The sequence below is a fragment of the Acartia tonsa genome, chromosome 3, assembly GCF_053477335.1.
Source record: "Acartia tonsa isolate MP-2025a chromosome 3, ASM5347733v1, whole genome shotgun sequence".
NCBI lineage: Eukaryota > Metazoa > Arthropoda > Copepoda > Calanoida > Acartiidae > Acartia > Acartia tonsa.
Window position 1 is genome coordinate 17,189,163 of NC_137262.1, and position 72,089 is coordinate 17,261,251.

General features: G+C 31.0%; 1 protein-coding gene across 2 annotated transcripts; it reads right to left on the bottom strand.

Moving 5' to 3' along the window:
• Positions 1-16,067: 16,067 nt before the first annotated feature.
• Positions 16,068-55,749, bottom strand: LOC145315139 (uncharacterized). Of its 2 annotated transcripts, none has more exons than XM_080155186.1 (11): positions 55,598-55,749; positions 44,868-44,938; positions 42,854-42,928; positions 42,005-42,082; positions 22,578-22,661; positions 21,820-21,875; positions 21,039-21,143; positions 20,639-20,744; positions 19,920-20,022; positions 17,409-17,475; positions 16,068-16,184 (listed from the first exon to the last, which is right to left on the bottom strand). In XM_080155186.1, exons 1-11 carry the CDS (start codon positions 55,701-55,703, stop codon positions 16,088-16,090), a joined length of 948 nt encoding a protein of 315 aa, XP_080011312.1. In that variant the 5' UTR covers positions 55,704-55,749; the 3' UTR covers positions 16,068-16,087. The 2 variants fall into 2 exon arrangements, with proteins under 2 accessions (XP_080011312.1, XP_080011313.1); XM_080155187.1 differs by having other exon boundaries at positions 16,068-16,181; positions 17,406-17,475.
• Positions 55,750-72,089: the final 16,340 nt, after the last annotated feature.

The window sequence follows — 72,089 nt, forward strand, 5'->3', positions numbered from 1 at the left end:
AAGTAATAACCAGTTCTAAATCACAATTAGAAAACATACATATATTTGTATATGGTTTAGAAATTGTTTGTAAAAATTTTATTTTACATTATAGGATGAAATCCTTTTTTTGGCATTGAAGCTTTGACTTTTATGGGCCACAAAAAAAATGTGTTTCTAGTTGTTCTTCAGACAAAATATCCCTGCTCTATTCTGCATAGTTATGACGTTGGCATCACGCTCTTACCCTTTTTTTCTATTTTAAGTATTGTACAAGATGTTAGACAAGGCTTAATACTAAGATTTGAAATTTAGATTTTGAGATGTTTGTTTGTTTGACTTCTGTTATTAAGCATACTCTTTACTCACTCTTTCTTTCCAACAAACGTCCCAAAATAGTATCCTTCAATCTGCGTGATAATTCAGTGTTTTTTTTCTACTATGTGGCATTTAATAAAAAATAGTCATGGGTGACATAGTATAGACATGATTGTATTTTAATGACATTATGACTTAACACACTTTATAGAAAAACTATATATGGCTGGGTAATTATCCTTTGAGAAAAAATACCAATGTTCGAAATATTAGTCTCTCACTTGGAGTAAAAGTGCAGGAATGCCAATAAATGCCACAATAATGTTCAACTGCAAGTGTACTGCCAAAAGATATTGAATTAGAGCTATAATATATAGCCAAGAAATGCCACAATAATGTCGAACTTTTTGAGCTATATGACATTATATATAGAAATGATATCCAATTACAATTGTACTACAAATGCAATAGATGTATTTTTGAGCTATAACCAATTACAAGTGTACTGGCAATAGATTTAGATTAGAACTATAACCAAATACAATTGTACTACAAATGCAATAGATGTATTTTTGAGCTATAACCAATTACAAGTGTACTGGCAATAGATTTAGATTAGAGCTATAACCAATTACAAAAAAACTACAATTAAATAAAAGGTGGGATCGTTTTACCTTTAGTTAGTTTATATTGTGTAAAGGGTAGCCCCGCGGGGTTTGGGAATAACAAGCATCTTGCGAGAAAACACTAAATGTATTCCAAAATATGTTATCAAATCAAATATAAAAAGAAACTTTGAAAAACATATAATAGTTATTTCTCGCATCGTATTATAAACAGCTTTCCGCGGATATAGAATGTACAATTATGAGATTAAAACCAGTATTTTTAGCCCCGAGGTGCCGAAGGCACGGGCTAAAAAACTGGTTTTAGTCTTTTGATTGTACATTTTTATATTCGTAGAAAGCTGGATATAATACGATGCTAGACATAGTTTTTTTCGTATGGATGAGAACCGGTTCCTATCCACCGGATTCGAATGAATACGATAATAAATATTATTTATTTTTTGCTTGCACGGATTTTCGTGATATTAATAAATGATATGAAGAAAGTAATAATGTGCACTTATTGTCATTTATATCACATAACTTCTCATATTGCAATGAAAATTATATTTTTTTTAAGGAAGACATATTAGAATATTAGATAATGAAAATATATAAAGTTTCAAGAAATAATAATTAAGGATTAATTACAATTGTTAGAACAATTAATTTTTTTTTATTTCCTCTTTTTAGAAAAATTCTCTATATAATTTTTTGTTCTATTTTACCAATTAAAAAAGGCTGTGCATTGTGCATAAATAGAAGGTTTTCAGATTATAATGATGTAAGAAACGCATAGATAACAAAGTAATATTTGTATAATATCTTAAACTCAGAAACATACTTAGCCATTTTATTCATTGCCTTGAAAACAGTGGCCTTCATCTTGTAAATTTTAAACTAAAGACCTTGTTAGAAAGTTTTATTTTCCCTAACTTTTTATAAACTAGTTCGAAATCATTGGCGTGTGCTGTATAAGGTTTGGAGTGTTAGACAACCTCCCTCTCCTAATGAAAAGGGAACTTTTTGTGTGATTCTTTATATTGTAAATTGTAAATCTTTAATGTAAAAATTTTATATTAAGCTATTTTCTTTAAATAGTACTTTTTATTTGTTTAAGGCAGCAATAAAATTTCTGTTTACACCCCTGTTTGCCAGTTTTAAATTTCATTGGTTTCACATTTTATTCAATTACAACTTTTAAACTATAAGTCTACTCAACTTCATATATACAAGGATTGGTTTATATAAGATAAATCTATATTTCCAAATATTTTTTGACAACAAAGAGAAAAAAACTTGTAATTTATTGATTTGAATCTTAGTCATTTTTTCTAATTTAAATGACAATAGCATACAACTGTCTACATAGATAGAGAAGCAAAAAGCTAACCATATTAGGTAAATTCAAATATTATAACAGACGAGAGAACATACCAAAGATTTTAAGTAGCAACGCTACTTAAATAAGAATACTTTTCTTTATTTCTTAAGTAGTAGAATATAAGAAAAGTTTCAACAAAGTTGTTGATAGAAATTATGTTAGAAAATTACATATACAGTATACATATTTACATACACATAGCATAGTTTGGCAATTTTTAAAAATTAATGGCCTATATGTTTTTTTTGAGATATAAATTTTACGTTATTGTAATTTATTTTCAGGCTTTCATAATTAAACTTCTTTCTCGTATTCATCATTCGAAAAATTAATATCCGGTGGATTAGAACTGGTTCTCATCCATACGAAAAACTATGTCTAGCATCGTAGTATATCCAGTTTTCTACGAATATAAAAATGTACAATCATATGATTAATACAGTTTTTTTGACCCGTGCCTTCGGCATATCGGGGCTAAACAAAATGTTTAATCTTATAATAGTACATTTTTATAACCGCAGAAAGCTGTTTATAATATGATGCGAGAAATAAATATTAAAGAGTTTTAGACACCTTGACTTTAGAATAACAGTCGATTATTTTCAACATAAGAGACATGATAACAACTAAGTAATTCTTTGTGTGTACTTTAAATACTGAACGGATGTAAATGACTTATTTCCTAACTATATATATATAATGTTCTCACTTTATAATGTTTTTCACTAACTTTAAACATTAATGATATAAGCCTTTAGTTGTACTTTAAATACTTTTTTATAGAAGCAAAGCAACTCTATTGATCAATTTCAGTACTTTTTACTGCTTTTTCTATTTAGCTCAAACTTTTTTAAAAATTAACATTTGCAAAGTCATTTGATTTCAAATTTTTTTTAACCTCTACAAGTTTTCTATCTTTTTTTCATTTATTTGAATACCACACCCCATTATAATTTGTATTTAATATTTTTTGATTTTTCCAATACTATTTTTAAGTGTACTGTTTAGATTACATGCATTGCTTTGTTCTTGTTTTATGACTTTTTGCAACGAGGAAAAATTGATGTTTCCCTGGAAAAATTGCAAAAAAAAATATTTGCATTACTAATTGTTACTTTCATCAATAATAGCATATTATTATTTCTATCTTTTTTTTTTTTTATCATATTTACAGAAAAAATATAGATATTGACATTTACAGTACATTGTTATATTCTTTTTGGAATTAAAATAGGGCAAAATTTATAAGTATTATTAGGCACACATTAAAACGGGACTAAAATTTAGTTATTGAGAGGAAACAAAGTAAAAATGAGAAATGCATTAATTGTGTATAATGATAAATATTTTGTGGATTTTAGGATTTAAGTTAAAAGAAAGAGGTTTAAATATTCCTTCCTCCCTCTCAATCTTTATTAATGGGGGGGGGTGGGAGAGTGAGGGGATTACTATACCAATATTCATTTTGGTCCAACAGATATATATCTTAAGAGCTAAACTTAAAACTGAAAGGCCCAAACACAAAAGAAAAATTACTTTATGTTGTCTTATTAAAACAGTTTTACTGTTTAGTATAAAAACGTAATTTGAATATTCTATAACAATTTGATTTGACTATTGAACTTGAAATGTGTTCATAGCAGTGCATAATAGTTTTCCTTCACTTTAAGCAAATTTTAATTTATTGTTATAAAATCTGCTCATGTATAAGGTAGTTTCAAAATAGAATATTTGAATTCTATTTTCATATTACTTACATCATTCTTAAATAAAAGTAACAGGATGACTGTCTGTCTGTACTCGTGACCAATAGTACTAAATGGTCCAGGAAAGGTTTATATTTATTTTGGGATGAATACATCCATCATTGTTTACTTATAAAAACTGAAATTGAAAATGAAGGGTCGACTTGCTCTCCCTTCCCTCAAGTGCCCCTAGAGGCCTCTAGGTGTGCCAGTATTTTTGAATATTATGTCAAAGAAACATTAACAAAGTCACTTTAACTAAACTAGCAGCTGCACATCTAGCATCTTGTGGTGTAGTAGAGCAGAAATATGTCTTCAGACCATCCTAAGATATATATAGCCTAAACCATATAGAAAGGTTATTAATCTTCTATTAACAAAAAAATCTCGAATAAAAAATATTTGATGATAATTAGGACACCCTCTAACAAGTTCAAATATACATATTCCGATTCTAACTTTAAGTGATAAAAGTTTGTATTAGATTTGTAAAATGTTTTCAACTCTCAGGCCTACCCTACCCCTCACCAAATAGGTATTTACTTTTGGGTCTTTCCATAAAACAACAAATCACAAGATTCATTTAGCAATTTGTTTTATAAACAAACTATAAAAGAGTGTATGTAACTCAACTCAAGAAACGATAAAATGTAACCCGAAATATCAGTAAAGTTTAGTGTTGACAATATGTCCATGGTAATGATTTAATCTGGAAGATGGTGGTGGTATATTATAAAAGACATGACCCAGGGAAAAATGGTAAACCAAAAATTATGCCTAATTGTTCTTCAGTTGTGCAATTTCTTCATTCAAATCTGAACTAAAAATTAAAGAATGTCCACACATCCATACAAGTAAGTACTAGTACAAAAAATTAAGTTGTAACTTCTTTGGTTGTTGATTAATTAAAAAGAATTAGATATCATTAGCATATGCTCATCCTTAGATTAAGACATAACTTCTTGATAATTGACTATTTTAAAAAGAATTAATTTCTATTTGTAAATGCTCATGCTTAAATTGGAATATAACTTCATGAATTATCAATCGAAAAGCACAAAATGTTCTACTTGCTATGGTTTGCTAAAAATTTAAAATTTGCTAATTTAAATGAGCAACTTTGCTTTTATCATTGGGTTCCAATATAAACTTTCTACGATGATTTGATCAAGTTCATTTTTACTAAAATTAGGAAAAAATTCTGGTTTGTAAAATTGATTAATGAGAATTACACATAAATAAAGATACTACGGCTTGTGACCCAACGACGGAAGGATAAAAGTTTTGAATTTCTAGCAAAAAATATATACTGTATTGGCTGATGAAAGGAATAATACATCAACACACTTAAACCTTTTTAGTAGCGAAGCTACTCTATAATTTGGAATGTCCGTCTGTCCGTATGTCCGTCTTAGTTTGGGGGAAACGTGATTTTCTCGGCTTCTGTAACAGATAAATAGCTGAAATTTTTTGACAACATTCCCATTATTAAGGAGCACAATTAAATAAAAAACATCAATAGCGGTAGGACCGCTTTTAAGCAGGTTTTAGGCTATTTTTGTATTTTTCACATTTTTCTCCATATCTTTGGTGTTTATGGTCCGATTTCCAAATTTTTTTCAGTTATAGTATCAAAATTAAATTTCCTGTCGTTTCAAGAAAACAACTATGACGGTCAGACTGCATTTAAGCAGATTTTAGGCTATTTTTGTATTTTTCACATTTTTCTCCATACCTTTGGTGTTTATGGCCCGATTTCCAAAGATTTTCAGTTATAGATATCAAAATTAAATTTCCTGTTGTTTCAAGAAAACATCAATGGCAGTCACATTTTTCCTCATATCTTTGGTGTTTATGGTCCGTTTGAGATAAAATCAATCTTATTTGACGTTCGCTCAAAGCCCCCCAAAAAATGGACTTAAAAGTGTATTAAACTGTATATAAGTCATTTGCGAATGTATTGATACCATTAATTTGCATCTTATACAAAAAAAATATGTTTTTTTAATATTTTTCTCTTGCTACAAATCAAATTTCAAATTTGAGTCACCAAAAATGCGAAACTAATTTTTGCTCTAGAACAATCATTTTTTGGAGTTAGAAAGTGCTTAATACCTCATTTTAATCGCCTGGCATTGCTTTATAATATACAGGTAATAACTTGGTTGTTTTTAGAACAGTTGACTAAAAAATCGAGGTTTTGTGATAAACCTACTTTTGTTGTATCTCCATAAATGATATTTTTTTTTCCAAAATTTTTGGCTGTAAAGAAGCTTTATATATTCATATAACATCCACCTAAATTTGACTTTTGATATATTGTCTATAACATCACCAGAAGGAATTGAATTTTGGAAAAAAATATTAATTTATATTTTACACTGCTATGCATTGTTCTCGTTCTTGTTTCTAAAAAATATTTATGTAATTAAAAAGATAATTATTTAACACTTCCATAGATATCTTTATCATTTTTCTAGGCTAAATATAACTATAATTACACCATTTTAAAGATAAACATCATAACATATTAATGCAATCATTGAATCGGTCTGTATTATTAAGCTGGCAACCCTTAAAACAGCTGCATTTCATTATAAACAAACAAAGTAAAACAATTTGTGAATAAGTGATTTACTATTTTAAAAAGCAAAACATTTTTATAATAAGGGTGTGTATATCCGTATGTACCTACGCCACCGTTAGCTCTTTTTTTTAATTCAGGCATGTTAGAATCTTAAACGTTGGGTGATGATTTTTGCAGCAGTTAGGTACTTTATAATCATTACATTCTGTACAGGGACTTCCAGGCTGGTGGGGACGGGGGGGGGGGAGTAGGAGGTAAGAGGTTAATAATTAATTTGGGGGCACCCCCAAAATTTTTTAATTTTTAATTTTTAATCTCCCCCTCACCCCAAAAAATATAAAAAGCTTGGACGTCCTTGCCTCTATGATATAAAGATTACCCCCACAAATTTTTACCCCCCCCCCTTTCCCCCAAATCAAAAAGCTTGGACGTCCTTGACTCTGTAAGTTCATTTAAAACATGCTGAAATCAATTTGTGTACAACAATTATCTTATTTATCTGTTTTAAGTAGCGAAGCTACTCTATAATTCAAATGTCCATCCATCTGTCAATCTGTCAGTCTGTCTGTCCGTCAGTCTGTCTGTCCGTCCATCCATCCATCCGTCCGTCCGTCTGTCTGTCTGTCCGTCTGTACGTCTGAGACAGAAAGAGGGAATCGTGATTTTCTTGGCTCCTACAAAAGATAGATTAAATATTCTCCATATTTTCACCAAGTGGGCAAGATCAATTCTCTGGTCTCTGGTGTTCAGGAAGCCCATTCAGTTATGAGAAGTTCACATTAGATATAATATTTTTGTATTCATAGTTTACAATTACAGATTTATAATGCTTGTCCACAGATTATTCAATATTTCCGCTTGCTGTGCATTTACAAATTGTGATAATGAAGTGACCCATTTTCACCTACAAAAAGAACCCTTATTTTCAAGAGCAAAAGGTCAGTTGAGAGGTGATACAAATACAAATTTATGTGAAAGACATTACATGCGTTTTATAACATCTTACACATTTTTTGAAAAGTTTTGTTACAGTGAAACACATAAGAAACAGATAACCAAGGGCTTAAGGGTCATATCAGACGAATTTGCAAAAAAGTACAATCTAATTCCTGGGAAAAAAATATGCGTGAACTGTGAAAAAAAGATACAAAAAGAATGGCCTTTGAGTACTGTTTCAGAGGATGAGAATGTAGAAACATCTATTGTTTCTTATGTGTTTCACTGTAACAAAACTTTTCAAAAAATGTGTAAGATGTTATAAAACGCATGTAATGTCTATCACATAAATTTGTATTTGTATCACCTCTCTATTATATCTAATGTGAACTTCTCATAACTGAATGGGATTCCTGAACACCAGAGACCAGAGAATTGATCTTGCCCACTTGGTGAAAATATGGAGAATATTTAATCCATGAAAATTTCAGCCTTCTATCTTTTGTAGGAGCCAAGAAAATCACGATTCCCTCTTTCTGTCTCAGACGTACAGACGGACGGACGGACGGACGGATGGATGGATGGACGGACAGACAGACAGATGGACGGACGGATGGACATTTGAATTATAGAGTAGCTTCGCTACTTAAAACAGATAAATAGGATAATTGTTGTACACAAATTGATTTCAGCATGTTTTAAATGAACTTACAGAGTCAAGGACGTCCAAGCTTTTTGATTTGGGGGAAAGGGGGGGGGGTAAAAATTTGTGGGGGTAATCTTTATATCATAGAGGCAAGGACGTCCAAGCTTTTTATATTTTTTGGGGTGAGGGGGAGATTAAAAATTAAAAATTAAAAAATTTTGGGGGTGCCCCCAAATTAATTATTAACCTCTTACCTCCTACTCCCCCCCTCCCGTCCCCACCTGCTTGGAAGTCCCTGTACAGAATGTAATGATTATAAAGCACCTAACTGCTACAAAAATCATCACCCAACGTTTAAGATTCTAACAAGCCTGAATTAACAAAAAGAGCTAACGGTGGCGTAGGTACATACGGATATACACACCCTTATTATAAAAATGTTTTGCTTTTCATAATAGTAAATCACTTATTCACAAATTGTTTTACTTTGTTTGTTTATAATGAAATGCAGCTGTTTTAAGGGTTGCCAGCTTAATAATACAGACCGATTCAATGATTGCATTAATATGTTATGATGTTTATCTTTAAAATGGTGTAATTATAGTTATATTTAGCCTAGAAAAATGATAAAGATATCTATAGAAGCGTTAAATAATTATCTTTTTAATTACATAAATATTTTTTAGAAACAAGAACGAGAACAATGCATAGCAGTGTAAAATATAAATTAATATTTTTTTCCAAAATTCAATTCCTTCTGGTGATGTTATAGATAATATATAAAAAGTCAAATTTAGGTGGATGTTATATGAATATATAAAGCTTCTTTACAGCCAAAAATTTTTGAAAAAAAAATATCATTTATGGAGAAACAACAAAAGTAGGTTTATCACAAAACCTCGATTTTTTAGTCAACTGTTCTAAAAACAACCAAGTTATTACCTGTATATTATAAAGCAATGCCAGGCGATTAAAATGAGGTATTAAAGGAATCCTGCAAGAAATACCACGCTTTAACTGCTGAAAGACTGCCACAAGTAGACCAAATACCCCAAATTTGAAGCCTTCAGCTTCTATAACAAAAAAGTTCTAGGCATTTTAAAATGACATTTTATGTACAATGGAAATTTTGAAAGAATTGCAATGCTCATGTTGAAAACTTTAAAATTAAACTACATGGCCTAGAAACAAAATTATAAGCTTATTTTTGTCATAAATTTAGGTTTCCAGTAACTAATTATATTTTTACAATAAAAATACCAATTTTTATAGTCAAAATCATTAAAAAAAATTAAGTTTTACTTGCGTTGTACCGAATGTACTGTAGCCAATCAGAAGGCTGAATCAGCTTAACAACCAATCACAGCTAAGCTTGTATGAGTTTACCCCTTTGTTTCCGCTATGATTTTCGTTTAAAAATGCAATTTAAATCGAATTTTTTCTATAGATTTTGACTATGAAATGTGGTGTTTTTATTGTAAAAATGTAATCAGTTACAGGCAATCTGAGTTTCTGACAAAGATAAGGTTATAATTTTATGTCTAGGCAACGTTATTTAATATTGTTTTTTCTTTTATGAGCATTGGAAATCTTTCAAAAATTCCATTGTACATAAAATGCTATTTTGAAATGCCTAGAACTTTTTTGTTATTGAAGCTGAAGGCTTATAATTTGGGGTATTGGGTCTTCTTGTGGCAGTCTTTCAGAAAGCGTGTTATTTCTTGCCTGCGTCCTTTAAGCACTTTCTGACTCCAAAAAATGATTGTTCTAGAGCAAAAATTAGTTTCGCATTTTTGGTGACTCAAATTTGAAATTTGATTTGTAGCAAGAGAAAAATATTAAAAAAACATATTTTTTTTGTATAAGATGCAAATTAATGGTATCAATATATTCGCAAATGACTTATATACAGTTTAATACACTTTTAAGTCCATTTTTTGGGGGGCTTTGAGCGAACGTCAAATAAGATTGATTTTATCTCGTTTTAAAATTTTTTTGTAGTTAAAAATATAAAAATTAAATTTCCCGTTGTTTTGAGCATCCAGTATGTAATTTACACTGACCGTCAGTCTGTTAGTCATAGTACTGAACTATAAATATTAAGAAATTAAAAACAAATGTTGAATAGGTTTCGTGATTTTTTTCCTAATATACATGCTTTTGACAACTAATATCTAAATTCTTATTTAATTGTTTGTGCTTCGCTACTTATGGATGTTGTCATCCTTGTTGTATAGGCACGGGGGCTTAGAAAGGGCGTACGCCTCTAATCTTCATAGTTGACTAACCTCTGAAGGCTACCTCATGCGCAAATACTAGGAAGGAAAAGGACAAAGTTTTATTAACTCGTTCTCTCATTCGTTGGGGGCCCTTTCTAAACTCAGATATTTCAGTACATATTAACCATTAATAAACTAGTGTTAAAATGAATGATATAAATTTTTAAAAAAGTTATTAATATGAAATTTGAAATTAAGAATATATATAATCATTTTATTAAATGACATTGAGAATCTTGATTTAAAAAAAAATGCGTTATTATAGTAATCGACCCTAATGCAAATATTCCTATTCTCGATGGAAACAAAAGTTAGACTAATGTTATTTCCAGTACAAATGTGACTAATTTATCCTTGACCCTCCTTAGTAATTTTATTCTAAAACTTTATCTTCTTCAGTTTGTGAATTTGTGAATGTTTGTGTGCTAAAAGATGGGTTAAATGGATCATCAAAAATTATTTAGTTTTGGGAGAATTTATATATGTATGTAGTATATCAGATTTCATTCTTGATTAGGCTAGTATTTTTTTGGGGGGAAATACTGTGTAAAATTTGGGGCATTTTCATTGACGAGCACTCACCCCCCCCCCCCTCAACCCTCTCTTAATGAAATAAGAGCGTTAGTTTTAAATAATCGTTTAATTTTTATTTTTTGACTGGAATTTGAACTGTCAAGCAATACAAACATGGCGGCAGAGTGTGGTAATAAATCTGCAATAATGATAGTTAGCTTTCAGGCACCCACAATAAAAAAAAATATTTATGTTCACAAGACCATGATCATGATGTTTAATTATATATCATTAATGTTTTGACGTAAAAACTGTAAAACTTATAGATAACATAAGTAAACTTACTGATCTGTTTGTCCCTGAAGAAAAGTGAGGCAAAATTCCGCTGGCTACTCCTTTTCTTTAGCTCAGATGAATGATATGAATAAACAAAACTGATAAAACTTTCTCAGTTCTTCCACTTCTTCAAAAACTGCACTTCTCAAACTTGCATTTTCTTTCTACATTTATATTATTAATATATATCTATATTTTTTTGTACAATTTTCTACCCTCGGATAATATCCATTGGATATTATAATATTTTACATGTGTTACTAGCAAAGCTAATGTATAATTCAATATGTTTTTCAATATATATTATCTAAATCATTATAATTTGAAATTAATAACTTAAAAATAAAATTTATCTTTTTATAGCTTGTAGCAATAAATGTCTAAACGTCACTACTTCATTGCTTCACTTTTTCATTACCTCAAAATGTTGTTAAAGCGACAAATTTTTCTTTGATTATGAGAGAATAAAAAAAAATAATTATAATTTCTTACTATGAGCTATATTACAAGTATATTATTCATTAAGTTATTCAAAAGTGTCAATTTTGTTGCTAAACATTATTATCTATCGTAACGATTTCAAACATTTATTGACATTAAATTTGGTAAACTCGTTATTACTGCATTATTAATCTATAATACAAAGTAGAACGATGTCTGTCTGTCTGTCTGTCCGTCTGTCCGTCTGTCTGTCCGTCTGAAGCTTAAGATCTCAGTAACCGCTGAACCGATTGGGCTCTACTTTTCAGGGATTATACCTACTGCTCCTGTGATGGTTTTAAGCTATTTTCTTGGGGGGTGGGACACCCCCAACCCCCCCAAAAATGAAAAACACCCCCCCCAAAAAAAATTTTCTTTTTCTTTTTAAAACTAAAATTTAAATAGTGGGGTCGACAACCCCCCCCCCCCCAAAAAAAAAATCCCCCCCCCCCCAATTTTTTTGTTTTTTAACGTTTCTTTTAAATATAAAATACGAAAAATTGGTTTGATTAAACCTCTTGGGGCAAAGCCCCTAGAGGCTAGGGGCGAAGCCGCTAGTGAGTATTATAAAGTAGAAATGAAACATAATTATGTTAAAGAATTGTCTATCCCTTACCATGTATTCAAAATTGAATCTAGTATAATATAACAAATCGCCAATCTATTAAAAAAACATAAAAATAAAGTGATTTAGTTTCAGTCCATTAAGTTATACTGATTTAAATTTACATCTACGAATTGAAAGGAATAATTATTTAAAAAAGGTTATATTTTGTTTGATCTTGCTAAACACAAGCCAGGCTTATTTCTTCATTCTAGGAAAGCTTTACATAGATCCCTTAGTGGTTTTATTTTATTTTATTTCAGTATTGAGATATTGTATATATGCGTTAGAAAAGTACTAGATAATAAGTATTCCACAAGTAAGATGCTTTATCTTTATTATAGAACTATTCATTTTATAGAAATTTTAAAACTTAAATGTCTATTATTTTTACTATTATTTGATCCCGTCTATGCAAACAAGACGAAATAGAAATTTCAATATTCTTTAACATCAATTTTACTTTCACTGCACTCCATTCAATATTTAGCATTTGTCAGTTTTCATTTAAAAGTGCAGGAATAATTTGATGACAGGCTAAATCAATGTCCAATTTTGTACTATACATATTTTAGTACATGTTGGATTTCTTCGAGTTTTCGAATCCATCAAAACGTTTATTTTGTTAAAATGACAAAACAAAAATCAAATTCAAATATAAATTTAAAAGCAGTATTTTAGTAGTCATTTGGCGACGTAGCATTTTTGGTCTACTGGGCCTTTGTAATCTGATTATTTTATATCATCTGTCATGTATTTCAAAAGTACAAAAAATAAAGTACAAAGATACTCTAAAGCTTTTCAGGCTTGCTTATAGTCACTCGTTCTATATCTAGCCATTGTGGAGTTTCGTCCATGACGTATTATTTTTAGCAGAGCTACTTGACATTTCACTTTGTCTGTCCGTCCTTTAAGATCTTGCTAACTGCTCAAATAAATATATTCATGATCACTGAACATTTGCTCTTTAATTAATTTTTTCCTTTTGTCCATCCTTTTTTTTTGTGCATTCCTACCTATTGTTGTTGTAATTCTACAGGCCTAATTAACCCTTTTGGTTCTAATATAGTTTAAAATATAAAATATCGCTGGAATCAAACATTTCCCACAAACTGAGATGTAGTTAAATCAGGCCTTTGATATAAAAGCTACTGCTGAGAATTCATTCAGCAACTTTTAAATAATCATCTAATTAGTAAAACTATATTATGCAACTATTTTGTAGTTCTTTACTCTTTTTTTCCAGAATATGATTTTCATTTCCTGCATATTTAATATTATTTAACTTTGACTTTGAAATAGTTAGGAATAGTTGTCTTCAATCTAACTTTTCTAAATTCAAGGCAAAATGAGATTATAGGGTCAACTTTTGTTGTATGGTGCAGAGATACTCTACAAGTCTTATATAGGATCATACATTGGTCTTTCTACTTAGATATAAAGAATAGGAGAATTGGCAATATGATTGTGTAAATCCTAAAATAAAATTAAAGTAAAAGATCTTTAACAATTGAAAAAATATTTTATGTTAGCGAAAGCCTTTCGGATTTTCAATCACTTTCTGAAATTTCTAAAAAAAAAGATTCAAATAGAACTTGTTTTAAAATTTTTTGATTCTTTTGGTCTTTTTTGTCCTCTTTCTTTAAGTTCAGGATGTACACACAAAATATTGTTGTTAAATAAGTTAAGCACAGGCTTAGGAAGTGTCCTATCAAAATTTAGTGCTTCGCGATCAAAGCTACCCCCCTACGCTTATTTTTAAAATGAACCAAAAACAGAGGGTTAGAAACATGTTTTCCCTTTTGTCTAATTCCCCTCCGGGGCATATACCTGCGGTATCTAAACCCTGCAGGGCTACCATGTATCCAATACAATCGAAAAGTAAACCACTGACATCACAAAAAACTAACCTGCCTTTTACATTTTTTCTTTCTAAGTCATGAGGGTGAGGTTTCTCTAATCGACTAGAAACTTTTAGGTGAAGAGTCCAAATCATTATCCTCAATAGCCGCCGTTTGAATATTTATCATAAAATCTCAAAATTTAACTAAGTTAAACTGACTATTTGTCTACTTTAATACAAACTAGCGGCTACGCCCCTAGAGGCCTCTAGTGGATTTTAAATGTTTTTTTTTTAATTTTAAATATCTAATTTGAGAAATAGTTTGTCTATGATTAATCAGCTGTTAAATACACGCTAGCGACACTATGCAGCGGGAATATTTAAATTTTTTTCGATTTTATTGTGATTTCTCTTGGGAGGGTGGTGGTACCCTCCCCCAAAAAAGTTATAAACCTTCCCAGGACCTATGAGAAGCTACCCTGTTAAGGAGAACCCGATCGGTTCAGCGGTTAGCGAGATTCTTCGGTACAGACACACAGACAAACAGACAAACATCCTGTTACTTTAGTATAGGGATTTATTTGTTAGTATGATTTTTTCTTCTCATTAAAAAACGCAAAGCAACATAAAAGAATTCCTTAGCAATACCTCTAATAATTAATACAGTATATCATTTTTTTACACTGATTTGATAATTACAGAATGATATCTTAGTTTCGTGTCTGCTAATTAACTGTTCCTCTAATCGTATGTTTGATTATGAAACCGGCTACATGTAATATCTTAACAGTAATCGATATTATTGAACTTTTAACTTTTTTTTAACTTACAAAAGATATAAATTCAGAAGAATATTTTTGTACCTTTTAATATAGATCTACTTAAAATTAAAAAACTCCCCTTTTAATTATCTTTTATTATCATGTTATAATGCACAGTAAAAAACTAATACAATTCTATTTGATAGATTTCTCTCAAATATTTTAAGGATTTTAAAAGTTTAAGCTGGATTAAGCGTCTGAACGAACAAAAAACATTAAATAGATTTTTTCCTTAAAATAAATATTTAAATAAAAATATGAATTTGTGTTAATATTCTGTTTACCTACTGTTTTAGTTTTTGCAAAAATCTTTGCCTTACATGTTACATATAACATATATTTCAAATAAATTTTGAACAAAATCTTTTTCAATGGTGTTTTTATCACTTAATTCACATAAAACTAATAAACTAGGACAATCTAACAAGAGACAGGACTTGGGATTCGGAGAATAAAAGTTTTTCTTTGTGTGTATTTTAAATATCCACAAATTAAACAATGAGACAGTAATAAAGCAAAAAAATAGTTTATTTGTAAGATTTTAAATTAATTTTTATTCCAGTTTTTGTTTTGACTTATACAAATCTTGAAATCAGGTACAAATAATTACACACAAAATTTAAAGAATACATTTATGCCTTTCAAGGACTTGAATAAGAGAAAAAGGAAAAAATGCAAATTAAACTATAAAATTTATAATGTCTTTTATTTTTATGTTTTTCTTTCTTCTTCTTGTCATTGCTTAAAATGTTTGTTTGCCCTAAGAGGGAGGTGGAAGATACATAAAAAAAATATTTAACCGGGGATTTCCGCCCCGGAAACATGGTCTAATGGTCTGAAACATGGTCTAATGGTCTAAATCATGCTCATTGCCCAGGATAAATCAATTTTAAAGAAAATTATCGGTCAAGTCATAAACGAGATCTTATAGTGGACAAACTTTTAATGATTACAATAATAGAAACAAATAATATAAATTTTTATTCACATTTAATTACATTATGTTTCTTAAGTTAATTCTAAAATATAAGAATAAATAAGTAATGAAATACAGAGATGCAGAAATCGATGAAAACAGTTCTGACTTGGAGCCATAAACAACCTGAAAAAAAGAAAAGATTTTTTGTTGTTGCGAAGTTTCTCTACAGGTTTAATTTTCTTTCAGTACTGTGGTATTTTAACAATTGTTTATAGTGTTTTGAAATTGAACAGGACAGTTTAACTTTTATTTCTGCCGTATGTACCATAGCATACTTTAAATTCAGGAATTAAAAGAAGATTGCCCCTCTCCCCATTGTTAATGATAAGCCCCAAACTTTTGAGCTATTCATATCGGTTATATTGTTGTGTTATTGAAGTATCTCGACTAAAATGTCCAACCCCCAAAAAATTTTTAGAGGGTGAAAGACGACAAATATTACATAATTACCTTTTATGTAGGTATTAAATTTTAAAAATTTAATAACATCATAAAAATGAATGTTTTAAGCATTTTTTGAATAATATTTGCATAAAGTTAACAACATTTAAGGCAGCTTATATTAGGCTTGAAATTTGTAATATTACAGCAGTCTAACCCTTAAATAAGCTTTTCTGTGATGTTATACCAGAGAAAAAAAGTTACGGGGACCATTTTTCTTATGCTCAGAAACTAAGCAATTTCCTGAATCTAAGGAGTATACACATAATAGATGTTTTAATTTAGAGATTTAATTTAAAAGGTCCCCTTGGTTTTTGTTTTATGTACAAATCCCTATTTATTTTACTATAAGAGAACCACAAACAATTAAACCTTTTTAAAGGGCAAAGCTTTTCTATATTTCGGGTATTTCCGTCTGTCTCTGGTAGAGAAAATAATAGCTCCCATAGACGTCCAAGGGGGGGGGGGTAATGGGGTGATTACCCCCCCCCAAAAGCAAATTATCCCCCCCTTAAAAAAATTTTACCCCCCCCCCAAATAAAAAAGCTTGGACGCCCCTGATAGCTCCCCCTTAATTTTGATTTATTGAAAAATAATGAACGAGTCTTTGCTTGCTAGTCACTTTGAGGGACACCACAAACATTTTCTAAACTGTTTATCTATCTGTTTATCTCTATTGTAAAAGAAATATTAAGCTTTTATGCAGGATAAGAGATCACATATTATTTTAGTTAAAAAATCTTTTAGTTTTATATGAGAAGAGTTATCCAACTGCCATTGTGTCTGTCTGTAACGGATCTCACTAACTGATATGGTTCTCCTGTATAGTGAACCTTTTAATAGGTCTAGCGAAGGTTTATTACTATTTTTAGGGAGAGAACATGCAAAGAAATTGTTTCATTTTACCAATCTATTTGTGACGCAGAAGAGAAAGATTCTGAACTACCATGATATAGTTCTGCCGGTCCACTTTCATCTGAAATAAACAAAATTTAATTGTTTTTCCTTCAAATTTAGGAAAAGATTATTTGCATAAAAGACTGGTTGTTAGCAATGTTAACTTGTAATGCTAATAACGTTTCATGAATGGTACAGATTCAAATTGGTAAGCTTCATGCAGGTCTTAATTTTGACTTAAATAATGAAAAGTATGGTTTTGTAACAGGCATCGTCATTTTTCAAAAGCTATAAAGTTGACTTAATTTGTATGTTATCAAACTTGAATATTTAATAAAAAAATTGTTCTTATTTCTTTCATTGTTTTGCAAAAATAAATTTTACACTTGAAAATTGGCAAAAAGATTTTAGTCTAATTGCTTTAAATTACATTACGGTAAATTGCAGGAAAAAGCGTTAGCATGAAATGTTGTTTTCTGGGGGAAAATAATCAGTTTTACCCCAGACAGTGATCAGGGATAGGGGTAGAGATTCAGCGAATCTAACCATGTCTTTTTAAAAGCGAAGCTTTTCTGTAATTTGGGTCGGTCTGTCCGGCCGAGATAGATATCTTTTATTCGTTAATTTAGGCATGTTAGAATTGTCCTATCGATTTCAAACTTTGTATGGTGATTCCTGTAGTAGTTAGGTACGCTTTAGAAAGCGTAGCAACACTAATTATCAGTTTGATATGATTTTTGGTATTTTGATTCCTGGGATAACAAAGAACAATTTTATGAGCGAAGCAAATCTATAATCAAGTCCTAAAATGTAAGTATGTCCATAAACATTATCCTGTATCAAGCAGTTTTGCAAAAAATTTACTTACACTTTTGCTTTGACTCTTATACTTTTATATTCTGATTATTCAGTTCAGACACTATACAAGTGTTAATGTCCGTTTGTCCTACCGTTTCAGTGCTTCGCTTTCAGTGCTTCGCTTTTGTCATCCTTGTTTGTAAGTATTTTTTGTTAAACTAGCACTTTTTGTATTATTTTCACTTTTCAAAACATTTTCTAAGGAAAAAAATTTCCTTTCCTTTTACTCTTCTACTTTTGAAGCCCCTTATCTTTACATTTTATATCTATCTAAATATTTTCAAAAAAAAATATTGAACATTATTGTTCGAGCAAAAGATTATAGCACTTTAAAATGGTGTTTTAATGATACCGTATTTCTTACAGCATAAGATAAATGTTGGTAGCAGAGTTGCATTATTCCAAATGTATTTTTAATTACTACTATTTACCATTCTCTCAACTAAACATGTGTTTAGATAACAAAATTTCTATAGATGAAGAGTTGAGTAGATAATACTGCAAATCGAAGCAGCTTATAGTGCCTAATAAAAAATGACGTCATACTAAACAAATGACCAATGGTAGGCCATTGGTCAATTACAATGTAAAATGGCCTTTCATGACGTCATTTTTCATCAGGCACTATAAGCTGCTTCCTGCAGACTATTAAACCTTTAAAAAGTAATTTGAGACAAAAAAAAATAAAAATTGGGTAAGCTAGATTAAATAGGTATATAGGCAATTACAAATGTGCTGTACAGTTGGTAGGTATACCTATAGCCATTTTTTCCTTCCAACCATTACCTGTGATCATTTTAGTTATTTCTGCAAAAATTTTCGTTGTAAGTCTATGTTATTTTATTCTATGGTTCCATGTATTTATTTATTTCTTATGAGCAGTTTTTACACTTTTATCTGCAGTTTCAAAAAGAGATTCCTTCGCTTCACAAATAATACAATTTTAATGATAATGATAACTGAGAAATTCTTGTTTTTAGAAGGTAAAAAAAAGAGATGCAATTTAAAAAGGTCTTTAATATGAAAAATAGTTAAGTTTAATGATATTTTTAGCACCAGGGATTCTCTATTATCCTTACATGTTCGTTTGTCCTTTTAAGACAAAGCAGATTCTAAAGCAGGAAAGACTAGTCAAGTATGAAATACCTAACCATCCCAAAAAATGCTCATAACAAAAAAAAAGTTTTTCCGAAAAAGGGCAAACATAACCATTGTAAGGTTTGACCTCGGATGGGCTAGGTATATAGTATTTCATTAACTTTGTAGTTTAAATTGTTAAATATTATTCCGGGATTTATAATGTTTCTTTAAACTGTGTATTAGAAGTTAATTTATAGTTTAGGTTACAAATATGTTAATTTATACAGTATTTTGCAAGATAATGTATAATGTTATATGAATTATCTTATATGTATAGCATAGTGGTTTAATTTTAATTAAATCACATTTAGTTTGATAATCTTAAGATACTTAGTAGTACTAAAAGGCTTTTGTAATTCAAAATAACTTTTTATAAACTTAAATTTTTTTTTTGAGAAAGGACAGATTTGAAATATTGTTTCATGTGCTTAAGTATAGAAGACAGATTGTTGAATTGATAATCCTAAATCTGCCCTATTAAGAAATCTTACAGAAAAATCCCAAGTAGCTATGACAGAACTTTACCTTTAATGATATGCACATAGACCCAATCAGGACGAGTGTAAGATGGAACACAAGAATAGTTGCCACTGTCCTTTGCTAGGGTTCCATTTATACCAAGCCAGCCCTAGAATATAAACAGAAATAAGTACATATTAGAACACAAGAATAGTTGCCACTGTCCTTTGCTAGCATTCCATTTATACCCAGCCAGACCTAGAATATAAACAAGGATGACAACATCCACATATGTACAAATCAAAACACAAGAATAGTTACCATTGTCCTTTGCTAGCATTCCATTTATACCCAGCCTGCCCTAGAATATAAACAAGGATTACAACATCCACATATGTACAAATCAGAACACAAGAATAGTTGCCACTGTCCTTTGCTAGCATTCCATTTATACCCAGCCAGACCTAGAATATAAACAAGGATTACAACATCCACATATGTACAAATCAGAACACAAGAATAGTTGCCACTGTCCTTTGCTAGCATTCCATTTATACCCAGCCAGACCTAGAATATAAACAAGGATGACAACATCCACATATGTACAAATCAAAACGCAAGAATAGTTGCCACTGTCTTTTGCTAGCATTTAATTTATACCCAGCTAGCCCTAGAATATAAACAAGGATGACAATATTCACATAAGGACAAATTTTGTATGTTATCCCCAAGAACTTTTTGTGTTCATTCTGAAAGAGTTATGGCCCCTAAAACTATCAACTTACCTTGTATGTTAGCCCCAATGAAGTTTTAGTACTTATTCTGGAAGAGTTTGTTGCCCCAGGATCTATCAACCTGCGGTCCTTGAACCAGTGCATCACTCCATTATCCCTAATTAATATAAAGATGATTTACTAGTAATTAATGTATGGTACTTAAAGTGTCAATCTTGAAACTAGATCCTAATCAATCAGAATTCAAACTTTTCTACCGGCATTTTGAATCTGTTTTTATGTCCTAATGATGATCTACTAATGTCACCCATAAGGTATAAATACTCTGATGTTAACAATAACATGTTCACTCAACTTAATTTTTCCTTTGCTATCTATTACTCTAAGATTATAAGCTTAGAATGAAAAATAAGAGGATCCAGTTGGCTGCAGTTCCAGCTATTTATGTTACCTGTAATGTTGGTCAGGTCCACCAGGTCCCATGTCAACACTACATTTCAATGTCAGTTGACTTCCAGATTTTAGGTAGATTTCTTTCGGCCCAGGTATACTTGCCCTGCAACAAAATTCACTCAATGCATATTTTTATAATAAACAAATTAAATAAACATTATGTAACACATTTTGCAAAAAAAAATGAGTAAAAAATTGGGGAATAGTCCCTTTCGTCGTATTTTTAAATGGCTTTTTATAGGTTATTTTTAGGTTAGGTTAGGTTATATTTGGTTAGGTGATTGCCCAACAGGGTAAGGTAATTGGCCCCGCAGAGTTAGAGCCCCCCGCAGTGGCTAGAAATAGGATAAAAGCTACTGTAAAAAAATACGAAGAATCGCCCCATAAGGTGCGATGTTAGAAAAGGGACTATATTATGGTAATTATATATAATGGATATTCTGACAGGGGAATTTTTGTCTTCAATTTAGGTTGCAAATATAGTCCTCAGATATTGGGCAATAAGTTCCTCTGAGGTCAGGGTAGGTGATGGGTGTCGTTATAGGTATCATTATATTATCCAGCTCAGAGAAACATTTCATCAGGGTATGTGAGAATCTCTCAAAATATCCACTTATTTTATATCCATTTTACTAGTAGATAATTTTGAAATAAATCTGGTAAATATAATTTTTAAAAGATTTTCCTTTTCTGAATGCTTGATGTATTGGTTTGTTTTAGAGTAGCAGTAACAGTTCTGAAGTAGCTGCACTTATATCTATCAATAAAAATAAGATTACCTAGTTTCAACAACTTTTAATCGGACCATTGAGTACTGCTTTGGCTCCGAGTTTGCCTAAAAATCATTTAAATATTTAAAATTCGTAGCAGCTCTATATAAATTTATTTCCTACTGAAATATCATTAGCTAAAAATTACTCTTTTCCTTTTAATTTTTTAGTCTTACCAATGATTAATACTTTGCAGTATTTATAAACTATAAAATAAGATTTTGAACAACAACAATTGAATATGTTTAATGGAGAAGGCTAAAAAGTTATGATTATTTATATTCTTGTTTTCCTTAAATTGCATAATTTTTTTTGAATATTTATTCCAATGCAACGATTCAAATTTACTTTTAAAAACTTATAAAAGTACCTTTTTTTTGTAAGAAGAAAAATCGGTAAACCCTCCATTACACTAGAAGAAGACTTTTCACCTCCAATTTTAGTTTTTTTTTTAAATATTCGTTTTGTTTCTTGTCTAATTTAAGATTAGGAATGCACGCCCTTTCCCACTAAATACCTTGTTGAGCACTGATAATACCCTCCGCCCCCTTCCCACCTAGCCTTTTTTTTTTATATATATTAAAGATAAGGGGAAGGGGGCAGGGGTTACTTGTTGTTGTTTATTACTTTAGTTCAGGTTAGGTTAGGTTAAATTGCACAAGGAAATAAATTTTAGTAGTAATACTCCACAATTTCAGGCCCTAAAGTTTTTTTTTTTTTTTTTTTGGGGGGGGGGGGTCGGCCTAAAGCATATATACCTTTCCTACCTGACATTGATATTTGCCAGCATCTTCCTCTCCCACAAGTCCAAGTCTCAGCTCCCACATACCAAAACTTGGATGGTGGCGAACCTGTGATAAAATATTTATAGACTTAGGGGGAGGGGAGGTGAGTTTTTTAGGGATGATATCTCTTAGGATAGTGATGGAAAATTATTATAAACCTTTCCAGAACTTAAGCTACATTGTAAAGGAGAACATATCGGTTCAGTGGTTAGTGAGATACTTTGTTACACTCAGATAGACATCCGGTTACTTTTAAATAAGAATATACAAAAAGGCCTGAGCATTAGTTTAGCCATATTAAAAAATCTGACACGAAAAGAAATTACAAATCATGTGTAAATCTTTATTTTATGGTCTTATTTGAAACAAAGTATTCAATGGACAGCAAAAAAACGATAATGGTTTCTTAAGAAAAAAGTTTATACGATAGCTTTTTAAGAGATAAAAAGTTCTACAATCAAAATTATCAGACGGATATAAAGTACAAGGAATGAAAAGACATAGTATTTCTTATATCATAAGATTTATATCATATTGAAATTTTTTGCAACTATTTTGTTATAAAAAAATATTTCAAGTTTTGAAAAATCCATTTATCTCTTTTCTTGTCAACGTAATATTGCACTGTATCCTAGACGTTAAATTTAATTTAGATCAAGGATACAAACATCCAAAATAAGCGGAACTTTTTATAAGATTGCCTTGTGAGGCCTCCAACGACAACTGAAATTCACGTATAGGTGTCTTATTTTTTTCGAATTTAATACTAACTATTGCTCTAATTGTAGTAAAGTTTCTTCTAAAATAAATTAAATTTGCTCAGACAAGAATGTTAATATTGAAAAAACATTTAGACCAAAATGCATACCTTAAACGAAGTACATTTTTTAACATAAAATATATGTTATTTCAAAGTAGCCAATATGAAAATTGTAAACTTTATATAGCCTAGTTAGTAGTTCTGTCAAAAACGAAGAATTCTTAAAACAATTTATTTATCATATTTTCATATAAGTATTTTCATCAAAGAATACCTATATTTATACTTGAAGCAGAAAAATATATTTAACTTTAATATGATTCCAACTACTTTTTATCAACTAGGATGAAAATATCATTAAAATCGAAGGTCAACAAATCAGACAGACAAACTAACATTTAATAATTGAATATAGAGATGTGTCGCTCTTGACATAGTGCATAATCTTCCTGTAGAAATTATATTATAAAATTAAGATAAATAGGATAATTATATCCAATAAAACTTTTTTTGTCCGTAATGTACGGAACGACTCTAACCATAAGAAAGCTTCGTCATTACAAATATCATTTTTGCGCGTTTCGAAGCACACCTAACCTGAGGCCAGTCTAGGTTAAAAGAATAAACGACCTCAGTTTCCTGTTCGGCTTTTTAAATACAACTGGGAATTATATTTTAGATGGGGGACGAGTAAATTTTACTTCTTTCAATATCAAATATTGGGATTTAAAGTTTTAAAACTCAATGTTTATTTAGTTCACATCCAGACTTATAAATTTTATTTGTTCAAATTCATTTCGGTTGCGTGGCTACGTTTAACTTATTTTCTGTCGTTCGTTTATAGATTTCAAAATTTGTATCCCCCTATAAAGAGATGGTTGATTTGTCTACATATATGCCCTAATGGATAAAACAGTATAACAGGCGGTCCGTTGACCTATAAGAAGGTACATTATAAAAGATAGATAAATTAGTTCAGAGGTTAGCGAGATCCTTTGGTACAAACAGAAAGACAGACTCACAAAACATCTTGTTATTTTTACATAAGCATATAGTAACTTTGGCACTACCAAGGTGTTCTAAAATGCTTAGTAACTAGTGGTTATAACCTTTCTTGTTAAATTTTATTTCCTGATAGTTAAGTTTAAGTTTGTACAATATATTTGTTTTAAAAGGATGTCAATGTATATAAAAGCAATTTTTATCAAAGTACAGAATTCTTTTTAACTTTAAATATGATGACATCATCCATAAAAGCAATGCTTTGAAATCAAACGGAAGAACATACGAACATGAACACTTGTAAAGTGTAAAAACTTTATAAGTACAATTGTATATGAAGAACAAAAGTGCGATTGCATATATCTGGTAGACCGAGTATGTACTTTTAAAAAATACAAGGAAAAATCACAACTGCTTCTAAAATTAATACATTTAGTTTTGAGACTCTCTTAATAATGTGTATATTTAATTAATCATTCTAAATCTCGAAAATACAGTGTGTTTTTTTTTATGAGAACTTTTTTGAAAGAAATTTTAACCCACTTCTAGTTATCAGAATTTAATGATTAATGGCTTATTTTCTTCGTTTTTTAAGGCAATTAATAGAACAACAAAAAAATATTTCAGTTTTTATTTAAAAAGAACAGTAAAATCCAAAATTCAAAACTTAGTGGTCACCATCTAAAAATGGTTTTAGAGCATTTTTCTTGTGCTCAAATCTTCTGCCTCCTTCTTTGAGTAGGTGTATATGATCTCCATTTCAGCTTTGTTCTTAGAATGAGCCATATTTTGTAAACAGAAAAACCTAGCTCTCTGCTTGCATCTCTGAGATGTGCATCATCCTTGGATTGAAAGTAATCATTAACTTGTTTTATGTCATCGTCAGGTATTCCATTTCCCTGACGTTTCTTAGGCTGGGCATTCCCACCACTGTTTACAAAACCTTGAATTACTCGTCTGAAACAACTAATGTTTGGCACTTTCTTGCGGTTAGTAGGATAAAACTCTTTTTGAAAGGCTGTCTGAAGCAATTTGATATTTTTCACTTCGCCATACTTAAAAATTATCCATACATGCTGATCAGGAGAAAATGCAGGTTGGGGTGCCATGACGTTTGTGTTTGTCACAACATAATTAAAAGATTTTTTAAATTTTTCTTCGCGGATTTTCAAGTTGCCTTAAAAAACGAAGAAAATAAGCCATTAATCATTAAATTGTGATAACTAGAAGTGGGTTAAAATTGCTTTCAAAAAAGTTCTCATAAAAAAAACACACTGTATAATACAAAATATATAATTTAGAAAATCAGACCCTGATTTAACCTGCCATCTTAATGTGTATAAACTATTATACGCAATACGCAATAACAAATAATCCATCATAAGTTGATGGCTAACTTTATAAGTTAGGAATGTATAAAATAAGCAATTCTGGTCCTAAACACATATTTCTGCCACTGTAAAGGCTGACAGAAATATACAGGTTGTCTTTACACAATAGCTTGAAGTTTGATCCATATCAAATCAGAAGATTTTTATTTCTAGATAATATTTATTTTCTTTTTTGGCATATTTCTTTAAACTTTACCAAAATAAACTCCGCGTAGTTTCGTTAGAAAAGTTCTTAATGTACATCTGAAATTTTATTACAAAATAGCTGCAAACTGTCCATAACCCATATAAAGCTCAAAACAAATAGATCAATGGACTCTAGGATTAGTATTGGGTTATAATTTACTTGTCATCCTATCCTTACAAAACTTTAGTAATGGAATATGATCCAGGAAAAAGAACAAAAGGCTTAATGTCAAAAAGCCTGCAATATCCTATTACATAAAGAAGTTAGGTTTGTAGCTTAAGATTTTGTTTCTTCTAAAACAGTTAAGTTCTTTTTCTTCTCATATATGTCCTAAGATGTTTATTGGCTACTTTATTTTCAGATTAAAGTTTTGATATGGTTTCAGGTTTTTTCTACCCTCCCTTTCCTCTTCAAATTCAGAAACCACTAGATGCTAGTGGCGCAACCAATAGTTTCTTTAGCATGCAAATGTTTTGACAAAAACACATAATTTTAACCGTACTTTGTGAATTAGTTATGGGTAAAAACACAAATACATGAAAGTTAAAGAGTACATTCGCTCCTGCGAGCATTAAATTGATGAAAATCAATTTTAAAGTTGTAAATATTTTTTCTATTAAAGAATGACATCATCCTGTATTTGAATTCAAAGTTTAATATTGAAGTTTAGCTACAAGTTTACTAAATGCAATGTCGATTAAAAAAATTAATAACTTTTATTTTAATTTACAAACAATGTTGGTGTTAATTGTTGTTATGATATGATTTAAATTAAATTCTTTATAAATAAGCACAACTCAAATTATTCAATTCTTAAATATATTATTAAAATTCTTACATATATGTCGTGTCTAGCGATACATCTTGTGAATTATTCATCGATAGTAATCCGGATCCAGTTTAAGGAAGCTTTTTTATAGTGCCTATAAAGAATTACGTTATACTGGCCCATCATTGGCCAATCAAAATGTTTACTAGCCTGCCCATGGTACTTTAGTCTGTTTATTGGTCATTGGTATTGTATGACGGCATTTTGTTACAGGCACTAAAAGGGCTACCAGTTAAGCTTATGACGTATAGTAATAGCAAGAACAAACAGCTAAATATTCTTATAAAGTGTATTAATTCAATACAAGGTTAACATACAATAATAACATTAATATTAAGACAACTGTTCACTTTTATGTTCGTGTCGTGTTGCAGAGCAATGTCTTGCTCCGAAACCGTTGACACAAGAACTAAAAGCTAAACTATATAATACATGCATTGCTCTTAAGTCAGGAAGAAAGGGACTATACATCACATTTCTCCCTGGCTTTAACATGAACCTGGATTTCAAACTGTAATATTTCAGATTAAATATACAATAGGTTTTACATGTTAATTATCATAGATATTATAAGTAGCGTTGAACGCTTATTAAATAGATAATAGTTGATCTGGTATGACACCTGCCATATTTTTTTTTTGTTTTTTATATATTTTTATTCCAGATCTTTAAACACTTCATATACATATTTTTTTATTTATTTTGGTTCCTTAGAACTCTTTTTGTGTTTTTTTTTTTATTTTCCTTTTTTCTTTATGTGTTTTTTTTTTTCTTTTTAATATTTTTTTAAGAAAAAAACATTGATTAACATATAATCATTGAAAAATGCATTGATTAACACCTAATGCATTAATTACATAGTTATCATAAATACATGATATAAAAATAACATTGGTTAACATATAACCATCAGATTTAAGCATGGTATTATAGAGCATTAATATGAAACATGAATTTTAAACTTTTTTTGAGACTACTACTGCCTCAACAAATATTAAATACATAAAATAAAATAAATATGAATTAATACACATAACTATAATTATTACTTTCTTTTTCCAGATGTTCTGCTCTTCTTGCCAGATTCTTCAATATCCATGGGCATGATAGCTTCATCATCATTCACTCCAAGTTTTGCGGTCTCATCACACAAGCCGTCTTGAGACATCCTTGCCTCAGTATCACCAAGCATATGAAGACATCTTTCAAATCCACTAGTAACCGCAACCGAAATCGAGGTTGCAACGTTATCAACCTCCTCCTGATTATCCAAAATCTTTTGATGCTTACGACTAACCTCCTCTCCAAATTTATCCAGCATCATCAATATTCCAGGCGTGTGTTCCATTCTCATTTCCTCCCTCACTTGTTCATCAACACGCCATTGCTGATTTGACAATTCAAGGTCCAGACAAACAGGAATGTTCGGATTTAAGGGCTGATCCATCTGAACACAAACAGGATCCCCAAACCGAGTAACCAATTTGAAATCACCTTCAAACCACTCATTTACTTTGTGTTCAGGATTAAACTTCCACTCAATATTGGTTGTCAACAAATTTGTATAAACGTTTCCATCCAACTCCAATCTGATTTCCTTCACTACATTCTCTAAAGTGGTACTTGGATCACATAACAATATCTGCTTGGCTAGAGTCGGACGGAGACGCTTGCAGCGCATCTGCATTTCCCAGGTCAGAACTCTTGCGTCTACTTTATCATTCAACAGACTACCTGCATATGTGGCACTCACCAGGTTATCAATTATTTCTCTTTGACCATCCAATCTAACATAACGTATCTCAGCAGGCATCTCTCCACTGGTGATTAAACTCACCGAATTCATGTTTACAATGCGTGGAATGTAGACTGTTAAGTTCATGTATTCATTCACCTGAATGGAGTCAATAAACACTTTAGCACTCAAATCCTGTTCAGACTTTCCATCAAGCCAATCTTTCTGTAACTCTAACAAAGTTGTGGATGGCATTTGCTTCAGAATAAAGCTTACTTTATTCACGACATCTTTCCAATGTGCCAGGAGCCGGATAGCTGACACAACCTGCGTCTTCAACCTCGGATCAACGCTGTTACCCACCGTTCTCAACACCGTCTGAAGGCTCATTTTACCATCTGCAGGTATGACGTCAATTTTTGAAAGTTGATGCCAATCCTCAAGTTCCCCCATATGTTTGATTATGGGTAACAATTCGCCCAACGTTTGACAGCTTTTTCTCTCATCTCCATCCAGGTATTCAATCTTAGCAAGCAACACCAAACTTGGTAAATTTTCGCAAACAAGCTTAGAGAAAAATATGGTCGCACTCAACTTATTCAAACTAGTTGTCTCGTTCCATGACAACTTTCTATTTATAGCTTTAGAATGCTCACCAGCCGCCATCAGGTTGAGGTGTCTTGAATTCTGGCTGGTAAAGATAGGGATCCTGTCCACAGGCCAGTCTATGGAGTGGATGCATCTTCCCATCTCCAACTGCACCGATAACATGTTTATCAAATTCAACTTAAACCTTGGTTCATTATCAATAAGACGAGCTAAATCTGCCAGTGGCATGTCCTCACTGCTCAAAAATATGTTCCTTGTCGCCCTGCCCACACTCAACGTGGGCAGCTCAACGCGCGACATTACCAACACCAGCCGGGATGCAGAGTTGCTGACCAATGCAGATACTGGTAGACCAGGTTTGACTTGATTTCCTTCATTGACAGATTGTTTGTGGCGGCCATCTTCTTCATTGCTCAATAACTTTTGATTCATTGTTGCCGCCGTAACCAACCTGCAAAAATACAATATAATTAAATTTCAGCATAAAAAATTTAAGATCTAGCATTAAATTCTTCCTCAGTAAATCTTTTTTTATGACACCATGAACAACAACAATACAACAATGCCAACATAGGAATTATACCTAACAACAACATTAACACAATCAAAACAAACTTGGCAAACAATGGTAATATATCTTTGAACAAATGTTCTAAACCAAACCAAGGACCTGTAACCTGTTCGAAAAATGACAACTTATGATCAACAAAATCCAATTTAGAAGCTTGTCCATTAAAATCCTCAAAATCCTCTAATCCCTGGTATTTAATAGTCTTATTAAAATCAGCAATAAACACCTTTTCGTCGTTCAGAAAAATCTTTTGTCCCACGTGTTCTGATTTTTCATTGGCAATATGCAGAAGTTCGAGTCCCTGCCCCTGATTCCCAAGGAACAAATTAGCTGTCAACTTCAAAAATACCGGACTTTGCGAACAATTTAACAATTTTATATCCTCTACTGCTACAATCATTCTACTATATTCTTGTATTCCAACTGTTTCACCTTTATAATCCACCATCAAGTGTCCTACTGCACATCCATAATCCACACCTAACTTTACTGGAATTTCAACCGCTGTACACTTTTCATACTTAGCAATTTCTCCCAGGTATATAATTCTGAACCCATGATGCATCTGTACATTTGACCTAACTTCTGTTTGAGCACATCTAGAAATACTAAAAAGTTCCATCATCCTCTCATTCCTTTCTCTACTAGCCAAAAACATAGCATTCAAATCAAATCTAGCTTCCTGTTTTAACAAATCCCCAAAATAACTTCTAACAGCCGCCTTCGGTTCCTCTAAAAACTTGATACCCTCCAATTCTGTTACAAAAATGTTGAAATCCAGATGCTGCAAAGTAAGTTTCTCTGTTCCCATAATTTTAACTAAAATATTCCTTTCCAAGTTAGAAACAAAAAGTTGTTCATTCCAAGTAGTTAAATTGAATGTATCTTGAAAAACTACCTTAAAATTACTGGCCGGTTTTCGTACTACATACGGAAAATATGGAGAAGTTGATGTTGCCCACAAATGATTATCTTCAAAATTCGCCACAATCGTCTTTTTATCATAATCCATAACAACATTTCCCTTGATCAAAACGGGTGTATTTTTCACTAAAATATGCAAAGTCCCAACAGCAAAACCTAAATTGAACCACATATTGTGCGCGTATATTCCCAGTGTCTTGCATTGAATATTTTCACCACCAACATCCCAGAAAGGTGACAATGTTCCATTAACTGTGAAACTGTGAACAGTTGGCAAGTCTATATTTACTTTAAAACTAATACCATCATGCTGATACTTGCCAGAATGAAAAACCCTTCTACATTCGTCCATACTCAACTCTACCTGTTTTTCATGTGGCACGTCTAGTACGTGCACATGACTCGCGGTACCGCAAAACCAGCGCTCCAATTTTAGTCTAACCTCACAACTAATGGCTTCTGACAATATAAAATCGGTTTCTGCTAACCCCAATAATTCCACAGATCTAACCGGTTCCATCCTATCATGCAAACAGGCAGCTGATCTAAGTTCAACATTACTTATTTGAGAACAATCATAAGCTGCTAACCGTGGATCCTGTGACGTATACATACCACCAACAACAATCAAACAATAAACCTGCATCACAACAACAAATAACAAAATATCCAAGTACCTGACTCCTCTATCATCCTTGGATTTCTTCACAGGTACTGGTCCAGCACGTCCACTCTTTGAACTACAAGCGTCCGGTGACCTCTTGCGCATACCACGATCTCCATCTCGTCTATTCCGGTCATTCCGGTCATTCCGGTCATGTCTATCACCGCCGCTTCCTCTCTTGTCATCACGCTCCCTACGGTTCTCGTGGTAATCTCTTCTCCTGCAAATATTATACAAATTATTACAAATATTATTTTTTAATCAATTTTGCGAGGTTCCTAGTTACTACATCGGCTACTGAATAACGTTCTAATCTGTCTTTTTCTCTGTTTTGTCTATCCTCTTCTAATTTTTGTAATTGCACTTCATTTGTAGAACCTTTAGGACGACCTTTAACAGGAATAGTCTCAGACATTTTTTGCAATTTTGCATTATCTAACGATCTATCTAATTCATCCTCCTCAACATCTCTACCTCGTTTAACACTTCCCCTTCGTTGTTCCAAGTTTACAATTTTACTTTGCAATTTTGGAAAAGTGTCCTCTAAAATACTCATCCGAGACTCTAACTCTCTAGCAGATTCCATGTTAACATCCTCTACACCCAAACTGTTGTCTACTAAGCTATTATCAGAGGCATAATCTCCATGAAAAACACTATCCTTACTAATAGTAGAATATGTAGAGTCTAACTTAGTTTTGTCAGTCATATCATTTGAATCTACACTATCAGAAATATGAGTACTTTCCAAAGTATCACTAAGATCCTCAACTAAATCATCTAAATTTTCATTATCCTGAGATACTTTTGACCTTTGCTGTGACAACCCAACACCCAAAAAAGATTTCTCCAAAAAATCTGGTGTTACCTGTCCATCCTTCCGCCTTCCAACCACCTCTGGACTAGCGCCACAACTATTCTCCTCTTCAGAAACACCTGAACAAGTTAAATTTCTCAAAGTATTGGGAAAGTCATAGTTTACTTTCAAGGTATTATCCACAGAGAAACATTCATCTGTAATCACTAAGTCAATCTTTTCATCTGGAGTCAAGTCTAAAGTACTCTCAATAACATATATTTTATCTCTTGGTACAATTCTCACCCCTTTATCTTTCAATCTACACTTTTCTAGGGGTTGAACCTCGAATAAACTATCAGAAATTGCTTTTGTCACTAAACACGGACCCACCCATAACGAGCAGAGTTTACGAGCTACACCAATCGTTGTGACGTCATAAAAAATATAACAATAGGAATTTATAGCTACCGGCCGACCTATCCTTTCTGTATTTTCTACCTGCAAATACTTCTCAGTTCTTTCTTGTCCAGTCCTCCAATTCTTGTCAAGGCACTCCAATAACTCTGAAAAATTCATATGTTTAATTTTCGAGCGTCTTAACGGGTCAAATGAGTCAAGTGGAAGCTTAGGGTTTCTTAGGAACATCTTAAAATACGGGGAACATCCTAACCTCCGATTGAAAGAAGTGTTCATACAAAATTGTGTAGCTTTAAGTTTATAAGCCCAATCTCCATCTTGAAAACGTAAATCAGTCTTAAGAAACGAATACACCGATTGGTTGTATCTTTCACTGTAATTCGAATTTGCTGATCTTGGAGGGATAAAAATTTGTTCAATTCCCAACCTTAAACAAACTTCCCTAAAAACTTTTGATTTGAAGCTTTGTGCATTGTCAGTCCTAATTCGCTCGCATAGTCCCCAAACAGAAAACAAATTAAACTTCAGACATTCAATAATTGTTTCAGCTTTAACATCCTCAATAGCAAACAACCACACATATCTAGTACAACTGTCAACTACTATTAAAATGTGCTTACAAATGACTCCATTATATTCACACTCATTCAAAGGACCTAAAGCATCTATGGCCAACTCTGCCATAGCTTCCCCAGCCAAAGGAGAAAATTCTATATTATGATTATGTTTAGGTTTTTTACGTCTATTCAAACAAATGACACAATTTGCAACTGCCGCCGCTACATATTTAGATACATAGGGAAAAATGAAGTGACGATTAATCCTGCTCAAAGTTTCCAAATAACCCCTATGCCCCGCTGTAACATCTGCATGAGCTAACAAGAAAACTTTATTGTACATTCCAATAGGTACCACTACCCGTTCAATAAATTGAAATTCTTTCTGAAGCCGCATAGGTGAAGTCAGGATAATTAAACCATCCTTATAACTCAGATGTTCAAAAAATCTTAATATTTGTTTACCACGATAAGGCATTTGAGACAATTCTCTGGACGTAGGTTTGACATTATTTACAATAAATTTCCTCACCTCAACTAAAACAGGATCCTTCTCCAGGCTACGACTAAATTCTCTCGCCTTCAATCTGGATGATATTTGACTGGCCGTCTCTGCTCCAATTCCTGCAATAAGACATAATTTAGGATCTTCCAATTGATATACAGTATCCAATATTAACTCTCCTTGTTCGTCTGTCGATAATTTAGATATCCTATCTTTACTATCCTTTAATGCAGTACGTGACAATATATCAACATTAGTATGCATCTTGCCCTGCCTATGTACAACCTCATAACTGAAGGTGGATAAAAAATTTATCCACCTTATGGTGAGACCAACAAAATATCCGTTCTGCCTCCAAGTAGATAGATGTTTCAGTGCAGCTGAATCAGTTCTCACGATAAACTTCTTGTGTCTCAAATAACATTCAAATCTTTCAACAGCATTTACTAATGCACATAATTCTCCTTTATGTGCTGCATAATTGGCTTCATGAGTTGAACAAACACGTGACCAACACGATATCATCTTCTCTTGTCCATTTTGTTTTTGACTTAACACCGCAGACATAGCTGTAGATGACCAATCTGTATCCAACACAAATGGTTCAGCCTCCATTCTCCAATCCGGGAACGATTTACTTATTTCTTCACAGAACAATTCTCTAGTCTTTGTAAAAGCTTCCATACTTTTTTCATCCCATTCTATTTTACTACTGTTTCTAAATTTGTTCAATGGTGCTGTAATATCAGAAAAATTCTTGAAATATGAACCATAATAATTTATGAAACCAGTAAATCTTTGAATATCTTTACCTGTTTCAGGTACTGGCCAATTCTTAATCTTTTCAATATATGCTTGGTCCATAAATATGCCTTCTGCATTTATAATATGGCCCAGAAATTTCACTTCCTCTGCAAACAATGTACATTTTCCAAGATTAATCTTGAGGCCTGCTTCACAGAATGTTCGTAGTAGAATATTCAAATGTTCCAGATGTTCCTCCACATTCATACTATATACAAGAACATCGTCCAGGTAAACTAGGCAAAATGCCCTTAATTCAGGACTCAAATCCATTACTCTATCCATCAACTTTACAAATGCACTTGGAGCATTGGTCAATCCAAACGGAAGCCTCTTGAAGCAATATTGCCGTCCATTAGAACAAAATGCTGTATATTTCCTGACAGATTCCTTCAAATGCATTGAATTATATGCTGAAGTTAGGTCAATAGACGTAAAAATCTTCTTTCCTCCAAGTTTGTCAAATAGCTCACCAATGTTAGGCAAAGGGTAACAGATCTTCTCAGTTATCTCATTTAATGAGCGGTAGTCCAGGACAAAACGGACTTTCACCTCGTTAGTATTTCCAACCTTCTTCTTAACAGCAAAAATTCCAGAATTAAACGGTGAATTACATTCTTCTATCACATCTGTTTCCAACCATAAATCAATCTGTTCTTTTAGTTTCTCTGCATGATGAGGATTGAGTCTAATCAGCCTATTCTTGAAAGGTTGAGCTCCAGGAACCAACTGAATATCATACTCCTCCAAAGTACAAGATCCAATATCCGTAGGATCAATCGATAATGCCTTGAAATTCTTTAAAAACAAACCAACTATCCTTCCTTTCAAAGAAACATTATCCTTTAAAAACGGAACTTTATCCAACTTCAATTTATCTTTAATAAAACGAATCTTCTTTAATGTTGTTGACACATCTTCTTTAACCCTGTTCTCTTGCAGCATTGCTATCTTCTCCGCCACAAACAAATTTCCAACCAAAGTACCAGCAGGAACAGATTTCGTAACAGTTTCAAAATTCGTGATTTTAGTCATAATTTTACCGTTCTTTCCCACCTCAGTAATTCCTTCGTTTATCAACAAGTTGTTTCGGCTACAGTAACCTTGTCTAGGAGCTATATAACACAACTGTCCTTCAGGCATATTTCCTTTAGTTGAAACTTCTACCACCACTGTACTCAATGCAGGAATTTCTATTCGATTTTTCAATGAACAAATCCATTTTTGGTCTTGTAACTCAGCTACATTAATCTCAGGTTTCTTAGTTCTTGCTTTCTCCATTTTCTCCAAAACTGTATGAACCAAATTCTTCACTACAATTTTCCGTTTAGCTACTAAATTCACACTGATTCCATGCATCTCAATCCTGTTGCCGTCTTTGGCAAATATCGTCTTCACGTTATTTTTGTTCAACCAATAACTGCCTAGGTTCATAGGTACAGTCATGCCGGAAATAACAAAACAATCTTCTTGAAAACTGTGACCTCCAATCTGAAATTCAACATTCCGAACAACACCATCAATCTTGATGCTGGAACCCTGCACGCCTGTTGCTTTCGAATCCGTTTCTTCAATCACACAATCAAGCTTTCTAGCCAACACTTGAGATATCAGGCAGCCTCTTGCATTGCCGCTATCAAATAAGGTCAGGATTTCCATGCCACCAATCTTTGTTGGAACATAGACTTCAGCCGCTCCAGCCGCCATCTCAGAATCTTCATGAAACTTATAAAACAGCTATCTAACTCACACCAACAGTTATGAGGTTGTAACTATCCAATTGTCTATCAAATAACTACCTATCTGTCTACAACAAATAACAAAAGAACTGAATAAAACAATTCACTCACCGACAATATTTCATCCACCAACAGAAACGTCCAAAAATATCTCTTAATCCACAATCAACAACAGAAATTCTCCGGCCAACAGAAACTCCCCAAACTATTTGTTAATCCACAATCAGTAAACTTCTCTCCGACCAATCTAAAATATTACAAAATTTTAGATGCCAATTGATGAAAAATCACTGTACATAAGAATTAATATTGATATTAATATATATATAACAAATTTACAAGACTATTTTTCGAACAGCAATATATATATATAATGGTAATCAAATGGTAACAACATGAAATCATAACAACTCACCATCAAATAAATAATGATGACAGTATCTCCCAATCACCAAAAACACTCTTCTCAGCCAATCTAAAATAAATACAATGATTTTAGATGCCATAAATAAATGTTTCACTGAACCAATAACTTGTAACACAATAAAAGAAGTTGTATTAAGAAATATGACATGATCAAACATTATCAATCACCAAGCAAATTAATCTTTCCAAATACCATAAGTTCAATTCTTTGAAATTCAATAAAATATTACCTAACAAAACTATTATTGTCAGATTAAACTGAGATGTATAAAAGGTTTTAAAGTCGAAATTCAACTAACTATATATCTCAATACCTGAGAGCACTTTCTTGCGCAGCTTTGCTTCTCTGCGCAGCTCAACTTTCTGCGCATGGCGCGCTCCACGCCCGATAATCATTTCAGCTACCTCTATACACCGCCCCATATTGCGCATACCAGCTCTGAGAGACAGTGCAAATTTCTTTGCAAATATGGTCACTCCCCCTTTCTCTCAAACAAAAGAGACAGCTCCCCCATATCTGCGCATACCAACTCTGAGAGGTAGTGCAATATTCGTTGCAAATATGTTCACTCCCCCTTTCTCCTCCAACAAAAGAGACAGCTCCACCATATTTGTGCATACCAGCTCCGAGAGACAGCCCCTCTCTTCCTTCATAGAAAGAGACTTCTCCACGATTATATCTAATGCATTATAACAATTTTGCTTCATGAAATTCTAAACTTCATTAAAAATTTTGCTGAATCAACATCACTAAATCGCAATATAATTGTTTTAAAATCGAATACTTTAAATCACAATAACTGACTCATCTTTTAAAACAATTTTCCACATTTCATCAAAATTTAATACTTTTCAAATATCTAATTTCACATTTTTATCAAATTTAATTCAATTTAAAATTCAATTTAATATTTTTCAATAGCAATTTTACAAAATTGTATTCCTAATTCATTTTTCATTTTCACTTTTTATTATTCTTATCCCTGTTAGACTCCACAACAGTCTGAAACAAAAATGAATTTTCATAATTTCAACAAAACATAATCAAAAACTAAATTAATTATTTTGATTTCCATTATAACATAATCTCGTAATTTCATATAGGCTTATAAACAATATGTTATCTTTTCATAATTCAAAATAAACCATCAAAATAAATTATCACAAAATTAGAGTTGCTTCGTTCACTCTTTATCATTAATTTTATTTTGTTGTTGTTTATTTACAATGCGCATAAATCAAAACAATGCCGCGTAACAAGTAGAAAATGGAATAAGGTTTTATGATTATAATACATTCAAAACATTAAAACCATAAAATGTCATCTATAATAGCATTATTCCATGCCTCGACTTCCGCTACAAGGTCGTCATCATAATCGCTTGCCCCTAAACCATCGACATGCGCCACTTCCTTCGTATCCTCCCCTTCTTTCACCTCTCCTTCAATTTCACCAACCAATTTCTTTTTATCCAAACTATTTTCATTCTTTTTAAAACTCTTTTGCCCCGTCTTATAAGGAACAAAAGGCTTGTTTCCCCACCGCAAAAAGTATTTTCCTTTAGGATTAGGCAACTTTTTATCTCTAATATCAAAACAATCCCTCATCATGTGACCCTTTCTGTTGCAATAATAACAAATAAAACCACCTTGAATTGCGCCAATTAAAGGAATAAGTTCAGCTGGTCCACCAAATTCATCAGCTAAATCAATTTCACATTGATTTATTTCATATGACAAATTATCTTCATCACTAACCTGATCAATAGTTACAGGATTTGACTTGGAACCAACGCCACCAACCATCGTCTTAGCCAAAGCCATCTGGTTTGTTGTACATCCTCTAGCCATTGACCCTGAAATTTGATTAAATTGTAGCCCTTTAACAATCAATTGTGCTTTAACTATTAACTCTGTCCGAAACTTCGTTATCATTCGCACTTGTCCGTCACGCTCCAAATCCAATGCAAATTGACGCATCTGATTAGCCAAAAGTGGAGATAAAACCACATTACACACTTGAGAATAGAAATCCATAAACATATCATCAGTTGGTTTCGGATACGCACGTTTCCAGAAAGATAGTATCTTATCAAAAAATGCATCAATCTTATCATTCTCATGTTGCTTAACACTCAAATACGCATCTTTACACACATTTTTCATGTCGGGTGGTAAAAATGTCTCCCGCATCTTACACAAGTACCCCTTTAATGTTAATTGTCTATTCTCCATATCAGCAGGTTTTAGTGTATAACCACAAGCGGTTCTTACACCCACACATTTATCAAACAAAATTTCCTTACACACTTGATGATTAGTCATATGATAACGTCTAGTAGTCATCCAAAATCTCTCCAAATAATCATCAAAGAAAATCACATCATCGTCAACTGCAAATTCAGGCGCATTTTTTCTGAACTGATCATCAAGTTTAGCACATGTTTCATTGTACCTATGCACATTCTCCTCCCCCTGCGAAACATACAGAGATCTATCTGGTACATAAACAAGAGATTTACACCAACTAACCTGCGAATCACTCAGTCCAGCTTCAAAAAAATTGAGCGTATTAAAATCCTCCACATCAACCTCAGAAAGGGCTGGCCACCACATGAGAACTCCATTATAGATATTGTCCACAGCATCCACTCTAGACAATTCCCAAAGTTTTATGATCTTATCTTCATTTCCCTGCATACCACCAAAAATAGGCCGAGAACCACCAGCAAACAACTTAGGCTTCTCTTCTGATCCTCCAAATCCTCCAGATCCACCAGCCGTCCTCTGCCACGGCATAGAGTTATTCAAACCATTCTGCTGGTTATTCGACCCATTCTGCTGGGTATTCGAACCATTCTGCTGGTCATTCAAACTATTCTGCTGGGCAATCTTTTCAAGAATTCGCTGCTGGCCAGTCATAAACTCATTCACAACAGTCACATTTTCAGTCTTGATATCATTATCAACACTAGGCTCCACCACCTTATTAAGACGATCTTCCAAATCGTCTATCCGAGTAGCCAGTCCAGTAACCGCAGCAACATTAGTATCAACATTATCCGTCAATTCCTGCACTTTCGCCTCCAGCGGCGCCATTCTTCCAGTAAGATTATCCAGCTTATCCCCATTAGAATGAATATCACCCTGCAGCGAGGCCAACAATTGGAGCATATACTCCTCCTTCTCCGCCGGGGACAACTTCTTGTAATAATCAATGTCCACCTTCATGGCGTCCAAAAATTCCTGAACAAAACTAAAGCAAAGAAATAATACAATTAACAGAAAATCTGAGCCGTAGATTCGTACTACACTACTGCGCCAAAATGACGTATAGTAATAGCAAGAACAAACAGCTAAATATTCTTATAAAGTGTATTAATTCAATACAAGGTTAACATACAATAATAACATTAATATTAAGACAACTGTTCACTTTTATGTTCGTGTCGTGTTGCAGAGCAATGTCTTGCTCCGAAACCGTTGACACAAGAACTAAAAGCTAAACTATATAATACATGCATTGCTCTTAAGTCAGGAAGAAAGGGACTATACATCACACTTATGTAGTACTTTAGAAAATACCATCAAACAGACAAATAGATTAAATAAAGAATTTCTTTGTCACTAAATAAAGACAGAAATTCCTGTAAGTGGTAAGGAAAGAGCATGAAGTGTCAAATTGTCAAACTTTGTTTTTTTTTCATTTGCTCCAACTTAAACACTTTTATACAAAAAGAAAGTAAAGTATTCATCAGATGAAGCACAAATTTAAAATTTTTAGCATTTATTTGTGAATTCTAAAATATCCCATATGGACCAAACATAAATTTTTAGAAAAAAAAATTCCGAGGATCGAATGGGCTAGAATCTTGTTTGTTAATTTATAGCAAATTTATTGTATTCTATACGAGTAATTGTTAGTATCTTTGATATAATTAAAAATTAACAAGGCTTTGATAAAAAATACTTAGTCACGAGAGATAAATTCTTATAAATATGACCTAAAAACAGATGGTGCCTCAAAAAGACACCAAATCAATACATTTCAAAATCTTTGCTACTAAATGTATAGATCTAAATTATAAATTAAGATCTGTATCTTACAGAAATCTATTTTTGATAATTATCTAAAAAAAGCTTTTTTGTTTTTTGTAGGCTCTGTCCTGTTTTTTTTGCATATTTTTAGGTAGCTAATACTGATATTGACTCAAATTGTCAATCAGTTTTTTAAAAGGTTTGTATGAGCACTTTGGATGCAATTTTGCAGTAAGAAAAGTTCATTGATGGCAGAAACTAATTTTTATTCACTCATGGGGTAAACTAATTTTTATTCAATGGCAGGCCAAACTAATTTATAGATACGTAGCATCTCTATACATGTTATATTATTCCCGCTTCTTTTATTTCACGTACTTTTGATTGATATTTTACACAGAGACACCTTGATCTTATTGAGGAGAAATTAATGAGGTAGCTTGAAACCTCCCCAGGACCAATGATCAGGTATCCACAAAAACAGTAATTGAGATATAGTTGACGAAATAAAATTTATATTTTGTTATATTTAAAAAATTTTAAAAATGAAGTAACTCTGGTGCTTCAGACACTACATTTCAAATTAAATGCCATAAAAAAATTTCATTTGGGGGGGGGGGGGTAGTAGGGGTGTCCCACCTCCCAAGAAAATAGCTTAAAATCACCACAGGACTAGTAGATATATTCCCTGAAGAGTATCCGAGATCTTAAGGGACGGACAGACGGACGGAAAGACATCAAGCTACTTTGTATTATAGATAGTAAAACAACGTTTTTTCATCAATTTTATATATCTTTAACTTAAAGTTTCAAGCGTTGGCAATCTTCAGAAAGATATATATATATATATATTTATTTCTTTGTTTTTTATTTCTAATTTTCTCTGCACAATTTAAAATATTTTCATCCTTGTTAATTGTGCATCCATTAGTGTTATTAGTGTTACCATTTTGCAAGTATTTTATTGATAAAAAAATACCTTTTATCCTTATTTTTGGCAGTACAAATTTAAGAATTAAAAGAATAATGTTTAACCTTTTTATTCAATAAAATAATCAACTAACTGGCAAAAAAAAGTAGAAAAGTTTTATGCTGAAGTTACTCAAAATGGACGCTTTGTATAATAACATAGTCTAATTGAGTAAAAAAGGCAATAAAACAAATAATACAATAATTATGCTAATAGGAATTAGAATAAACACGTCAACACTTTTCATCGCTACTTTATTTATTACTAGCGGTTGCGCTGAATTCTAAAATTAAATAGCCTAAAACAACCCCGGGATTTATTTGAAGACTCAAATAGTTCTGTAGTTACCAAAATCGTGCGGTTCAGACAAAGAAACCCTATTACTTTATATAATAGGATTGTCATTGTCAATTTTAGTGGAAGCTTTAAAATTTAGGCAAATGCAATTAGTGCATGTTTTGTGAAAAAATCTTATATTTTACCTGTACTCTTGAATCGGAGGTAAAAACTGTAGTTCCATGGCTCAGAATTACGAGGTCTCGCTGGCGCACCCAAGATATCTAAATCAAATGCATTAGTGAGGTCAATGTAACACAAATTACTTTTTTAGGTGGTTGGTCCTACGAAAAACGCAGGAGTCCCAAACGTCGGAGTAGACATTTAACTTTACCTAACATATTTTAGACCACGTTGTAGGTTTTTTAAATGCCTAACCCCTGCGGGGGGCTTATTTGTTCATTCATATCTTAACCTAACCTAATCTGTATAGAAACACTTAATAAAATTAATATTTTAACACTCCTGCGTTTGTCAACTCTGACATTTGAGACTCCTGCGTTTGTCCTGGAACCCTTTTTAAAAGACCGACATATTATATGTAAGGTAATAATAAGGAATTATTTTGCCTTCTACTTTTCTTTTTATTTTCCGGCCAAATTATTCATTAATACAATACCTAAGCGTTATCAAATGCTTTGATTATGTCTAAGTAACATAAATAAATACTTTCATTTCTCAACGGATTTTATTTTAGGGAATAGGATATACAAAAAGCATCTTATAGTGCATGTAAAAATTGACATTATACAAAACAAATGACCAATAATAGGCCAGTATACATTCTAATTGACCAATAGTAAAATGTATTCTGGTCTATCATTGGTCAATTGTATTGTATTACGCCATATTTTCTAGACACTTTAAGATATACAACTATTTTTCTCAATATTATTGCCAGTCAAATTAAAAATACCACCGCCTGCCTCAACATTTCAAGAAATTGTCATTTTGCAATTTATACCATATGTTTTTAATATTTTAAATAAACTTACCAAAAGATCAGAATTTTGAGCTCCCAAACAGCAAAATAATCTTGCGGTTAATCCTGTTTGAGCCGTTACATTATTCTAAATAAATATTGTTTTCAGTAATAGTATGGCTACTCAACAATGAAGCTATGTACGCATACACCATATTCCTAAGTCATCAGCATGGCTTTACTACATGTAGTTATGTAAGTATAATAACAATCGAAAAGACATTTTTATTCCCTAAAATGCTATATTACATACATGTTTTACATAACTTGTAATATATTGTAAATGATTAAACTGTAGGAAGTTAGAAAATGTAAGGAGAATTTGAATAATGGCATACATTACAAATATTTCAATAATAAAGGAATAAGAAAATATGTAAAAATTTACATAAATTATGTTAATTGCAAATCATTATTGGAGTAAAGGAAATAGATTATCTTCACATAATTATATGTTCTGTTAAAACTTCAGGCTAATTTCGCACACAGCAGAGGATGATTTCAGACAGATAATCATGGCATATGACCAAAATTGATAGATTTATGTTCTACTAATTTAAATTTATTCCTATCATAATCGTTATAGGTAAGTTATTCTTCAGAAATGGACATAGCTTTGTAAGTATGTAAGTATGTAAGTCCAACCGAGCAACCAAACATTAATCTATCAAAAGATCTATGTCAAATATAATGGAAATATTGATATACCCTAAAATTTGAATAATAGACAGATGGTAAAAGTTTGTTTTAGTGTCATCTGGTAAAATTGGTTCTAAACACTAGACAGACTTATCATCTTTTATCATAAAAAAGGACAGGTTATGAAACGGTAAAATACTATTTACAATTGAATAATTTTGTTAATATAATAGGCATAATTTCTTTAAGCAACGGTACCGATTTTACTCATCTTTACAAGAAAGCTTCCATTTTATACCCGTTCATTTATCCCAAGCATTTTGCTGGAAGAAGGAAAATTTGTGGGTTATGTAAAGTAAATTCATCCAATTTTCAAAACAAAAGATTATACATGACTGCACTTTAAGTTTTACATTCAAAGATAACTGTAGACGAGTAATCAGGATGCTTATTTAAAAGAGTCCCGAGCAAAAAAAAAGTTAATGTAAAAATGGATATAGAATAAAATTGGATTTTATGACAAGGAAAAAATTGTCATCAATTTAGGTTGCTAAAATGGACATCATTTTTTAGTCAGTTCATTTATCCCATAAAAGAGGATGGGGTAAAGGGTTGAGATTGGAGGGGGGTGGGGGGTCGTTATCTCAAAGATATTCAGGTGCAAGCTCCAAGTAATAATAAATCCATTTTCATAAATATATAAATCACATATGTTTGATAGCTAACGATTTATTTTTAAAAAACCGTCTGTAAATATGCAATATATTGTTAAAACACATAATAAGTATTCTATGATATTTAGAAAATGCAATTTGAATAAATTTAAAGTTTCACCTAGTTTAGTGAGAATTGTCTTTACATAGTGATTCTTAAAGAACAAGATTGAGTCATTTTTACGAAATATTTTTAGTATATAAGATGCTCTGGAAGTGGTATGTGTTGCTGTCTACCTTTGAAATTGAGCCATTTAAAAAAATTAAAACTAAACTTTTAGCATCGCCATCATTCAATATTCATAAAAGAGTGAAACTTTTCCCCCACAGAGAAGCAAGGAAATACCCTAGACCGATATTATTATTATCCTTTCAGGAAAATTTAAAATACACTGATCCAGATTTCTTTCATATTTAACTAGGCTCATAAGTACATCAAAACACACAACACGAACATATTCAACTACTTCAGCACATAGCATGCATTTATAAATTTAAAGGCTCTGAAGGGATTGAAATTTCGATAAATTGATGTACATCTCCAATGTAAAAACAAAATTACCCCTTCTGTAGTTTACTGCATGTTCTTAGTTTAAACGTTTGAACACTCAACCAATCAAAACTAGATAACAGTCCCCAAAGTTGTTGAGCCAACGAATACGGATTTGTTTATACCTGGCAACTGAACTCAGATTCTGCTGGATTTGTCACGGAGTTTGGAGAACATCTTGGCACTGGTAGTAGAACTGAAAAATAAACACGCATTAAATTAATATATTTTTGTATCACTAGAGTTAGATAAGCAATGGGTTCGAATCGGACATAAATTGCGACATAACAAAAGGTAAAAACAATTTTATTTACTGCTGCTTTGTCATGTTTGACCTAAAAGTAAGAGTGTTAGACTAAACCTATAAAACTCACAACTTTACACATTTAGTACTTTAAAACAAATCATGTGTAATTAAAGGTTTATTTGGCGATAATAGGTATTCCGAATATGTGCCATGGAACCTATCAAGCCCGTCTTGCTTAAAGTTATAATGTATCAATCAAGTATCTATAAAGAGAAAAAAAGCCTCTCTATAAATAATTAAATAGAACAACAACCTTCTAACCTTTCTCTCTCAATTTATCCTCTTTTGTTTATAAAAGTAACAAAATTTCAATTTTCGTATGAATACTGTAATAATTTTCAATTAAAATGCTCTCAGTTTGTAATTAAACATGATTATAGAGGATTTACAAACTAGGTCACATAATAATCAATGCATAATTTACTTCCCAGTTTCAAAATTTGGAGAAAAAAATTACATATTTTATAAATGATCTAAATTACGTTGTTTAATAATACAATACAATTGTTTTTTACAGTTCTTATCTATTAGTGGAAGTATAAATAAATTTTCTTAATTTTCCAAGTCCATGTTTCTCTGACGCTTGAAGGAGCACTTCTTAAAAGTGTAATTGATGCATTTCTAAGCTTTCAGCATCAAGTAAAGTGTTACACATACAGATGTAGGGAACAGTTTAATTTGTCACTAAAATTTTTAAATCAATAACAAAATATTACGACAAACATGCTCTAATTTTTGTTTCGCATATAATGAGGTAAAACATATCAGGTATAAGATAGGTAAATTTAAATATATGCTAATTAGGTCTACCCATTTTGCTGATATTTTATAGATTGTGTACCAATTTAAATATTTTTTTTTATCATTATTCATTAACCTTAATCATAATTATTTCTTAGAATTTTTATGTGAATCAAAGCTTATAGTATAGAAATCAAGCAATCTCCCAAATACATCAATGTCTCATTTTATTTTGTGGGTATTTTTGCAATATGACAAGATATTGTTGGTTTAAAGTTGCATAGATACTTAAGGTATGTCTGTCTGCTGTGATATTGAATTTAATTGACTTTATCTATATTGTTGACCAATGTACAATAAAATAATATGCATTCCCAATTATATTTTACAACCCCCCAATTACAGATTATAAAACTTTTTGGTACTAGTGTAATGTCTGTCAAATGTCTTCTACATCCGTGATTGTTTTCACAGAAACTGCTCTGTAACATAAAAACATATTTCAGTTATGTCTCGAAAGCATACACACATATGTACAGACCAATACACACACACACAGATTTACGATATCAGTACCTGTACAATTGCTTAACTTTCTAAGAGAATACCATGTCCTTAGATTATCTACTTATTTCTACCAGAGGCTGTTATTCAGCCAATTAATTACATTTGAAATTGCCAAAAATTAACTATTTTGTTGGAGTAAAGTTGGAGTAAAACTTGTTTTTTGGTGTAACTGAAAGGAAAGTGGGTAAGAAGGGGAGAAAAAAAAAGGGGGTAGAGGGAAAATTTTCACTTAGAATTGTTTGTCAGAATCACATTCCCTTTTCCCTGATTTCTAAAAAAAAGTTAAATTTTTTTCTCGTATTCATTCGAATCCGGTGGATAGGAACCGGTTCTCATCCATACGAAAAAACTATGTCTAGCATCGTATTATATCCAGCTTTCTACGTATATAGAAATAAACAATCATAAGATTAAAACCAGTTTTTTTAGCCGTTGCCTTCGGCACCTCGGGGCTAAAAAAACTAGTTTTAATCTCATACTTGTAATTTCTATATCCGCGGAAAGCCGTTTATAATACGATGCGAGAAATAACTATTTTTTAAATCTTTGTCGGCCTAAAGTTGCTGCAATGCTTGTAATAGCTGTTCTACATTTTTTTTGTTGATATAGAAGTATTTGCAGTAATGTCTTAACAATAAATTTGACATGTTATTTCACTTACAATATTTTATATACTCCAGATTTTATTTAGCTTTGACTCAAATAAATCCATTAAGTTTATTTGATATAACTGCAATAGTAATAATTTGAGACAGGCATTTCTTTATTGAATTAAAGAAGAAATTAGAACATGTAGGACATAAAAGTAAACTAAAGGATTATCATAAAAACCATTAAAAAAGACAGCTTGATAATAAAAACTTCAAGTGCCATTACTCAGTATTCTCCCCTTCTGAAAGTAAAAAAAAACACAAATAGGAATTCACACAACAAAAAAATATTAGATAAATAGCATTGCATTTCAAAACAAAATAATAACAATTTACTTTTAAAATTTTTTTCATCCTACTGCTTTAAATATTGGCCAACTTTATAATTAATTGTTTCTTGTTATTTCATGAAACCAACAAGGAAGACAACATACATTGAAGTAAAGCTTATAAATCTAAACATAACATTTTGAACAAATTAAAAGTAAAATTGAATAAGAAAAAATAACTTTATTTTTTTTGCAATCGCAGGTGTGCCCCTAGAATCTAGGGGAGAGAGGTAAGTGAAAAAGGCTAAACCCATCATAAAACTAAATATCTAATGAATAACCTAAAGACATTCAAGGACCTATTGAAAACTTCCCTTAAAAGGAAAACTCAAACGGTTCAGTAATTAGTGGGATTGTAATAGACAAACAAACAATCCTACAACTTTAAATGATTGGGTTTGAGGTTTTGCGAAGGTGTCGAAAAGGTCCACCAGTTAGCGAAATATTATCATACATTAATATTTCTGTACTTTTGTTCTGTAAGTACTTTCTAAATGCCCTAGTTATAGAGAAGCTTTGCTGGCTGTAATGGTCTTGTTTTGTTATTATGGTTGACAAAATAATATCAAAACTTGAACCAAAGTTTCAGCAAAGAAAAAGATATTTATTGAGATTATACATTAGTCTACAAGCATAAACAAGGACAATTATCTCAATTTATAGCGCTGCAACAGCTGTGGATTTTAGAACAAAAAAAGAAATGTTAGGAAAGTCAATAGCAATTGCAAAGTTTTGTGATCACATTATTGCACAATTTAAAAAAAATTAGGAAAGGTTTCAAGCTGATAAAATAAGACTAAAATAAGATATATCTCTTACAATTTCTAAAAACAAAGCTTTTCTAAAATTAGGGTTTGTACGTCCGACCGTCAGGCATGCTAGAAATGTCCTATCGATATAAAATTTGGATGAATTCATAATGGTTACTAGAAAGTCCGTACGTCATTTTAAACATCCTGATTTTTAGATTGTTTGACATACATTATCCTTTTCATCTGATTTTTGGAACAATGATTAATAGGACAACGTGGTACAACGTGCTAAGCATCTCTATAATTATGTCATAAAAATGTGAGTATGTCATTAAACAGAATCCTTTAATGTTGTCATCAGTGTAAATTTTAATTCCAATTCTATTTTCGTTTTATATATTATCTGTTGTTAATACTCTATGATAAGTTGATAACAACTCAGCAATTTGACAAGTTTTAGGAAAAATACGTAGATTTTTTTAGATGGATTTTCATATGAAACAGCTAGAATTGTATTATAAAATAGATTCCAGCGTTGGCATTCATAATCATCTCCCTGACTCTTATATATCATTAAATACTTTAATAAAGCATGTCGTTATTACGTCATTTACGTACTCTTTTATTAGATGGCATGTATTTGATTTAAAGTTTGATGTAAAATTTTTTTTTTATGTATATTCAAAATAATAATTTTGAATGCACACTTCTTGAACTTGAACGTGTCCAAACCAGAAACAAAGTTTGTCACGCTCAATATATATTCAAATATCAAGGATGCCAACATACACAAATGAAAGGTCCAAGAAATCTAACATTGGGACAAACAAACATTATTAATCATAGAGCTGCAACGCTTTTAATAACGAATAAACAGAAAATTGGATACTAGGTAGTCCTGTAGGGTGAAGGCACCGCAGGTATAAGCCTAACGGGGTTAACCCCCCCCCCCGGGATTGGGCATAGTACACTTAATAACTTAACTTTTTCTACAAAAAACTCATATAATGTTTGACATAACTAAGCAAATTTAACATAATAATATTTTTAGAGTCTTGCCTTACAGAAAGACCTAAGAGCGATTAGGCTCGCCGTAAATTTATTCAACCTTGTTTTTAATAACTCCATTACGGACAGAAATATGGTATTTCAAAAATGTTTTCTTAAACGTCTTAAACGTTAAAATGTCTTAAACGCCAAAAGAGCTAATCTGCCTGGTATTGATGTCGATATTATATTTTTTACCAATTTGTCTTTATAATGCCTACCCAAGCCATGATAACCTATAAGCTGAAAACTACTTTACAGTAAAGTTTTTGTAAAGTTTATATTAAGAAAAGATGTATAAAGTATATTTTTGGACAAATATAGTACATACATTCATTCTTTTCTATGACATGAGCTATTCTTGAAGTCGTTCAGTCGGTCAGTTTGCTCCTTATGTAATGCCATAATGCAGTTGTATTGTCCCCTAATGGCTTCAACCCAGGCTTCAGAGTTCTATATCGGGGTTCTATTAAAATGGCCTAAATAAATAAAGGTAGTCTAAAACTATATCGGTACAGTAGTTAGCTAGATCCTAATGAACAGACAAATATTTATTAATTTTTACAATAGTTCTAGTATTCGAAGAGGTAGATTAGAGCAGAATATATGTAGCTTAAAACCATTCGAAGACTTAAATAAATAAATAAAATAGCCTGTAACTAACCTTAACCAATACAAAGATTCCCTAAAATGGAGAAATAAATCGATTATGTGGTTGTCAAAATCTCAAGATATAGACAAATAAAACCTTACTACTTTATATAATAGGATAAGACTGTTTTACACTAGACCCTAATTCTTAAAAGCTTAGCTTTTCAAAGAAATTTCAAACTAAATCTAAAATTCTAAATAAATTGTAGAAATGTATAAACTTAACCCTCCCTTACAGTTTTCAAAAGCACAGCTTCTTTATAAAACTATTTTAATTGTACACAAAAGAAGTAAATTTCATAAAGAAGTTTCAATGTTTAAATCAATACTAGACGTTTTTTGAGAATAGGAAAACAAGGAATTTATTTTCAAAATCATATTAACTTAATATTTAATCAATCAAGATGCCATGCCAAATGATATCCTGCTTTATTATTATTTCTTATATTGATCATCGTTTTAGATTATGGACGCTTCCATCCTTGTTTAATTTAAAGGAGGAAGCTAAGACAAATATGTCATTGGAGTATTGAGTTTCTGTCAACAGTTTTACCAGCGTATCAGCTAAATTTCATACTTACTTATGTACAACAGTGGCGGGAATATTATAAGGTATTTGCAAAATTTTGTCTGCACGAAATCAAACAAAATATACTAGTGGGAACGTGTATTTGGAAATAAAATAACGGAACTAATTAATAAAACAAGGATGACAACATCCATAAGTAGCGAAGCACAAAAATTATGAATGGAAAATGAACTATGCTGCAGTTTCACAAAAAATATTAAACTAAAAAATCACGAAACCTAGTAAGATTTATAACTTGAAAATCTAAGATTCGATCTAGCACCTCAACCAATAAGTATATCTTAATGAAACTTTGTGAGGATATGTAAATTGTTAACTTATATAATCCCTATAAATATCAGCCGTCTGTCTTGAATAGGAGTAAAGAAAATCATTAAAACTTAAAAATCTAGGAATCGAACTAGCACCCCAACCAATAAGCAAATCTTGATAAAACTTGATAAAAGTATGCAGAATATGACAGTATTCAATCCCTAAAATTTCAGCCGTTTACCTTGAATTGGAGTTGAGAAAGTCATGAAAAATTTAAAATGTATTATTCGATCTAGCACCTCAACCAATTGACGAATCTTAATAAAACTTGGTGAAAATATAAAGAATAAAATTAACTTAATTCCTGAAAATTTCAGCTCTTTATCCTGGTGGGGGGAGTGAATTAATCACACTTTCCCCTTTTCCATTTTTCTATTAAATGTTTAAGCTTAAGTTAAATTTAAGAAAAGTTTTTTAATGTCTATATCTGGTATACTTGACAATAGAATTAAAGTACCTTTTGCTCGAATATTACAGGCTAAATGTAGTAATTTTTATTTATAAAATCAATTTTGGAAATATATTAAACGCTTTGTTGATTTCAAACTAACATGAAGTATGACTTAAAATAAAAATTAATTTTATCCTACATATTTTTCATTTTTTTTTGAAATTAATATTTCAATATCAAAAGGAAGAAAAATCTCTTCTACTACATATTAGAAATATCAAAGAAAATTTAAATCTTTTAATTTTAAATTTTTTCTCCACAATTTCTTTAAAATTGCTATTTTATGACGTCAGAAAAAAACGTTTTTAACAACAATCTTATAAACTGGAAAAAGGGTAATGAGATATTGTTTACTAACATAGAAGTATTAAATAATTGTAGAAAAACAACGTCGACAATATATATAAAAGCTTAGCTCAACTAATTAACAAATGTATAGAAATAACTAATTAAAATTCATCATTTCTTGAAGTTTCGCAGTAAGAGATATCAAAATTCATTTAATAAAGTATGCTTGATATAGCCAAACTTACATTTAAAGACTAGATTATAGAGATAATTTTATTTACTTCTGCACTGACGTTTATATGAAGCATTGAAATTTCTTTACCTTTTATACAGGCTTATTCCATAATCATAATAATTTAGGACTTTCAGACAAATGTTATTTGCAGATTAAACTATGACTATTAAAAGTTGTATTTACGTATTCCTTGTACTTAAATCTTTCTAGTTTTGTTTTGGGTTTCAATCTACCTGCAAAACTACTAAATTTGCATTCTTGGTGAACTTTTGTTGATTTTTTACAAGCTTAAGGAAATAATCTACTTGTATTAATCAGATTTGACAAGGGTAAATGCATATTTTTAAACAGCAAAGCTTCTATAGACGTCACTGTAGTGATTAATAATATGAAAGAAAAATAATTACAACATTCATAAAGCGAAGCTCCGAAATCAAACGATGGAATAAACGAACATAAACACTTGTATAGTGTCAAAACTTAATAAAAATAACATAGATTTAAGTTACAAACAAAATGTGTATAAAATTGCTGCATAATTGCGTAAGTACAGGATTCTGTACAAAATTCAGCCCATTTGCTAAGACACAATGATACGACTCATTACAATAAGTTTTTTTTTAGGTCACTTTAAGATTTTTATTTTAGAAATATTAAAAAAGTCATATATTATTTTTAACTATTCTCACTCAACTTTATTTGTTTGACATAATTTTGGGACACCCTGCTTTTACAGATGTGTATAACTAAGTTTATTGTATAGGTATGAGGAAAATAGAAATAGAAGATTCACATATGTACACATACATGTATTTATGTTTAAACCATTTCCTTGTTTTACTTTAAATTGTTTTTCATAAGTGGTAAAAAAAAGTAAAGAAAAAAAATATGTGGATTATGGAAAGAAGACGAAGAAGCGGGTTTCGTCGTATTTTTTCGGGGGGAGTATTTTTTTTTTTTGGAGGGGGGGGGGGCGGTAAAATGGCGCGCGACCTAGCTGCAAATTTTTTACCCCCTCTGAAATCTGTTGGCAGGGGTAAATTTTTTTTTTGAGGGGGGGGGTAATTTGATAATGTAAAAATGCACCTACCTAATAATGAAATAATATTAAATATTAAGTAGTAAAAATGCGTGCGAAGCGCGCCAAAAATTCTTTTGATAGTAATTTTTTTTTTTTGGGGGGGGGGGTAATTTTACATGGGGGGGGGGTAAAATGAAAAATATTTTAGGGGTGCCTACGGGGGGGGGGGGAATCACCTCTTTACCCCCCCCCCCTTGGAACTCTTTGTTTTCCCTGTAGCTTTTGATAGGTTATGTTATGATAATTAAAGTGTGTTACTTTTTTATATGTTTCATCATTATTTGGCCACAACTCAGTCAAAAATGCTTACAAATTAGACCTTTTTCGACCGAAGATACTCAAATACTTCCTTTACACGCCCCATCAATCAGTTTTGAGATATCTCCATATTTCAAGGAAAATTGACAAAAAAGGCAAATTTGAGTGTTACCTTTTTATATGCTCAGATACCATAAAATCAATAAAAAAATACTTATTTATACTTTTCTCTCATTTTTAAAGTTTGATTCTGTTGTAGTAAATAGTTTTAAAGGGATTTATGCATTGATTTATACAGAAACATAATATTGGGTGGAAATAAATGATTTCTAAAAGTATTCTTTTTGGAAAATAAGAAATTTATCCTCCATCGCTCTAGAGGACAGCTGCTGACCTCTAGTGTTCATGGTTTTGTCAAATACATGTTAAAGAAAAAAATTAGCCAAAAAAAGTACATAAAAATGTATTTTAATGTGTTAGAAAATTAAATTGTTTAACTTTAAATTTGGGGATGCTGACCTTAAAGATGCTCTTACTGATGGTGATGGTGACCCGGAAGGCAATGAAGTACATGAGCATTATGGCAACACAACTATTGATCTATGTTCTGATTTTTATATTCCTAGCAGCCTCCAATCAAGAGAAATCCCTAAATATACACTCATGATTTTTTTATTCTCAAATTCATAAGGTAAATACTGTGATTTTTATAAGATTGTTAAAGTTCTTGTTATATTTTTTCATTGGAGGCTGCTAGGAATTTAAAAATAAGAACATAGATCAATAGTTGTGTTGCCATAATGCTCATGCAATTCAATGCCTTTCGGGTCACCATCACCACCAGTAAGAGCATCTTTAAGGTCAGCATCCCCAAATTTGAAGTTAAACAATTTAACTTTCTAACACATTAAGATCCTTTTTTATGTACTTTTTGGGCTATTTTTTTTCTTTAACATGTACTTGACAAAACCATGAACACTAGAGGTCAGCAGCTGTCCTCTAGGGCAATGGGGGTTAAATTTCTTATTTTCAAAAAAAAATTCTTTTGAAGATCATTTATTTCCACCAAATATTATGTTTCTGTAAAATCAATGCATAAATCCCTTCAAGAATATTTACTTCAACAGAATCAAACTTTAAAATTGAGAGAAACATAAAAATAAATATTTTTTTATTGATTTTATGGTATATGAGCATATAAAAAGGTAACACCCAAATTTGCCTTTTTTGTCAATTTTCCTTCAAATATGGAGATATCTCAAAACTTATTGATGGGGCTTGTAAAGGAAGTATTTGAGTATCTTAGGTATTGAAGAAAACATATTAAAAAGTAACACACTTTAAATATTGATGATAGCCCCGCATGGTTATTAAATTCGCTAGAAATAGGAGAAAATCTTCTGTGAAAATTCGACGAAACCCTTTAATTCGTTTTCTTTCCATGATTAAAAGTTTTTTTTCTGGTCTATCCTTGTTTTTCTTCTTATTTTCCTAATTTTAATGTATCCCTTTACATGATAAATTTAGTCAGGATGTTAGTCAAAGTTTGAAAATGCAATGGAAAATTATAATTGTCTAATATTCACACAATACAAAATTTCTATATTTGTCTGTGATACTTTTTGATTTTGGGAAAAACAAAAAAGGGTAGAAAATCTGCTCATTACGAGTCAATCCAATTTTTCATTAGTTTTGATTTCCAAAATAGACTTTTACTGAAATAACTTTTTAATAAATATTTTATATTAGATTTTCCCCTCATACAACTAATCTATAAATATGTTTTATGAACTGCTCATTGGCATAATTGTCCTTGTTTAAGTTAGAATAAATTAACACTCCAAAGTTAGTTTGCCACATATATTGTGTTTAGATTGTTGGTATTATTTCCGGGAAAATGGCAAAGTCAAATCATATGTGCATGTCACAGGAGGTTGTCGGTATGATTTCAAGTTTTGTACAGCTAAACACTTTTTAGGGGCATTCTTAATATTTATCATTCATAAAAACAATGTCTTTTTGCCCATGTTTAATTTGTAAGCATTTTAGTTAAATACATTTTGAATAGTGCCATTTTATTTGGTATTTAATTTAAGGGATTATAGCTGTTATATCATGTTGTTTTGAGAAAATGTTATTATAATAACTGCTGATAAGTTAAACTATGTTGACAGATAAAAAGAATCTTATATTACTTAAATATGATCCAAACTGTAACTTTCTTTCTCCATTTTTGTCTGCAATTCTTTTTGAGACACGTGCCATACAAAACTATGAAATAATTGATTACAACCTAAAGAATTGTATTGCGGACGCAAAACTTAAACTAAATGCATTTAAAGGTAACAGGGTGTCCTAAATGATAATTGAACAGGTTTATATTGCTCACGAATAATCCATACTTGTAGTAAAAACAAACACTAGAGGATGTACCAAGTTTTAAAAATGTTTAAAATGTTTGGAAACTAATTAAGCGCAATTACATTCAGGGGACACAGAAAAAATCACATTAAAAAAAAGATAAGGTATCAAAATTAACTTAAAGCAAATAAGCATTGCCTGTAATTGTAGGGTTGCTGTACTTGTAATAAAATTACCTATAACAATGAAGAATGCTAACATTGAATTTGTCACTGGCATCCTGGCATTACAGCTGTCACCATTTCCAAATAACCTTGGCATTAATAAAACCAAATGCCGCATCTTTTATTCACATGTTAAACTCATTATTTATTATAACATTTTCTGAAAATCTGAAATGAAAATTGACGATCATAAAGTTATTTACTTCATTAATTTTGGTAGATGTTTTTTTGGTGAATTATAAAAGTATGCAGCCCTTCTTTTTTAACATTATTATCCTTGACACGATGGATTTATTATTACCTTGATGTTACACCAGATTTTCATGTAATCTAGTAAATGAAACTCCAACCCCTTTACCCCATCCCCTCCCCTCCTATTAGCAGAACGAACTGACCAATAAACGAGTTCCATGTTAGCAACCTAAATTGACGCCAATTTTGTCCTGTCATAATATCCACGTATATTCTACCTCCATTCTTGCTATCCTGTTAAAAAAGTTTAAAATTAAATAAATATATCATTTGTTTTTAAGGTTTAACGATTGATAAGTTTAATATAGATTGATTTTTTAGATTTAGAATGAAAAATATGATTTTTTTGTCTTCTTAATGTTTGTATATCATGAATTGAAATTGAAGTTAAATGGCAATTAAGTAGCTCTTTGAAATTAACTAGCAATTAATCTTAATGAATCCCATAATGTACAGTTTGTTATTTTCTATCAGCAAAGCAGCTCTATAGGTCATAACATTAAACTGTAGGTATTCCAATAAATTTTTCAGCTATATTAGTGGGCATGCACTGCACATAGAGGCCTTTAGGGGCATTTATTTCAGGGGCGTTATGAAGGTTGTTGCAAACTCCATCAAATTAGTTAGAAACCTTCCCTGGGCCTATACAAAGCTTCACTGTAAAGGAGAACCATGTTTGATTCAGCAGTTAGCGAGATCCTTATGGACACACACAGACATCCAGAAACACACATCCTGTTACTTTTAAATGAGGATTTTACGAAAGCATCAACAGTTTTATTACATTTCAAGAACCCTGTTTCAGGCTAGCTTATTGTATTACTGATTTGACTTAATTATCAGACAAATAAGCTCTTAAAGTTGCATTCATTCAATATGTCAACAATTCATCAGCTTGCTTAAAAACTTCTCTATTTTTGTTTATGATGAAATCCTTGCCTCCGTGAGTAAATTACTTACTCCGTCACCAAGGCTAAACTTCTTATGACAGACATAATGACCTTCAAACATCACAGAAAAAAATTGTTACCAAATTCAAACAAATCTAGTTAGAAAATATAGCCTTTATATAGTTTTAATAACATACACAGTGCGTATGAAGGTGCTTTGACTTTTGTGTCAGAACCTAAATTGGGACATTTCAAGTTCAATTTTAATCCACTAGGAGTTACCGCATAATTATGACAAGAAAAACAAATATTATTTATTTAAAATTTTGAACAACTTTGCTTTTGTAAAGTCTGTCATAAAATCTTTCTATATATGATTTATTTAAGGCTGAATTTCCGTGACCTTAGTAAAGCAACTGATAAAAATGGCCATGAATCAACTCACTTAAGGAGTGGTTTTATGAAGAACTTTATAAAAGCAAACTTGTTCAAAATCTTAAATAAATAATCTTTGCTCTTCTTGTCATGATTATGCGGTAACTCCTAGTGGATGAAAATTGTGACTTGAAATTTTCAAATCTAATTTTCTCAAAAACGGCTGCATTTTAGATTTTATATATATTCAGCTTTTAAATTGCTCATGTCAGCCAAATGTTGAGCATTATGGATTTTGTTTTTGAGCTTCTTTCTCTCTTCTATTTTGATCCATGTTTCTTCAGAGATCCAGTCCTTTTTCTCTGGTTTCTTGTGTCCTAGGATTTCCTTAGCAGTAGATTGAAAGTTTTCTTTAATTGAAGTCCATGTGATCTCAGTCTCGTCATTTAGGTCCTCTAAGACTTGAAATCTATTTCTGAGTTTTAAGACAAATTCATTCTTTATCACAGGGTCCTTTAGTCTTGAAGAATCATATTGTCTACCAATCTCACTCTTTTTATCATGGCCAGTACGCTTCAGCTTTAATTTAATCTTACTGACAACTAGTTCATGGTCACTAAATATGTCGGCTCCTCTATAGCTCCTACAGTCTTGCATTGACTTGACCCATTTTCTATTGATCATAATGTGGTCAATCATGTTTCTTGTTTGTCCATCAGGTGTTGTCCAGGTATATTTGTGAATGTTTTTGTGTTGGAATAATGTACCTCCTACAACCATATCATTATTTAAACAGAATTCAAGTAAAAGTTCTCCATTTTCATTTCTTGTACCTATGCCAAAGTGTCCCATTGCATTCTCCACTCCAGTCCTGTCAGTTCCTACTTTAGCATTCATATCTCCAAGAACTAGGCACATGTCATGTTTGGGTACTGAGTTTCTGATTGATTGCAGTTGATCATAAAACTCTTGTTTTACTTCTTCATCTTTGTCATTTGTTGGGGCATAGCATTGGATAATGGTCAACTTGCAGTGCCTTGATTGGAATCTAGCCTTAATTATTCTGTCTGATATAGGTTTCCAGTCTATTAGTGAATTGACATATCGTTTTTGAATAATTATAGCAACACCATACATATGTTGGCTTTCATGACCAGAATAAAGTATTAGGTGGCCATCTTTGGTTGTAGTTTGTCCTTGTCCTGTCCATCTACATTCTGCAATCCCAAGTATTCCAATATTGTAACTTGTCATTTCTTTAACTACTTGGGCTGTTTTAGTTGACTCATACATTGTTCTAACATTCCAGGTTCCTATCTTACAGCTTTGCTTAGAACTTATTGGTCCTGTCATCAAGTTGATAGCTTCCTTTCGGATTTCACCATCATCTTTCATATTCTCAGTAAACTGAGCATCAGTTCCAACGGTTCTTGTTTCATGCACACCTCTGGCTGTGTGAAAGCCATTAGTGTTTGAGGTTCTGTGGGTGTTTTCGCTAACTGTTGGGATTTTTACAGGTAGGATAGTTAGTCCTACTCCTAGTGGATGAAAATTGTGACTTGAAATTTTCAAATCTAATTTTCTCAAAAACGGCTGCATTTTAGATTTTATTAAAAAGTGAAATAAAGTTACCTAACCTAGGGTAATGAAATGTCCCAATTTAGGTTCTGACACAAAAGTCAATGCACCTTCAAACGCACTCTGCATAATTATGAAAGATATTAATTGTTGAGAATCTTAGATTAGTAGGGTTGTCTGTCTCTCTAGGCTATACCATCTCTAAAACCATTTACAACACAGATCAACCAAGTTCACATTGATTGTTAAAGTTTCAATTTTATAACATTTCGTATGAACACCAGGTCTAAGAGTATAGTTTGACTACATTTTCAACGTTAAGGTAAACATGGTAAAAAGATATTAATTGTCCTATGATCGCAAGAAATTAGCTACAGTAAAAGGGTGTTCTAAAAATCACGCAAAAATAATTGATTTAGTGAAACTATTAAAAAAAATTCCTTGAATAAAAGTATCATGATCTGTGCCTGTCGGTCTGTCCCAAGGTGTCTCACCGATATGGTTATCCTCTACAGTGTAGCTTCTAATGGAAAGATTTTTATAATTATTTTGGGTGAGAAAATATCTCCCCCAATTTTGTACTCTTTCTTTTTAAAACTAAAATTGAAAATAAGGTAATGACTTCACGCCCTTCCCAACCACTCTTACTCAAGTGTTTAAGGAGGTCTCTATGGGTGTAACTGCTATTGTATAACAAAACACTACTGACGATAATAAAACTAGGAGTGAGTAAAAATAATGATTTTGACTATTTCTGATTTTTTACCCTTGCCAATATCTTTACACGTTTCAGTTTATAATTGAAAAAATATTTCTTACAGATTTTGACAATGTACAAAATTAAAACTTTAATTTTGCTACTAAGAAAAGTTTATCCAACGAATAAACACTGAACTGTACTAAAAGCATTTTAAACAGTATATCCATTAAACAAATTTAAAAAAATAATGTGAATAAATTTAAGATAGACATTTAAATAAAAAAAGGAGAAAATTTTGACGAAAAAATCTTTAAAAAACAATTATTCATTCTTACTATCAATGTAGGGTTAAAACGCATAAAGTTTTGTAGCTGACTTTTTAAAGGAGCAAATTGCAGATTGCCATCTTAATTTTTGGGTCATGGGTTTTAAGTTGGTAAATGAAAAAAGGAAAAGTAAGTTGATGGTGTCAAAACACTCCAAATCAAAAGGCATTAATAAAGTTTGTATAAAGTAAGAAATAGCATTAGAGATCTTTTACTTTGATCGGCTTTATTTTCGAGGGGGGGGGGGGGGGTAGGCTAGGGGGTGTCGAGTGCATCCCATCCTTTGAGAGACTTTATTTGCTGGGGCTGCATGCTCTACTTATTGGTTTATTTACTTTTGCATCCCCGCGGTTTCCCAATGGGGGTGAAGCTCTTTGGGTTTCATGCAACAGGGAATTCTATTCTAATAAATATATTATGTAAAGACGAGACAGGAAAGGTTGGATTTTACTTTGAAATCTATTGAGGGTAAAAAAATTAAAAGCTACTAAACTAAATTAAACCAACTAAAACTATGTATATATTTTTTGACTATTTTCAACAATTATTTACTTTGCACCTATACCAAATTTATTTCGTTATTCTTTTATATTTTTTTTCAGAATAGTTGTCACTTTCTCTGATGTTGCATCCCATGGATTGCATTCAATAATGCAGTCTATCTATACGACCATTTGGAAAAAGAGATAGGTAATAGGAAAACCAAAACTTGTAGTTCTGGTAGACAATATTGATCACGCCAGGCTACAATTGAATCAAGACACAAGTAAGTGCCGAGCTCTGGGAACTATATATGGTAAATGAGACATAAAACCATGATGATTCCAGGTAAAACCAAAATATTTCAGCGGGATCTTTTTGAGAAAAATAGATTTGAAAATTTCAGGTTCAATTTTCACCTCCTAGGAGTTGCCGTATAATCATGACAAGACAAGATTATTATTTAAAATTTTGAACAACTTCGCTTTTATGAAGTCTTTCAAATTCATAAAACCTCTCTAAATATGATTTATTTAAGGCTGAATTTCAAAGCAACTGATAAAAATGGCCATTAATTAACTCCCTTCAGGAGTGGTTTTATGAAGAACTTTATAAAAGCAAACTTGTTCAAAATTTTAAATAAATAATCTTTGCTTTTCTTGTCATGATTATGCGGCAACTCCTAGGGGGTAAAAATTGTACTCGAAATTTCCAAATCTAATTTTTTTCAAAAAGATCCCGCTGAAATATTTTGGTTTTACCTGGAATCATTATGGTTTTATGTCTAATTTCACCATACATAGGTCCCAGAGCTCGGCACTTATTTTTATCTTGACTCAATTGAAGCCTGACGTGTGATATATCTAAAACGTGGTGCAGCTCAATTCTGAGGGTGTAACTATCCTATTATATAAAGTAAAGCTTAAGATCTTGATGACTTCTGAACCGATTGGGTTCTCGGTTTTAGGTAAGCTTCATATAGGTCCTTTGATGGTTTTCGGGCCATTTTACTTTTTGATTTAAGTCCATGGATGGTTTTAGGCTATTTTCCTGACCTTCACTACTCCAACCAACACATTGTCCCTATTTGCTAGAGGCACAGCCGCTAGTGTCTCTAAATTTATTTAAATCAAGATTTATCAAAAATATACAATATACATCTCCTTTCAAAAGTAATGGGTCTAACTATTAATAAAGACCACCTTTTATGCATCGAACTACATTTCTATTTCAGAAGTATTTCATTTTTTTCATGTGTTATACTATGTGGTTTTAAAATAAGAGTCTCGTTGCATCTAAAGATTTTATTGAAGGTAACTTTTAGTATATCCTATAAAACGAAGTATATGTTGTACATTGTGTAATGCATGTCCAATAATATCTTAGAAACGATAGTACCGATATGTTTAGATTTCTAAAATTAGATTGGAAGTAATGCCCTAGAAGATAGGGGTGAAACAACGGAAAAAAATAAAGTGATAAACAGTTTTGGCTTGACTAAAGTTAAGGTAATAAGTGTGTCAAAATTCAAATCTTAGTTTACTATCCACGTAAGTCTACTTTTAAAGAGTATTTTTTAATTTAGAAATCTAAGAGAAGCCAAAGTTTTAACGTTACATAATGTAAATATTTTCTTTTGGAAATTTTACCTATCAAAAATACAGCATTAGAACAAATAACACAAGCCTGTTTATTTTAAACACATATACTATGCTGTATTGGAATATTGGTTTCTTATTTATTAAAATTTTTTTAAAATTCAAACAATTTACAAGGCAAAGACTTAGTAATTTTTAAACTGAAAGTGAAACACTATCACCCTTTATGGGCTTGTTTGAAATTAACTTTTAGAGATTTGGCCAGCAAAAATGGATCAATAATGGTTCAAAGAGAGTCGGGGGGGGGGGGGGGGGGGTGGGAGTGATTTCAATCCTCCCTCCCCCTTCATAGCTACTATTACAACTAGAGATCTAAAAATTTAAGCATAGTTTTCTTTATTGAATAAAGAAAATAAATGTCTGAATGGCAAAAGTAAAACTCTAAACTATAAAAGTGGTATTACACAGAGATACGGACAAACTTTTAAACAAATTTGTTTTTTTTGGGTATTTTTTGTTGACCCTTCGAATAAAGGTGTGGAAAAAATCTTAATATTGTCTACTATATAATAGTATAACTAATTCTATGCTGTTATTTTTGTCCTTTTTTGTATCGCGGCTTGTAGAATAAACATCTCATTATGATCTTAACTTACTTTAAGAAATTACAAACCGTTTGGTTAAACACAAAAAGATAATAAATAAATTTTAGAATAACAATCACTATCCCAGGTATTAGCATATTCTACAAAGACACAGAATGCACAGTTTTTGTTTACCTAAAGCTGTTCCTCAAGTTGCACAAAATCACAGCATGTTTGTGTAATTTTTAACCAGTTTTTTGTAATGTTATGCAACTTTGCTTTTATGTCCATTGGAAGCATCTTTTTGCATATACAGTATACCAACTCACCCATATAAACACACGGACACACAAACAAACAAACTGTAGGACAGGGAAAATGGCATTAAAAGGAATATTATTTCAACTCTTGTCAAGGATTAAAGTTTTAAACAGGCTACTATACCTAATACATCAAAACTAAAATATGTCTTAAGATTATTTTAATAAAAGTGTAGTAAGCAAATTTCATAATAAAGTTTCGTTTAAATGTCATGTAGATACCTTTAACCCTGGAATGGCATATGCATTTCCTCCTAAAGTTATGAAAATACCTGAGGCAAAGTCAAGCCGTATACACCTTTTAATAATTTAAGTACATTTAAATAAAAATAACCTGCTTTTTATTTATAATAAGTACTGTAAAAAGTATTAAACCTTAAAACAAACAAGGATGACTTAGTCCAATAGTAAACTGATAACCAGCAACTGTGACGTAACATATATCTTGGCCAAAACATCGTTGTAAATGGGTATATTAGGAGCTGTACCTACTGCTGCTATGTCAGATGCGTGACATCAATATTCACAGTAGAGAGGGAATGGCTTGGCTCCAGATAGGCGCAGCTTTTTACCTTTTAAAGATAGGACTTCCAGACAAAGAAGGTGCAATTAAGGGGTTGGTTGTCTGCATTTGAGGTGTTGCAAGGGTAGTTTTCAATCATCGATCATACTGCAGATATTCCCGTACCATGAAATCTAAGAAAAGTAGCGAAGATACTTTTATACATCCAGATAAATCCCTTTAGAAATCACACTTGCCAAATAAATAAATTAAAGTTTAGATTTTTTAAAAATCAAATGAACGTGAATAATTTGATTTAATTTAAGCTAGGAAAATTTTTCACTTAAATTAAATTGTAGGAAATAATAAAATGATTTTGTCTACCGTCTGAAAACCTATATCCTGCTGAAATTTGACGTTCCTGCCTTTGAGCCAAGAATTCATTCTTGTCAATCTATAATACAAAGTAGAACGATGTCTGTCTGTCCGTCCGTCCGTCTCTCCCTTAAAATCTCGGTAATCACTGAACCGATCGAATTATACTCTTAAGGGAATATACCTACTGGTCCTGTGGTGGTTTCAGCCTATTTTCTTGGGAGTGTGACACCCCCCACCACGGCAAAAAACAAAAAATCCCCACCAATTTTTATTACCTTTTGGGGCAAAGCCCTTAGAGGCTAGGGGCGAAGCCACTAGTATTTAATATAATATTAGTTTAGTAAGGAGGAATTTTATGGGGAAAAATGTTAGAGTTCAGTATTTTCCTAAAGATCAATGAGAAAAAAGAAAGACGACAAATATGAAATCAATTCTTTTAAATGAATGTATCAACAACGCCTGTTCTAACTATTGAGCTAAAATTATAAAGTATAACAATCGATTTTGAAAAAAAATTACAGAAAACAGGTGCTTTTCTTTATGAACAGTTGAGTTGAAAATCATTATTTGGACAAATATGTTTCATAATGATCAGGCAAGTCTTTTATGCCAAAGAAAATACCCAACTGTCTCTAACGGCGAAATGACTTTCATTCCATAAGTATAAAAAGATTTTTTTTTTAAAACTACATAATGCAGACAATGTTTAGGTTGTAATATGTCTATATTGTTTTCAGAAGATAATGGCTTGAAAATTATACTCTTGTGAAATATGCAACAACATAACCTGTTGAAATATTTCTCAAAGATTAAAAAATGAAATGAGTTTTTTCTTATTTATATACCTTACAAAATATTAATAAATAATGTTTTAATTTAAGTAATAAATACATATCAATGTTTTTCAACAATATTTCAGAGCAAAAGTAAAAATTGATAAAAGGAAGTTTTGCCTTGTTTAAAACTACTTGGGTAAAGTTGGTTAATTTTTGTAGGTTTTTTGTGATATATTTTTTTTCTTAAACATTTAGACAAAAAGGCGCGAAAGTAAAAACACCAAGAAATTTATGATATCAAATTTTGGGAAATTTTTTCTAGTGTTATGAAAAATTTACACGTTATTGAATTTTTGAACTTTACTTATTTTGCTTATGTAATATTTTAAATAAAAAGAATGACAATCTTTAGACATCAAATATATTTTTAATTTGAAAAATCATGAAAACTAAAAAAAGTGATAAATCAAAATGGCAACATAAATAAGAGGAATTCATCTAAAATGACAACAAATCAAACCGTCAAAAAATGAACAGTAACAAATATAGAGTGATGCCGCTACTAATATAATTAGGTTAGAGAAAAACCCCTTCTTAATTCTAGAATTTTTACAATTTTGTTTAAAAATAAGAAGAATAAAAAACACTGGCAAAAGCTTTGGAAATATCACAAAACGAAAAAAGACAAATACTCGAAACTGTTCATTGTTATTTTGTTTACTATTTCTATTACAGTGCATATTTTAGCTCCTTAGCATTAAAATAATTACATGTCTTGAACCAAGACTGTTTTAATAGAGAATCCCATAATTTTCAAGCGAATAAGAATATCTAAATCGCCCCATCAAATCTGTTAAACTGTAAGGCTCTTATTTAGTCAAAAATAAAACAAGGACATTTATTAATCGCAAGAGAGTTGCATGGTTGAAATAGGTTTCTAGAAGGAGCTGTAACAAATTTCTAAAATTTTGTGCAATGCCCTACTGTTAAAACCTTAAAGTTTATATAAACGCAAAATCTTAAAGTTCACCATGATTACCATGAAAAACACCTAAATACCCCAAAAATAAAATAGCAGAGGTGGGGGGGGGGGGGGGTGGAGTAAGCAAGACTGTTACACTAGCAGAATAAGATATTTTACTGTTCTGATTGTTAATTTAAAATGTTAGTTTTAGAAAGGAGGTTAATTATAAAAATCCACAACAAAATTTACCTCAGGTTGAAAAGTTAGTGATGGATTTAATTTCTTAACAGACAGGACTAGACAGTTCAAATCTGGGACAGGGAAATGCTATCTGAAGAATAAATTTTGTGTTTATTAAAAATCATGATTTCCAGGACAAACCGTTTTATTTTCTGAGAAATCATGTGCAAAATGAATAAAAGTAATTAAGCTGTAAAAAATTGTGATACTAGGTAAGGAAATTTTACAATTGATTTCATATCCCTCTCCCGTAGTTCAAATAGATAAGTAAACAAAAGACAATGTAAAAATAGACCATCCAGGGTAAATTGTTCCTTGTATTGCTTCTTAAAGTCTATGTCCAACAGCTAATTGTAGTGAGTAGATGTATTACATAATGCCTTTTCATTTAGGTATGTAACACAAATATGTCAACCAATCATACAATTTTTTTAAAGGTTTCTCGCTATTATAGTAACCTCTATTTTTGAGCCAAGGAATTTCCTAATTCTTAATCAAATTACGTTTAATTTCAAAGAGCAAGTCAATTATTTCACGCTTTTTATTCATGTAATTTTATCTGTTTTAAATTCTTTAATTTTCCCATTAGCTTGCCATTAAGAAATAATTTTGATTTTCGAAAAGTCATTTGGTTAAAAGACATTGAAGTATTAGATAACTAACTTATAACTATTGCCACCTCATTTAACTTTAAGACAGACTCACAAAGACAATTACTTGTAGTATTTACTCAGAAAAAAATCAACTAACTAAGGAAAGAACTAGGACAATTAGTTACAAAATAAGATAAAAGAATAAGTAATAAGGTTCTTGGATGGTTAAGGCTGCTTAAATTTTAACCTTTAAACAATGTATTAGGATGGTTTGAGGCTTCCCCTACGAATATAATAATCTCAAAACTAAAAGTTAGGAGTGTAGACGTTAGAATACCACATACAAATAATAACAACCGAACTATATTTTATAAAATTTGCAATTTAAGGTTAAGATTGCACAAACTAAAATCATGCAAATAACTTTAGATCTTTCATTTCATCAATTCTAACGTGTAGAATAAGTATACAATTAAAAAAAGACTTTTTTTCTGCTAATTTACAAACTCTTATCCCCTGTTAGACTGCAAACGAAATTGTTCTTGTAACTGATACAAAAATTAAACTGTTTGCACCAAAGTATCGACATTCTCTAAACTCAATTGTTCAGATGGATGAGAGAAATAAATAGGTTTTTGATAATTAAAATAAGATTTTAAAAATTTATGGGATAATGAGTTTTTTTACTTTTGCATATTTATATGTTGTAAATTCCAATAAGAGTAATCTAGAATCTAGCTTTGACCGTAAATCTATGCATGTTAATATCGACCTATTTATTACAAACTCTTGGAAAGGTTAATTTATTTTTAGTTTACTATATTTTTCTTTCTTTGGCCAATAATTATCAATATTATTTCATTATGCCTTTTAAAGAAGTATTAGAATATTATTTTTGTCCCCCAGTATACTTAATACTTTTGTTTTATATATCCCAGAAGTTTTAAGTTTAGTTTTTGACCATACTGTTTATTATTAGTGATATTCCATCAAGCCTTTTTATAAAAGTTTTAGAATATAACCTTTACCATGGATATAGGTATACTTTATTTCTAGAAAATTATATTCATATGTTGTTTGAAATAGTCCATTGCTAAGTATAAAACTTACAGAATAATTAATCTTAACAAATCTGTTCCAATAACTTCAAATAACATAAAAAATAGCAATAAAACTAAATAGCCTTTAATAAGTACTGAAATAAAAAAAAGTATTCCTGTATATGGCTAAGCGTTTTAGAGAAGTATTGTGATGAATTTACAATGCTATGTTTCAAATAATATGAACAATCTAATGAAAATGTAAATTATCCTTTTTTGACAACCCTAGTTGTAATAATAAAGGTTATCAATTCCTTTATCTATAATGTTTAGAAAAGCTACTTTTGGATTGCAAATAAATTATTCAATGCAATCACTTTACAAGGACGGATTTACAAAACTTTGCAAAAATAAAAACTTATATATTTTTTGCTTACCACTCTTAAAGTGCTCACACATAATAGATAAATTCTTAATGAAATAATAGTAATTTTTATTCTATTAAAATGCCAGGTTATAGAGGGAAAAAATATTTAAGTAAATTCATGGATATTCATTTGCTTTTCTATTAAGAAAATACTAAAATCTAATCAGTTTACTGAATAATAAACATTTATCTTCTAATTGCCTTTTGATTCTATAAAATCTGGGTCTGTTTAGGAATATATGCAATGTTCTCAATAAAACTCATGCATGTCCTGATAAGATGTTAAACTGTTGTAAAAATATTTCTGATTGTTTAAACACCATAAAATCGAGTTTGCATGAAATTTTACGGAAATTGATTTGTAAACATTAGTTCTGACTTATTGCCAAAAATATTCAACAATATTTTATCCAATATTGAGAGCAAAGCCATGCTACAAGTTATGATTTTCTATTTTTATAATTGATTCGTATTGAAAATTTGACGAATTGGCTACTCAGTACTCAATACAACCTAACCTTGTTTAGCTAAAAGGTTGGAACAATTAAAGTCGATTAAACTGCTAATAAAATAAAATTCTGATAGACAATTTTATTATACCAAAGCTACATATTTTTGTTTACAGGAATTATTATACTTGTTTTGATAATGTTTAGGCAAAACCAAATGTCTCATTTATAATCCATTATTCAAAATCAGAACAAAGGCAAATACAAAAAAACAGGTAAGAAAAAGGAAATGAAGGCTTTTAAAGCATACACAATTATAAAAAGCGTACAAATTGTCTAATATAGTCACTCATCTAGCAGAATAATAAACTTTTATATTTTACTTTTAGAACCCCAAAATATGTTCTATATTTCAAAATTGAATTTAGTTTTCAATTTTAAAACAGAAGATTTTCGTCTAAAGTATTTTGTATTAAGGCTTAGTTTTCATATTAGAGAAATATCTAGACATGTGAAATGAATTTATTTTGTGTGTTTATCAGGGATACAGGGATTAGATAGTTAGAAATAGATAATTTATCCTTCTATCTTAACCCCAAAAACACTATTTCTTTCCAAAAAGTAGTAAGAGCTATATAGCTACATCTGACTAATATTTTAAATCACATATTGACTTAAGTAAAGTAATTAATCGAATTTTATTATTAATGAATCAATTTTAGTTTTAATTACTGGATTTTTGCTTAGTTGTGATTTACTTTTAAAGTGTAAAATTACATATTTTTAATTCGACAGAAGAAACTTTTATTTAATTTATTCATATTACCAACTCCTAAATCTAATAAAATTTGTAAGATGGTTGTATATGAAAGAACAAAGCATTTATTCATCTTGTATTTGATTTCTTTACAAAAGACTGTACAAATTAGTTTTATTCGCTCTTTTATACAAAGAATGTTGAAACTAATTTTTATTTCAAAATTGAAATTTAAACTTGTAGAAAAAAAGCTTTAATAGCGTATTAAAATATTCAGATAAACAGACAGCTAGTTAGTTATGTTCAGGGGTGGAAAGATCAATAAATAAGTATTAAAAAATCTAACTTTTTAAAAATTCTAAAAGCAGATTTCCGTAAAATGTTCATACATAAAACTTATAAGGATGGTAAGCTTACAAATAATAATGTTATGAAAGGGTTGCTAATGTATGTCCTATTATCCCTGATAAAGCTAAAGCACTATATATTTAGAGGCATAATTAGTTTTTACTCAGATACATGTCCCTGTTCCTCTCCAAACCCTTTGTTAATATGTCTATTCTAAATGATATAAGTTGCAAAAATACACATAAAAAAGAAAAATATGCATTTATGTATAAATTCCTAAATCCCCTAAGCTCGTTAAAATGCCAGTTTAAATACTTGTCTTTTTTAGAATAGAATAGAATGTTATAATAAATTTAGAAGTAAGAGCAGCCGTTCCGTTTAAAGGCTGTTAGCTGTAGCTTTTCATCGTTTTTAAGAAGCTGGTTCGGCTTTAGTATTCATATATTCTCGAAAAAAGTTTAATGTTAATGGCTCTTGCTAAGTATTATAGACTTACTTGTTATGTAGGTGCGACTGGCACTGTGATTTTTCAAATATTTTTTTTTTGGGCAAATACAGCATGATAAAGGCTTATTGTGATAACAAATAGTACAAGCAGGCAGCTGCGGCTGCAGTGCCCTGGTTATAATAAATTTCTCTGTATTCTAGAAAGAAGAAGAAAGACATTTAGTTTAATCCTCTCTCCATTTGTTTTCAGTAATGGAGGTGATACTAAATATATAACAGATGGAAACATATTTGTCTATAAGTTGCACAGCAACATCATTGTTGAAATAAGGTTTTTATTAAGAAATGGAAATTTATTACCAGTATGGCTTCGAAAACGGATAATATCCACTGGATTAGAACCGGATCATACTGGCCATACGGGCAATACTGAAAAATCATGACAATTTTCCATAAATATTAAACTAAAAAAATTAAAGCTGTCAATAATACGATAAATTAATTTAATTTGTTTATAAAAATAGACAAAATCTTATTTTTTTTTATGGGAATTGACAAGAAACATTTTCCTACTTCAAGCAAAGTACAAAGTAGATTACAGATTTGTAAACTTTTAAAATTAGGAAAATAAATTGATTTTCTTAACCAGTCATAGAAAAAATTAAGATTTTTAGTTATATAAGTCAATTTGAATATCCTAAAATTGTTTTGTTTTACTTTAAAAAAGGAAGTCTCCATTTTTGTTTTTCTTATATCATTTTTCTTCTTTCCTTGTTTGTTTAACATTATTGCAGTACACAATAAAAACATGAGATTTGTAAACATAATTCAATTGTCAGTTTTTATTTTGTACAATTTATCCTGGAAAATAAGAGACAAACATAATATCTCATAATTATACTGTGACGTCATACAGTCGGGGAATTTAAACATGCTTTAGAATAGATTATTAATTTTTCTCAGCATTTTTTAGAAACGTTCTTAAGAAATACGTAGCACATTTATCACTTTTTTAGGAGTAGATAAAAAATATAGATTTTTGTAGTGTTCGTAAAAAATATATAGCACATTTGTCACTATTTGGGGGAGTTGTCCAATGATAAAATCTTAGTTAAAACTGAGACAAAACTGACAAAGGTTTTGTCAGTAAATGGTTGTATATCTCAAAAAGTGAAGATCATTAGTCCCTCCTCCTTCTACAATAATAATGATAGAATTTGCTCTAAAAATTTAAAGATTATAAATTTAGTAGTTCTTCATGATTCAAATGTAAAAGTAGACTATATTTAGATATGTCTTTTTATGGTCAGTTTAAGTAAATTTTAATAAAAAAATTATTAGTTCATAAAAGGGCTGCACCAGGGGCGTCCAAGCTTTTTCATTTGAAGAGGGTAACAATTTTTTAAGGGGGGGGGGGGGGTAAAATTGCACGCAAAGCATGCCACAATTTTTTTTTATCCCCCTGAAATCTGTTGGCAGGAGTAATTTCATAATGTAAAAAGGTACCTACCTAATTATGAAATTTTTTGTTAGGAATTATTTATTTTTTGGGGGGGGGGGGTAAATACCCTCTCCTAAATAGTTGGGGGTGCCTACAGTACCCAGGGACAGGGTAGGGGTAAATTTTAAATAGGGGAGGGGGGGTAATCACCACTTTACCCACCCCCCTTGGACGTCATTGGCTGCACTAACATAGGCTTAATAATTTTTTCTGTGTTTGTTGAAAAATAATATTTAATGAGTTGATCTTAACATTGAATAGTTACTTTGGCTTATATAAAAGGCAGATCCAAATATGATGGAACATTCTGCTACAAAAATTACTAAAAACGTAATAAATTAAAGGTTTTTTTTAGTATCTAAAAAATAATTTCAATAAAATCTTATTTTGTGAACAATATTACAGATTCTAGGAAGCATAATTCTATAATGCATTAGGTCAAGTATAATTCTAGTAAATCATATTCACTTTCAATGGAAAGACTATTTACAAGACATTTAATATCATAACAAAATATCATATTTTCAATGATGTATGCTTTGCTTTTCAAAGACAGTTAGGTGTTTCTATCATTATCTTTCAACAATATTTACAATATAAGGAGAGAACAAAATGTCATACCAATTTTCAAGTTTAAGTTCATAACAATGATAAAGCTTATGTGTTTTGTGTCTACAAAAAGACAGATCTACAGTTTGTCTTCATTTATAACAGATAAGTTTATCTGGGAAATATTATTAACATTTTACAAATAAGAGTCTGCATTATTACAATCCATCTTATTTAGAAGAAAATTTCTCTGCATTATTCTTAGGGATGTATTTGACAAACTTTAATTGCATATACAAATACAACTATATCCTATAATTTAAAGTAGTAAGTTTTTTGTATGAAGCTTAAGATTTTGTTGACCACTGAAGCAATTGAGTTCTCTAATTAGGGAAGCTAAATATAGTTCTCTGAGTGGTTTTAGGCAATT

Bases quoted from the DNA above. Each gene is read 5' to 3' on its own strand.
- LOC145315139 (XM_080155186.1), bottom strand. From the start codon at position 55,703: ATGCGGCATTTGGTTTTATTAATGCCAAGGTTATTTGGAAATGGTGAC. The intron at 21,876-22,577 runs GTAGGAAAGGTA...AATGATTTTTAG, and splicing joins CTGGCAAATATCAATGTCAG to GCAAACTCGGAGCCAAAGCA. The intron at 20,745-21,038 runs GTAACATAAATA...TATATTAATTAG, and splicing joins GGACCTGACCAACATTACAG to GGATAATGGAGTGATGCACT.